Source organism: Hakea prostrata, chromosome 1 (assembly GCF_041222555.1).
Source record: "Hakea prostrata isolate BN-2017 chromosome 1, UWA_Hpros_2, whole genome shotgun sequence".
NCBI classification, from domain to species: Eukaryota; Viridiplantae; Streptophyta; class Magnoliopsida; order Proteales; family Proteaceae; genus Hakea; species Hakea prostrata.
In genome coordinates this window covers 19,909,034-19,981,122 of record NC_142600.1, presented here as the reverse complement: position 1 = coordinate 19,981,122, position 72,089 = coordinate 19,909,034, and the positions used below count along the sequence as shown (strand labels likewise).

At 37.2% G+C, this 72,089-nt stretch overlaps 6 protein-coding genes across 6 annotated transcripts in view; all 6 read left to right on the top strand.

Moving 5' to 3' along the window:
* The window catches only part of LOC149028145 (uncharacterized), an 11,752-nt gene extending 5,270 nt beyond the window's left edge, over nt 1-6,482 (top strand). Inside the window, exon 2 of the mRNA XM_089168816.1 lies at nt 3,944-6,482. Coding sequence (XP_089024942.1) covers nt 3,944-4,675 — 732 coding nt within the window. The 3' untranslated portion in view covers nt 4,676-6,482. The remainder of the gene's footprint in view (nt 1-3,943) is intronic.
* A 14,735-nt stretch (nt 6,483-21,217) lies between these two features.
* On the top strand, nt 21,218-28,367 carry KT1 (potassium transporter 1). Its single transcript, XM_089147753.1, has 9 exons — nt 21,218-21,352; nt 21,969-22,212; nt 22,844-23,086; nt 25,641-25,691; nt 25,783-26,043; nt 26,175-26,227; nt 26,334-26,448; nt 26,534-26,788; nt 26,927-28,367. The coding sequence occupies exons 1-9, from the start codon at nt 21,296-21,298 to the stop codon at nt 27,934-27,936; spliced, it is 2,289 nt and encodes a 762-aa protein (XP_089003879.1). The 5' UTR covers nt 21,218-21,295; the 3' UTR covers nt 27,937-28,367.
* A 2,210-nt stretch (nt 28,368-30,577) lies between these two features.
* LOC149028143 (putative transcription factor bHLH107) lies at nt 30,578-31,910 on the top strand. The gene is made up of 2 exons (XM_089147818.1): nt 30,578-30,865; nt 31,380-31,910. Exons 1-2 carry the CDS (start codon nt 30,578-30,580, stop codon nt 31,908-31,910), a joined length of 819 nt encoding a protein of 272 aa, XP_089003944.1.
* A 12,286-nt stretch (nt 31,911-44,196) lies between these two features.
* Nucleotides 44,197-45,426, top strand: LOC149028142 (transcription factor AIG1-like). Its single transcript, XM_089147747.1, has 2 exons — nt 44,197-44,427; nt 44,896-45,426. Exons 1-2 carry the CDS (start codon nt 44,197-44,199, stop codon nt 45,424-45,426), a joined length of 762 nt encoding a protein of 253 aa, XP_089003873.1.
* A 15,286-nt stretch (nt 45,427-60,712) lies between these two features.
* LOC149028141 (uncharacterized) lies at nt 60,713-61,666 on the top strand. Its single transcript, XM_089147700.1, has one exon. It carries the CDS (start codon nt 60,839-60,841, stop codon nt 61,664-61,666), a length of 828 nt encoding a protein of 275 aa, XP_089003826.1. The 5' UTR covers nt 60,713-60,838.
* A 6,232-nt stretch (nt 61,667-67,898) lies between these two features.
* LOC149028140 (pyruvate decarboxylase 1-like) lies at nt 67,899-71,559 on the top strand. The gene is made up of 7 exons (XM_089168805.1): nt 67,899-68,744; nt 68,885-69,048; nt 69,135-69,785; nt 69,937-70,054; nt 70,144-70,332; nt 70,438-70,608; nt 70,988-71,559. The coding sequence occupies exons 1-6, from the start codon at nt 68,226-68,228 to the stop codon at nt 70,606-70,608; spliced, it is 1,812 nt and encodes a 603-aa protein (XP_089024931.1). The 5' UTR covers nt 67,899-68,225; the 3' UTR covers nt 70,988-71,559.
* Nucleotides 71,560-72,089: the final 530 nt, after the last annotated feature.

Sequence of the window (72,089 nt, the reverse complement as noted above, 5' to 3'; positions counted from 1 at the left end):
TAAAGATTTAACATTGCTACAAATCAAAAGTTTCACTTTGGATTTTCCCTCAGATTTGCGCAGAAATTTAGTCTTCTCAACATTTGAAGATTCTACATTTTTTCATGGGCGTTCTTCCTTGGAGACATAAAGTTGCAGTAAAGATGAGGACAAAACAAATGGAAGTCTATAAGGCAGAAGTAATCTATAAGTTTGAAGATCAAATTGCAGATGTTTACCTGGACAGATGTTTTATACTCTTTTTGGTCAAGTTGGGCATGTGTGATATCCATGCCTCAACTTGAGGGGGGAGTGTTGGAAGTATGATTAAGGTTTCCTAATTGGAGTAGACTCCTTTTTTAGTTATGCTTCTATTCTATTTGCTTTGTATTTCCTTATCCTACTCAGAGTAGGATTTACTCAGATTGTAACTATAAATACCCCATTGGGGCCTATGAATGAAAATAACCTTCTGAGCAATTATTCTTCAAATTCTAACAGGTTGGTTTCACTTACTCCCTGATTGAAAGCTTTGCAGAGGTTTATTCTATAATTTTCTCAAAGATATACAGCTTGTGTGCCTAGTCTCTCATTGAATGGTTAAGTGAAGATTGTAGGACTATTTGGAAAGCTCCCTGTGTTACTGGTTATTATAAAACAGTAAAATGTTCTAATCAGGGATGGAAATTTAATTTATATAAGAAATGAAAGACTCCTCATTCAAAATGTAGGAACGAGTTTGTTTTCTAGATGTTTTGCGCTCATAAAACATTTATATATGCTTCTAAATGCTGGCAAAGCTTCTAACTCCTTTTAGTGCCTAAGAGTGACTGTAGATGTACCAGCATGTAGATTGTTTTACATAAATGAACTACTTCTCACTATTTCTCTAGGCAAGAAGGCCCATAATCCAATGAAACTACTGCTTGTTCAGTATCTGGAAGGGGCAGATTGGATCAACCCTAAACTTTGGCAGTCTTGCGTAAGGTGTCTGCCTCCAGATTTGAGCCAATTTCTCCTCTCTCGGTGCCCAATCTTTTGACAATTTCACTGAGATAGCCCCTTCACTGCACCATCTATATAGGTTAGTGGGGAATTACAATATAGAGTGCTTCTATGGCTGCTTTGGAGCCCTTAGAGATGGGCTATGTTCTAAATGATACAGATATAAGTGCAATAGTTAAAAACTTGGTAGTGGTTGTCAGATTAGGCAAACCCAAAAATGGATTTGGGAACTCAGCACAGCAGTTAAGTTTAAGTATCATATCATCTAATTTTCAAAGATATGGAAGCAACTTTAATACTTTATCACATTATTTGCAGACTTTTGTTGAATCTATCTGCGTATTCTTATATTTTCTGCAACTTCATTTTGGATATATTTCTAAGTCCATGGAACTCCTAATTTTCTCTGATCTTTTGTATTTCTATAAAAAGAATTGTGGACTATTTTTTTGGGTGAACCAGAGTTGTTAACTTATATAGAGAGTAAAGGAGATTTTATAAAAGGGTAGAACAAGAGTATACAAATGAGGGATAGAAGCCTCCATTCCAGAACTGGATGACAAAATGGACAGGAAACAAGACTTAAAAATAAAAATAAAATCCAAGACCAAAGGATTTTTCATTTAAACTATAAGCAATTTTGTTGCAAATGAGAAACTGTTCTTTAACAAAAAAGAATACTTAGCATATGTTGATTTTTTCAAATTCTTTTTTTTGTTATATACTTAGTATAAACAAAAAATGTATCCTGCACTGGTTACCAATGGATTAGCTTCTCTTTGCACTGCATTTGTGAGGAATTTAGAAGGGTGATGGAAAACCAATTCTAGGGTGGTTTCCCTAAAAATAATGGTTTGCCCAAAATCTTTCGGTAAATAAATTAAAAATATTATTGGATGCATATGGGTATCTAAGAAAGTTGTTTTTTGTCCAAATCTAAGAAAGTTGTTGGAAACTCTTTAAGAGGGATATGTGTTGCTCTGAGATATATGGGCTTCGGAGGCAAAGACTAGGAAACAAATTGGAGATCCTATGGGATGATAGGGAAAAGTTAGCATTTTAACAAAATCCTAATGGGTGGAAACTTTGGGGGAAAACGGTTAAACTTGTGGGATGGGATGGGGTTGTGAACATCTTGGGCAATCTTTCTTTCTTTCTCCTTTTCTTTTCTTCTTTCTTCCTCTTCTTCTTCTTCTTCTTCTTCTTTCTTCTTCTCTTCTTCTTCTTCTTCTTCTTCTTTTTTCTTTTCTTTTATTTTTATTATTTTATTATTTTATTATTTTTTTGTCTTTTTCTTTGCTCTTTTTGTTTTTCTTGCCACAAGTCAGAAACAGGGGTGGGGTAGGATGTGATGAAGAAAAGAGAGGTGGGGGAAGGGCTGGGGGTATGGGAGGGGTATTAGGGGCTGTGGGGGTTGATGGAGGTGCTGCCATGGGTGCAACAGCAAAGGGGAAGGGGTTTAGGGTTTACCCAAGCAGGGGAAGGGGGCTGGGGTTGGTGTGATGGGATTAGGAGGGGGTGGGGTCTTCTGTATTTACTTGGAGGCTGCTGTAACGGCTGTGTATGCTGGAGACTAGAAGAGGAGGGCTAGATGCTTGAAGAAGGTGCTGATCTTGAAGAAGAACTCTCAATTTTTACTCAACTGTGGCCTTGTGAGAAGGCCACGATCCTAATCAATTCTTTTTCAAATAATCAAACTTGACATTACAAATAAAAAACTAGGCTATTTATAGCCAACACTAAAGACTCAGACCTAATTGGGAATCCTTAATAATTTAGGATCTCCCTTACAGTTAATCTCAGCCACAAATAAAAGACTTTAACTTAAACTCGACAACTAATGGAATCTTCTTGAAAATAGATTCCCTAAGACACTAGGACTCCAACATAAGGAAAGGAACTGTTCTTGTAATGGAAGACTTAAGAGTCCTTTAGGGAAAGACTCCTATGGACTCACGAACTCAACTTCTAAACTAAACTAGACTCTTGAAAAATACGAATTGAGATTCTGAAATTTAATTTCCAGCAGATATTTAGGGCTGGAATTGACCAAGATACCTCTCTTGAAGGGTTTGGCCAGCCTTAGGTGTGCCACTTTGGAGTGGCCTTGGGGCCCACTCCAGGTTTCGGCCTGAGGGTGAACCCTTGTTCACAACAAAGGGTTTAAATAGCGTGTTCTCAGGGTATGCAACTTTTACCCCTAAGAAGACATAGTTATTGTCAGGATACCATCTTGACAATCAGATTTGCCACTAATTTACATCATTTATTTACAAATAGAAGGCAAAAATATTTGTCAAGATGCCATTCATCCAAACAAAGGAAATTTTTTAAGATGCCTTTATGACAATCAGAAATCCTCTGCAGTTTTATCTCATACTGTATGATATATGACATCTCACATCATGCCAGCTTAATAAAGGGATAGTGTAAGTGAAACACCATAGTCCATGGATTTTTGTAATCTAATATGTCCTGGCATTTTTATTTCCTTAATCCAGAGTTTATAGCTTGGGGAAGAGAGTATTAGACACCATTTCCCATTTTTTGGAATGTGGAAAGAATTGATCCACAGAAGAACTAAGTTTTTATGAAATAACCAAGTAGAAAAAGGGACAGAAGTCTTAACGTATTAATTATTAAACCAATAATAAGCTGTAAATAACCCCTATAATTTTCAGTAAACATAAAATAGATGTTGCAATGATCTACAAGTTAGTTTCTTTTCCTTAATATAATGGTTCAGTTACTGGAAGCTGTGTGAAGTAATCTTTATGAGATTGAGCATGATTTGATGCCTTCTTATGCTAGTTATGTGGAGACTCAAATTTATCTTAATAATAATTGAACTAGCTGAAAAATTATATAACAATTGCTCCTTTTTACCCAGTTTTTACATGTGTTTTTTTCTTTTGTTTTCTTATTTCTTTCTTTCATTTTTTTTTGGCTCTGTGAACAGCTGCAAGCAAAATCTCACAATTCTTCGAGAACTTACTCAGGAGCTTCTGGGCTAAAGATTGATTTTCTTGCTACTTCCACTGGGAGAAGGTTTTGGTTACAGAGTAAAACAAAAAATAATAGAAGTTGCCTGGTTATATTGGCTACTGATGGCAACAAGGTTGTAACAGATTCAACCAATAAAGATTCCAGAAATTCGGAAAGAGCAGTGTCCCGCGACCAGTTGTCATCAGCAGAGCCTTCATCCTTGAACTCTTCACCTGTTACGACCCAGCCCAATGGTAGTGCTCAAGATGGACTTAGATTCCAAATGCCCAAGGATTCTAATGTGTTGCAGGTTCCTTCTGATGCGAAGCAGATTGAGTCAGCTGTTCCAAGTGTGCAAACTACAGTTAAGAGAGCATCTTTGACTGCAAGAGAGAAATTAAGGGCAGCCCGTGTTTTAAGCAAGTACACAGAACCAAAACCGTCAAAACCAGAGCTGGGAAGCAAGGTTTTGGATGCTATGAGAGAAGGTGACAGAGGGAAGAAAAGGCCTGGCCTCCCTGAAGCTCCAGAGAACATGTTTGATGACAGCAAGAGAGGATTACCAAAGTCCGGCCTGACTTTTGATTTACCAGGTGGTTCTGATCTTTTCCTTATTATTTTCTCAGCTGTCTTCATTGGCACAGTCATGTTTGCAACAGCTTTTATTGTCTGGAAAGTTGGTGCTATCCATTTTAACGAGTACTGAGGTACTTTATTTGCCATTCTGCTGGGCATCTTTTTGAAGCATGCTGAAATTGTTGGATGTGAAGTATATGCACTTCAATGTACAGAAGTAGTAGGTCTGCAGGGTTACTAGTTCTATTATTGGCATTATACTGCAGGTGGAGGTGGTAATTAGCTCCCGTTCCAGAATGATAGAATAAGCTAAGGCTTTCTGGTAAATCTCTTCTCCCCTACTCCCTACTATCACTGAATTGGGGATTCTTACTGTTGGACACTCAATATTACCTCTATTACATTATCTGGTTGTGGTTTTTCTTGCCATCTATTTTTGAGTGCTACAAATGAGTAATGAATATTTTTTACTTGATCAGGAGGTTATGTTATCCTAACATAAAAAGGTTGGGGGTCTCATTGTATGGATTATGTTTTCAAGAGCTACTTAAAAATGAAATTTGAGAACCATTGACAGGGGTTGTAGGAGAACAATATTGATAATGAAAAGAATTTGGCCAATGTGGGAACACCTTTTAACCTATTTCATACTCTCCTCGTCAACCCAATCTGACAAACCTTCTTGTGCCCCCAAATTGGTTGTGGGTGTTAGATTTCCACATGGTAATCCTGTGACTTTAAGAAATACTTTCAGATCTGCCTGCTGAAACCAAATTATTATGTACATTACCCAGAAAAAGACCCCTGAAACACAGCATTGCAAATTCTAATCACACAAGACTTTTTCCTCAATTAACAATGTGGGAGCTTCTCTTTTACTGTCAAAAATTGCAATCCGCTTGTATGGGTTTAAGGACTGGAAGTCAGTTCTACCATGGAGACTTCTTCCTCACCTCCATTGGCAACCTAGTTTCAAGTGTAAGAATTAACCTATGTTTATGGTGGGTTAATGGTAATCCTAAATTAGACCTTTTGGCCGATGAAACCAAATAAACTGGTTATTTGTGATCTGACTCATATTATACATTTTTGCAACAAGGAATTGCTACTATTATACTAGATTGCATCTTCTCATGGAATATATGGCAGCTCAAAGAAGCCCTAGAAATGTGTTAAAAAGTTGTTTTGCTTGTAGCTGTTGGCCAACTTAACCTAGTTTAAGCTTGAGGGTATCTTGAAGATGTTATTTCTTTTTTCTTTTTCACGAATTATTACTATAAATTTATAAGTGTGCAGGTCTTCTAAGGTTTTAACATATTCTGAATTTTCTCCTGGATAACTCTTCAAGGGCAAGTCCCCATGTTTTGGAATTTGGTTGGTCCCATCAGTTAATGAATAATGTCAAGAAAAAACAAGGTTTGAAAGATATAATTGTCTGACAAATGGCAACACTCTCGTCCCATGATTGATAGTCTCTTAATTTGTAATATCATTTCATACCTTTCAAACTCTGCCCATCAATTCAATGAATTAGGTACCATCTCTTAGCTATTTCTGGAAATCTCATTTACTTTTATTGTTTTTGGTTTGAATTTTCATACTGATTGAGAAAAATATCACTGAATTTTTTTATCATTAATTTTAATTTGTATAATGGGAATCTCTCCATACACGTCTAGAGATGAGTGATCATCTTATCTTCATTAAAGATGAAAATCTTGTCTTTATAATGTTAATGCGTGTGGTTTTATATTCACGAAACCATCCTCCATTCTCCTCTGGTTTTGTTTCTTGTTGTTTTACTTTTAGTTCTAGGGAATGTAACTTCATAGCTCATTCCTTAGCCAGGAGGGCAGTCACCTCAGCAGGGAGGGTTGACTGGCCACATTCCACTTCTTGGTTCTCAGATATGTATAATTTTGAGGCCTTGTATTGTTGTTTCTGCTCAGTTTCTGAATGAAGTTTGGATTACCAAAAGGAAAAAAAAAAAACCATCCTTCATTAAAAATTGTGCAGACCCTATACATTTAAAAATATCTTTTTCGTATAGAGCATTTTCTCCAGAAACTCATTAAAACAGCTAATGAACAACCTAGCATGAACTGTTGACTATTTAGTCTTTTGATTAAGGTACTTTTTGCCTCAAAAGTAATGCTTTAGAACTCCAAAAAAGCCCTTTTAGCCATTGACATTCTGACTTGAGTTTTTTTCGTTTTGCCTATATAAGTTAGGTTTAAAATTTTTGTTGTCCAATGTGGTGAACTTGAAATATTAAAATAAATCTAACGTTAACTTTTATGTTAACTTTGATTTTGAAATTACTATTTTGCCCATGTAGTGAAGGAAAATATAACTTTTTTTTTTTTTACAAAACTTTTAAGTAATTTTTTCAAATTTACAAAAAAGCTCATTGTAGAATCTGATTTGAGTTATTATCTTCCTTCTTTCTTTTCAAGTTGATGCTATATTCGACTTCTTCAAAACAGTCTGCAAGGTGAAGCCTGCTCTTATGAAGGAAGGGCTTGTAGTATTTGCTAGTATTTTGGTGTCTCTCCTGACTTCCTGAGTTATTTTTCATTTTTCAACAAGGTTTCTTCATCTCTTTGTTTACCAATTTCTGATGTGGGTTTCAGAAAATTCCCAGTGAAGATAGGAGGAGAACCCCTCTCTTTTTCCTGACGACAGAGGCCTACTTAACAAACACTATTCACATTCATTTCTAAGTCAAACTTTTTAGAAACCAAGGAGAAACAGAATCATGCTTATGCTCTTTTGGTTGAACAGGAAATTAGTTGTTTTCCTTTTTCGTCCAATTCAGATAAATCATGCCCTTCATAGATGTTAACAAATATCAAGTACCGGGAGGAGGAAGTCATGAAATTAAGAATTTTGATAGAAACTATGGTAATTGTGAAATAACTCCGAGACGTGGTCTTACCATTTTTCTTATCATTTGTTTTGTATCTCTAATGAAATGCATTTCAATTTTTTTGGTCATTGACGCTTATGTTATAATTGAAATTAGGTTTGGTTGGAACTCATGGGTCCAGGGATCCTTAAATTAAGACCTCGTCGGTGTTGACATGCCTAATAATGTTGAGTCGAGTTGCCATTCGTTAAACAGGGAGTTTGCTTTGTAAATTTAAAAAAATTAAATGAAATTTGACAAAATAGTTAAGGGCATTTAGGTCATATAATACATTTCAAAATTTGAAAACTTAATTGTCAAGATTAAAAAAACTAACATTGAATTTTTTGTAATATTTCAAATTTACTAGATTAGGCAAACTGAAATATTGACCATCTAACTGAACAAACGAGAATTTAGGAGCAAATGAAAAAAAATTTCTAAGAAATTTTAAGCAAAAACCCACCAATGATAAAGGCTTTCCTTTCAAGTCACCATGTACGGATCCCAATGATGATGAGAAAGAGGGAGAAAGAGAGGGATGGGTTGACCCCTCACACCAATTTTTAAGGCCAAAACCCAAAGTCATCTGCTAGCAATGAAATACTGATGTAGAAAGGATACCCCTAACCACCAGATCATATCAATCTCTATTGTCTATCATCTTCTCCTTCGGTTGCTGTCTCAGTCCATTCATTCATGCAATTCAATGAACCATCATATATAATTGTACGTTTTGAAAACCAATGATTCACATTGAAATAGACAAGACAAGCAATCAAACAAATATGTGAGACTTTATGCTTCATTTCTTTTTATTTATAACTATAGGAAATATGTGAAATTCTGACTTGAATAAGAAATTGAGTTTTTTTCCATTTTGCCTACTTAATTTGGGCCTGAATTTTTGTTTGTCTACTTAAATGGTCAATATTTTAGTTTGTCCAATGTGGCGAACTTGGAATATTACAGAAAACTCAACATTTGCTTTCTTTTAACTTTGTGATTCTCAGATTACCATTTTGCCCATGGGATGAAAGAAAATATAATTTTTTTTTGGTTTTACAATACTTTAAGTAATTTTTTTAGATTTACAAAAAAACTCCTTGTAAAATCCGATTTGGGTTATCATCTTCCTTCTTTCTTTCAAATTGATGCTATCTTCGTCTTCTTCGTTGTGGCTTGCAAGGATGAAGCTTGCTCTTATGAAGGAAGGGCTTGTAGTATTTATTGGTATTTTGATGTCTCTCTTGACTTCCTATGTTATTTTTCATTTTTCAACAAGGTTTCTTCATCTCTTTGTTCGCCAATTTCTGATGTGGGTTTCAGAAAATTCCTAGTGAAGATAGGAGAAGAACCCCTCTCTTTTTCCCAACGATAGAGGCACACCTAACAAACACATATCACATTCCTTTCTAAATCAAACTTTTTGGAAACCAAGCAGAAACAGAGTCATGCTTCTCTCCTCTTTTGGCTGAACAGGAAATTAGTTGTTTTTTTTCTTCTTTTTTTTCTTTCTTTTTTTCTTCTTCTTTCTGTCTGATTCATATAAACCATTGCCCTTCTGTGATGTCAACAAATATCAAGAAGCTGGAGGAGGAAGTCGTGGAATCAAGATTTTCGATAGAAACTATGGTCATTGTAAAATAACTCTAAGATGTGGTCTTATCATTTGTTCTGTATCTCTAATGAAATGCATTCTAATTTTCTGGTCATTGACACTTATGTAATAACTGAAATTAGGTTTGGTTGGAACTCATGATTCCAGGAGTCTTAAATAAGGGCCTCACTGGTGTTGACACGCCCAATAATGCTGAGTCGAGTTGCCATTCGTTCAACAGAGAGTTTGCTTTGTAAATTTGAAAAAATTAAATGAAGTTTGACAAAATAGGGAAGGGCATTTAGGTCATAACACATTTCAAATTTCGAAAACTTAACTATTAGGATTAAGAAAACTAATGTTGGATTTTTTGTAATATTTCAAATTCACTAGATTGGACAACTGAAATATTGGACATTTAAGCGAACAAACAAGAATTTGGGGCAAATGAAAAAAAAAATTCTAAGAAATTTTAAGCAAAAACCCCCCATTATAAAGGCTTTCCTTTCAAGTCACCATCTATGATGGATAGTCACAGATTCCAAGGATTGATGAGAAAGAGGGAGAAAGAGAGGGTAGGTTGACCCACCACCCCTATTTTTAAGGCCAAAGGCCAAGGAAAAAGCTTGAGTCATGCGCATTAACGTCAAACCGAGATTTCGGCTGTTAGATCCGAATTTCGGTCGAGATCAAAATCTCGACCATTGAATTTCGGCAGTTGAGATCGAAATTTCGACCCGACCGCCTGAAATGTTTGACTTGATGACCCTGCGCATTTAATGCTCAGGACCCAAGCAAGACCCAAAGCCCAAACGCATCTGCTAATAGTGAAATACTAATGTAGAAAGATACCCCTAACCACCGAATCATATCAATCTCTATTCTCTATCATCTTCTCCTCGGCTGCTGTCTCAATCCATTCATGCAATGCAATGTACCATCATATATAATTGTACGTTTTGAAAAAAACTAATGATTCACATGGAAACAGACAAAGACAAGCAATCAAAGAAATATGTGAGACTTTATGCTTTATTTCTTTTTATTTATAACTATACGAAATGGTATAGAATCTCTCTTCTCTCTTTTTTTTTTTTTTGGTAGAAGTAAACTTTATTATGAAAAAAACCCACAAGTACAATTGATAGACAATACATCAAAAAACAAAAGCCAATGTAAATGAGGGGGAGGGATCTGGGTATAAAGAAAGGCTTCTTGAGTGGTAGCACCCTCCTTAGCCAGAGCATCAACTACCATATTGGCTTCGCAAGAGACATAAGAAAATGAAACAAACTGGAATTCCTGTGACATTCCTTGAATATCAGAGATGATAGGAAAGATTTTTCATGGCACCTCCGTGAGATGTTTCTTTAGAATAGCAATTAGGGCAAAATTCTCTCTCTCTACTCTCTCATTCTCATTTTTCTTGGATGAAAAAGAAACTCTTCAACTTTTAACAACTTCTAAACGAGATGAAGACAGTTTCAAGACAGTTTCAACCATCCAAAATACAAAGACATTAGCATTATATGAGTGGAAAGATTCTTGAAAAACAAAATGGTGTTATTGTCACAATTAGAATTTCAAAAGATAATTTTCTTATGAATCGTACTTTAGTAGTTTTTACTAAAAGACTATTTTGATGTCTTGGCCGCACGTTACAATTATAATTTACCGACTATTACACCAAATCTATACATATACACTAAGAATTTTGTGAAAAAGAATATACTAAGAATATCAAACCATATTTGCAAGATTTTAAGGATTACAAAGATAAAAAAGAAGAAGAAGAAAAAATTATTGAGACTCTAAATCAATCTCATGGAATACTAATGAGAAAAAGTTCGGTCCTTTCATAGAAGTTGCTGTCAATGCTTTTCTAATTCATATATCATTTGATCTTGATATGATGGAGTTGAGGTTGGGCACTCTAGTATCTCAAGCTGGGTGCGACGTTTCAAAGAAATTTTTTTTTGGTACTTGAGGTTTATCCGGGCCAGCTTTTTGCACACCTCGATTACATCCTCAGAGGGTGCTTTGTCATCCGCAAGGATCAAATCCATGACCTCTCCACTGAGGAGTATGGGTCTTACCATTCTACCAACCCTGCATTGACTTTTGAAAGAAATTTAGGGTTCGTTGGTAGGCGAACCCCCAGAATCCAGTGAAACTTTACCGACCATTTGTAGGGTTTTCGGTCATATTTTGCTAGAAAACTCCAAGCCTCAGGCGATGAAGTTGAAGATTGTTTGGAGTTCTCCGCTTGACTTCTTTTGATGGGTTTAGAAAGTGCAATAGTAAACTTCAGGTTGAGAATCTTGAGATTAGTGCAATAGCAAATTTCAAGTTCCTTTTGCATTCAAGAAAAATAAATAAAAATAAATGAATAAAAGAAAAAAGAGATGTTATGTCATTTCCTATTTGTTATTTACAAATAAAAGAAAGAAAGCATAAGTCCATACGTTTCTTTGATTGTTTGTTTTGTCTGTTTCAGTGTGAATCACATTATATAAGAATGGTACATTGCATCGCATGAATGGATGGAGTCAGGAACTGATGATCAGGAGAAGAAGAAGAAGATGATAGACCTTGAAATGATGGGGGGTGGTTAGGTATCCTTTCTCTATCAGAATTTCATTGCCAGCAGCCCTCAATTAAATGACCTAGGCCATAAAAATAGGTGTGGTTTTGCCCCTTTTCTCTCTCAGTGTGACCATCCATCCATATCCATAGATGTTAAGGTGAGCCAGTTTCGCTTAAAATATCTTATTGAAGATAGAATGTCATGACTAAAGGCTTTAGAGCCCTAAATTAAGCATCACTTTTGAGGTTAAAAAACTTCTTAATCAAAAGACTAAATAGTCAATAATCATTCATTCATGCTTACCTGTTTTAATGAGCTTCTGTTGTTGTTCTACGCAATAAAAATTTCTTTAAACATATGGGATCGGCAAAATCTGTAATGGAAAATGGTTTCGTGAATATGAAAGATCAACAAAACACAATTACACAACACTTCATGCATCGATATTAGAATCATGAAAAAACAAACTAGATTTTCATCTTTCATGAAGACAAGTTTATCATTCATCTCTAGACGTGCACGTAGACAACTTTTTCCATGATGCATATGAGAATTAATGCGTAATGGTTAACAATTTCTGGGTCGCTTTGGATTTTATGATCTTTGCACTCTTCGAACCTGGATAATATATTGGGGCAGTCATGGATTTTAAGGATTTGTGAACAATGGGTTTGTTTTGTTATGTATACCTTTATATATTATCCCACTTTATTGGCTTCTTGACATTATCAATTCCAAAACATCTTATCTTTATTCGAATTGATAGTTTTATATTAAGGGTTAGAGACTATTATATATATACTATAGAGAGCGTCTAACTCGTAACCTCTTCACTGCTAAGAGGTGCTAGCTAGTCATTCCCAAAATATGTTATTACCCAACACATTCATTCTACTAATATTCATGTGGTGTTCCCCTTACAATTCTTTTCAATCTGTATTAGCTTCTTGACATTATGGGACCAACCAAGTTCATTAATTTGCTTGGGTCATTTTTGGTTGAATATTGTACTTGATATGGTCCAAGTTTTTTTCATGGGTACTCAGGTTTTACCATCGGCCAAACCTTTTCCATGCATTAAATGACCCATGTAACAATATCCATCTATACCATTACTAACAAATATCACATCACTACATGTTTCTTACTTAAATTGCTGCCCTATATCATTCAATTGGGACCATTGTTTCAAGTATCATTACTACTCAATCGAATAACATCTGCATCAACTGAGGCTGATATTGATATTTAGTTGATCCTATGGTGTTGTAAGGTTTGTGATTATGTTTTCTGTCAAGAAAAAAAATAAGGTAAGGTATGGATGGATATGAATTCCCATATTGATATCAATTGAGAGCGATATTTCATGTGGAGAAGACAAAGATCACACCATCCCAGTTTAACTCTCTCTTAATTGATGTGTTTTTTTGAGTTCCTCAAAATGGTTAGTGGGATGAAAGTCAATTAAATCATGTGGCAGCTCATGCACTTGTGACTCCCATAATATATGGGTCCTTCTCTTCTTTTACTCTTTTTAAGTTTTGAGTTTGGAAAACTTCATTATCATGTGAAAATAGTTGAATTAAGGATTCAGAAATAGTTGAAAACATTAATTTTATGACCACATATATATTACAAGTCCATAAAAGATTTATATAATTCAGATGATATATCAATGTTTGCCTTCAACCATTAAGGATTTGATGACCAGACACTTTTAGCACCTAAGCCTATTCAGTGCAATATCCAAGAAATTAAAGCCATTTGGGAATATCTTACCTCCACCTGTTATGTCTTTTTTTCTTCTATCCCCACCCTAATTTGTTGTTGCCATATGGGTCAACTTTGTGTTAGGGTTTTAACTTTTGAGATGACCCAAAGAAAGAGACTCTTCATTCTGCCTTCTCTCTTCTTTTTATAGCCAAATGTATAGAGCATGTCTAAGATATTAGAGAAAGAAAAAAAGAAAAAATCAAAATAACATAGAGATTTAACATAGTTCACATATCAACATAATGTACTACATTCACTGACGAAAAAGTTAGAAGAACTTTACTATGTTGAAAAAGATTACAATGAAAATCTCCCACTAATCATCAAAGTGACTTATGAAATTCTCACCTATCAAAATATATATATGTGCGATTAATCTTCAAGTCAAGTACAAGAATTTGGTTCACACATAACAATATTAATATAAGGAAAAAAGAGAGAAAATTATAAAATAAGTTTACGTGTAAACTTAGATGGATGGAAGGAGACTACATTAAAAATACAAAATTTCAAATCCATGCTACATAATTCAATATCTCACCACAAAGGTCTTTTTAGGTCACCGAAATAAGAAGAAAGATATCATTCTCAATTCTATGTTAAGCTTGTTTAAGATGAAACACCCCCAGCTATAACAATTAAGGAAACTGTCCCATGATGGGTTTAAAGATAAGTCTAATCTTGTGGTTACTGGGAACTGAAAGAGAAACAATTCAAAAGATAGAATGTTGAAGCTGCATACTTTTTGGAATTGCAGGATTCATTTATATAATAAAATATTTAAGAGATACAATTTTGAACAAATAAGAAACTTATATTAAATTCTCTAGACTAATGCTAGGGGAAAGGAGGTTTTCATTTACAAAATAAGACGGGGACTGCCACCAGACATGATTAAGCTGAAATTTCTTAGAACCACGAGCTAAGAAATCAACAAGGGAGTTACAAGACCTATGAACAAAGTGAAAAGCTACATAAAGTAAACTAGAAGAGAGTCTCAGAATTTCTTGGACTAAGCCATGACTTGGTCAGTCTAGAGATTGGACCTGCCCATTTAAAGCCTTTATGGCTATAAGGCAATCTGAGAAGATCACAACCTGGGTAACACGTAGATTACAAATAACTAATATAGCTTCTCGAATTGCTTCTAATTTTGCTGTCAGTGCTGAAAAACAAAACCCACATGTAGCCTTTGCAACAACAAAATGTCCTGCAGGACTCCAAACAATGTTGCTCCTCCCTGAATGCCTTGAAGACTTGTCCCACGAAGCATCTGAGAAAACCTTGAAACAAGTCTGAGGTGGTGAAAATTTTGCATCCAATGCACTAAAGTTGCTTGCTGAGACATCCACGCTATCAATTGAACCCCGTGTAGATATATTTTCTTGCACCCACTGAACTTTGTTGAATAACCTATTCATCCAAGTTATAGTATTAGAAAGTGAAGCACTTTTACCATTAAAGAGAAATTCATTTCTTGCATACCAACTAACCCAACAAAGTATACTACTGATCGTATGCACATGTTCATAGTGACCAGAATCTCCAAATTTTGCATCCAAAAAATTCATCCAATCATGAATAGAGCTACCTACAAATTCATCGGTGTCAATTCTAAGGGGCGAAGCCCTCCATCAAGCTTTTGCAAACTCACAATGAAAGAATGCATGAATAATAGTTTCCACATGTGAAGCACATATAAGACATAGAGGCGAAGGACTACTATTCCAAGTAAAAAGGGCTTGTTGAGTTGCAATAGCATCGTGAGCTACCTTCCATAAAAAGGTTTTGATTTTTGGCAAGGTTTTAATTTTCCAAATTCTAATCCCTCGGTAGGTTTTAATACCTTTCTCGGCCTTTTGGCTAAGATCAAATGTAGAGATACAATTTGAATATAAGAAAGATTCCACATTTAAATTCTAACAGTTAAAAAAGATTTCCAAAATATGATTTCAAAAAATAAGGCTAGCAGCTCTTTGATGGCTCTTTAGCGGCTATCTTATTCTATCATCTCCCCTCAAACTGATGGGTGACAGCTGCAGCAATTTGGATTGATGCTCTTGAAAAACTAGAGATGGTAATCCCTTCGTAAAGACATCAACAATTTGACTTGTGGATTGTAGATAATGAACCTTAAGAGTCTTGTTGAGGACAAGATCATGTACAAAGTGATGATCAACCTCCACATGCTTCTTTCGTGCATGAAGAATTGGATTGGCAACCATTTGAGGAGCATATTGGTTGTCACAATATACCATTAATGGTTTGGAATATGTAATTTGTAAGTCTCTCAAGAGGTAGGTGAGCCACAATAGTTTTGAAATGGTTACTACCAACGCCTTACATTTTGCCTCCGTGCTTGATCGAGAAATAGTTGATTGCTTTTAAGAGGACCATGAGATCAAGTTGAAGCCTAGAAATGTAAATAACCCTAATGTCTATCTACATGTATCAAGATTACCCAACCCAATCTGCATTTGTATAAGTATTTACTGAGTGATACCGGTGGGTTTTAGGTGAACACCAACACCCAATGTGTGCTTCACATATCATAATATGGGTTTTTCTACCTACAAATGTGCATCAGTGGGACTTTGCATAAACTGACAAACATGATTAATTGCAAATGATATGTTTGGCTGATTATTAATGAGATATTGTAGGGCACTCACAAGTTGTTTGTACTCTATGGGATTCACCAAAGGGGTACCTTCTCTAGTGGACAACCGAGTTCCAGAAGCTAAGGGTGTGGTGTAAGGCTTGGATCCATCCATACCAGTTGAGGACACAAGATCCAATGCATATTTGTTTTGTGTGAGGACAATGACACTAAAGTCACGTTTTGCTTCAATCCTTAAAAAGTAATGTAAGTTCCCAAGATAGGTCATTGCAAACTCCATATTTAGCTTATTGATTACCATTTGAATTTGGGCTTCGTTAGAACTTGTCAATATGATGTCATCCACATATTATAATAAAACAATCATATTAGTATTGCTATTGTAGATAAACTTAGATGGACCTACAATACTTTGATTAAATTGTTGCTAAAGAAGAAAGTTAGAAAGTCTTAAAACGTTGAAACCATGCTCTTAGAGCTTGTTTCAAATCATACAGTACCCTTTGTAGATGACAAATATAGGTGAGTTTGGTTGACGAAACAAAACCTTAAGGTTGTTCCATGTACATCTTCAATTAGTGACCCATTCAAAAAGGCATTCTTAACATCTAGTTGATGAATTGGCCATAATTTGGATATTGAAATAGAAAGGACAGTTCTAATAGTGGCGGATTTCACAACTGGATTGAAAGTTTCATGAAAATCGATCCATGGTTGTTGATTGAAGTCATTGGCAACTAATTTTGCCTTATATCACTCAATCAACCCATCAATTTTTGTTTTGATTATATAGATCCATCGACAACTTACAACATTCATGCCTGGAGTGTAAGGAACTAACTTCCATGTTTGGTTTTTCATTAGTGCTTAATACTCCTCCTCCATTGCCGCTATCCATTTAGGATATTTTGTGGTGGTTTTGTAGGTTTTAGGTTCGGTTGGGATGGTACTGGTTGATGCCATAAAGGTTGCAGGAATAGGGTGTTTGGTGGTAAGAAGGGAGATAGGGACCTTGGGTTTAAAGGAACCGGTTTGGCTTCATCTCACCATGGGATGAGTAAGAGCAATTGGTGGTGGTGGGGGTGGAATTGGTGGAGAGGATGTAGGGGGTGATGAGGGTTGGAGGTTAGGTAATAAGGTAGGGGATGAGAGGTTTAAGGTGTGGGACGATTAGATGGTAGACTTGAAGAAGGTGAGGAAGATGGAGTGATAATGTATGAAGTTGCAAAGGGGGAGGTGGAATAGTTATTTTAGGTTGTGATTGATAGGTTAAGGTTGGTTTGAGGGAAACATGTTGAAAATGAAAAATATTCTCATCAAAAGTAACATGGCGGAAAGAAAAACTCTACCAGTTTCTTTGTCTAAGCACCGATACCCTTTGTAATTTTGACCATTAATTACCGAAAAACACACAAGGTTTGGATTTCGGGTTCAATTTATCTTCTCGACACAATTTTCAATTGGGAAAACATAGTGAACCAAAAACTCTCAAGATAGAATAATCTAGTGCCTTATCATATAGCATCTCGTATGGTGACTTACCATGTAAGACCGGTGTTGGCATCTAATTTATTAAAAATACAGCAGTCATGAATGCCTCAATCCAGTATTCTTTTAACATGTACGCTTGAAACATAAAAGATAAACATGTTTCTATAATGTGATGATGTTTTCTTTTAGTAACACCATTCTATTAAGGGGTGTGTTGGCATGAGATGCGAGAAACAATGCCACAATCATCTAAGTATTTTTTTTAAAGCTCCCTTTGTTAATTCAAAGGCACCATCACTTTGGGAAAAAAAAATTATAAAAGAAAATAGATTTTCAACTATAGTCTTAAAACGTTTGAAATAATAATCACATCAGATTTATTGAATAAAGGATAAAGCCATGTAAAACGAGTAAAATCATCTGCAAAAATAATATAGGAATGAGACCCACTAACAGGCAAAATTCGTGTTGGTCCCCATAGATCATAATGAATAAACTCTAAAGGATGAGCAGTAATATTCATAGAAGAAGAAAATGGTAATTTATGATATTTTCCAAGCTGTTAGGCCTAACAGAGGCAATTCATTTTAGAAAATGAATTAATTAAAATACTATTACATAATTTATTTAAAATTGATGGAGATGGGTGACCAAGCAGCCAATGCTATGTTTCAAAAGATGCTTTAGAACTGTAAAGAACCAAGGGAGGCACAACATTGCCTGAAAGTGAGTAAAGCTTATATTTGACCCCTTCAATAGAATTGTGCCTGACTTCAAATCCTTTATGCACCCAGGAGAAAAATTCAATAGAGTAATTATTATCAGTAGTAAGTTGAGAAATTGAAAGTAAATTTTTAAAAATTTGTGAAACAACAAGAATATCACATAAATGCAAAGATGTTGATGAAGTATTCAAAAGTGATGATGCAGTTTGAGTTATAGGGAGTTTTCATACCGTTACCAACTTAAACATGTTCATCTTCATCGTAAGTAGTTGATTGTTATAGAGTAGCAAGATCAAATGTCATATGATGGGTAGCACCACTGCCACTTAGTATGATTTGTTGAGATTGTGTTGGTGTGCAAGCCTGCATATGGTGTAGAAAGGGGTAACAAAACACTATTTCAATCTTGTGAATATCGAAAATAGCACTTGCTAGCTGGATGGCCAATTTTAGCACATAATTGACATTTGAGGGGTTGAACATAATAATTGGGAGATCCATGAGATGGTGAGTAGTGTTTTGGAGGGACGTTAATTAGAGGATCCATAGTTATTTGGTCTTGGGTTGGTGGTGGGAATCAATTTGGGTTATAATAAAGTTGGGGTCAATTGTGAGGTTGCTTATTTGAATTGGTGCCAAGGAGAGCTATGGGGGAAGTGGGATCTGGTAGAATGGAATTTGTATTACTATATCCATGACGAAGTCGTTGTTCATGTGGTTAATAATTTAGCTTGAAGGTCTAGAAATAAAACAGGTGGGATAATATTCTCAACAGTAATTATAAAGGTGGTGTAATCCGGACATAAGTCATTCAAAGTATATGCTACTAAATCGAAATCTTGTACCTTGTCATTAATTGCAGTTAGAAAATCTACAATGGATTTGATCCATTGAAGGTATTCAGAGATTGTGGAGGATCCTTTATTGATAGTTTGCAACTTACTTTGAAGATAAGTTCTTCTGACAGTAGATTGCTGTTGAAATACTTTGGCTAGGGCATCCCAAATGTTCTTGGAAGTGGGAAGGCCAAGAATGTGAAATGAAAGGGATTTTTTCAATTGCATTAATACAAGCACAAACAAAATGATCTATCTTCCTCCAGGTTTTGTATTCTGGATTGGGGTTGCAATATTATTAGTGGTAATCATTTTTAGAGGCTGTGTGATGGTGCTGTTGACGTATCCACGAGATCGTAACTAATGAAAATGGATTCCAATTGCTCCTTTAATAGTAGTAAATAATTTGATCTATCTAATTTTACAGAAACTAGATTGGAGAGATTAATAATTAAGAAAAGAAAATTTGCAGTTGCCATTGGGAAGGGGGGGTTAAATTTAGGGGTGTAAATGGATAACCGAAATCCACTTCCGAATTCGCATCCGCAACCGTTTAGGGGTATCCGAATCCGTCCGATTATTTATAGGATGCGGATATGGTATACCCCTTTCTTACCGATTATTATCCGTCCGATAAAATTATCCGATTAAGTTACTTATTTAAATTTATTATTCTTATTTTTATAATTTTTACCTATAATATGTGACTAGTTTTCTAGATTTTCTACTAAAATAGCTACCAAAGTTGTTAAATTCTTAAATGTCAAACCTAGCCCTCACAAATAAAAAGGTAAAGATATAAACGGGTAGTCGAAAACTTGTATTCAATCTATATTCATGTCTGTTTAGAAGAATCTACTTAAGAAAATAACTATCCGATTATCATCCGAATCCGATAGAATCCGTCCAAAACCGATAGGATATTATCCGAATCCGTCCGAATATAATAGGATGCGGATATGGATATACCACTATCCGATCCGAATCCGATCCGTTTACACCCCTATTTAAATTGTCTAAAAATGAAAGAAAAAAGAGAGGCTGAGATACCATGAAAGAGAAAAGATAGAACGATGAACCTGCATACCTTTTGATATTGCATAATTCATTTATATAATAAAATATTTAACAAATATAATTTTAAATACAGAAAAGATCTATATTTAAATTCTAATGATTAAAAAAACTTTTCAACATTTGATTTCCAAAAATAAGGCTAACGGCTCTTTAACGAGTATTTTGTCTATGAAGAACTAAATAGTGGACAACTCATTCATAATGAATGATAAAGCAAAAATAAGTTCACTTCCAGTGATCTCTCTAGTGCATCCATCCCTTTCGTGTTTTGAGTTTCCTAGATTAGAAACTTCCTAATTGAGATGGGCTGGACCCACTTTGCTTTTGACTTTTAGTCTTACAAAGAAAGCTTAGAAAAATATTAACACCCTTAAAATATCAAATAATTTATGAAATTTCTTTTTTCTTTTAGCTTTTTAATTAACATGCTTTTTCCTTTATCATGTCATTATGGTCTTTATCTTTACACTAAAATATGATCAGGAAAAAGAATAACTTTTTATCAATGATTTGAGAATCCTCTGGTTAACCCATTGATTGAGAAAGAAGACAAGTAATCAAAAGAATGGTTTTGATAGATTGGTAAACCACTTCTATGGGCAATTCTAAATCTGATAGAGATGGAGTTTGGAGATCAAACTAAGTGATGGGAAGTTATGCCGTATAGATCAGATCCTGACGTTTGATACCTGCTCCACGGCAACAACCATAGGATGTGCTTCTTGAATGCAGTAGCTTGAAGACCAACTAAATCCAGTGCTTTGAGAGATGAATTCATGGAAGATGTCTAATATATGCTCCAGCATATCATAATCTATGTATCTCGTTATTCAATTTATGAGATTAATGGTTTAATAAACAGTTAAGAATTTTCGGTACTTGTTTGACTTGCCAGTTGCTTCCAAGAACGTTTGTATGAGAGAGAGAGAGAGAGAGAGAGAGAGAGAGAGAAAGGGGAACATTGGAGGCATTTCACAACCTCCTTGAGCACACTTTACCTGCTCTCTACTTGCTTAACTAGCCGCATCCTGCGTCTTCTGCTTTAAATGAACCATTACTGCAATTATTTCCTAACGCTTCTCTGCTTCTTATAACCTCTCTGTCTTTCTTTCTCTCAAAACCCTCTTTCAGTTATGAATCCCACACCACTGGAAAGAGCTTTCGACCAAGGGTCCTTGTCCTCTCAACAGGTAATTTTCATTGCCTTTTGATCTCTGGATTTTTCTTTTCCTCCTAACTTTCTTCTAGTTTCTGCTAATGGGTATTTTGGAGGCTTTGGAATGGTCTTTCTCTCCCTCTGTTTCCTTACCCTTCTTGTTTAATCTTTAGATCGCTGGGTATGGGTGTTGGGTTTGCCATTTGGGGTTCTATTATAGATATGTGGAAGTAATGTGCTTTCTGAGCTATATGCAAGAAGAATAAGGAGACCAAAGGTGGAATTTTCATATTTTATTCTTCAGAATTTTAAACATAACTAGTGTTTCTTTGTCAGTGTAAGTGAAATGCTTACTTAATAAATAATGTAGAACGAAGTAATCTCTCTTTCTTTCTTCTCCTCATTTCAATTGACTGCATATGGTTCCAGCATTTCTTTGTTTTATCTGACTGATATTCGTGATTAAAATAAACGAATTTGGACCCATTCTTCTATCTGGTAAAATGGATGTCTGGTGAAAATCTGCATTGAAGCAGCAGCATTATTTGAATGAATTTCTGTTTATTCTCTAGGCACTTGTATAGTTGTACTTTTCCTCCTCGTCTTTTTGTTTTTTATTAAAGAACTTGGTGTCCTGACTCCTGAACCAGAATATGAAGAGGGTTTCCTGCAAGAACATGCTCATGCTGGCTTACCAGAGCCTTGGAGTGGTTTATGGTGATCTCAGCACCTCCCCTCTCTATGTTTACAAGACCACTTTCTCTGGGAAATTAAGTCTTCACGAGAACGATGAGGAGATTTATGGGGTTCTTTCTTTTATCTTCTGGACCTTCACTCTCATCCCTCTCTTCAAATACATTTTCATTGTGATGTCTGCCGAGGACAATGGTGAAGGTATGACTTTGTATTTGTGACCTTGCAAGTCATAATAGCTGCAACATGGAAAAAGGAAGTGCATACATTTGTATAGAGACTGGTATTCTCTTACCAATCAATAATACAACCAGTTACGCATGGAGTTGGGTGTAGGAATTGGAAGGCAACATGTTTTGGGGAGTTATACCTAGTGGTTGTGGTTTTGAGTTGGGAAACAGCCTCTTCCCAAAGTTCATTGCAGGGACAATGCTGCTTACATTATGACCCATCTCCAGATCCTAGAAAGGAGGGAGCCTTGTATACTGGGTTTTACCCTTTTATTGATATTGGGATGTCTTGTGATTTATATCACTTGCATACCTAAAGAAAGATCGAGTAACATAGTTGTATTCCCACCTTGGAATTTTCCGTAGGAAAAAAATTTGAATTCAGGGTATACATTTCTGTTGAAGAAACAAGGACAAAACTACAAGTTTTGATCAAGAATCTCTGAAAATAGTGAAATCAAAAAAGAATTTTCTGCGACTGCCTAAACCTGTTTCCTGACTACCACGATGATTTACTATTGAATATCCTCTTATATTCTTGGGAATTCTCTTCCTTTTTTAGTTGGGAATCCATTCTCATCAGTTATTCTTCTATGGTGCAGGTGGCACCTTTGCATTGTACTCGCTGTTGTGCAGGCATGCAAGGCTTTCTGTTCTACCTAATCAACAAGCAGCAGATGAGAGGTTGTCTGAATATGGTACTGAAGGATCAGACGCACAACAAAGTTCCATGCTGAACTCGTTCTTTGAGAAGAACCCAAAATTCCGTAATGGCCTACTGATTTTCGTTCTACTAGGTACTTGTATGGCAATTGGTGATGGGATACTTACCCCGGCAATCTCAGGTGACTGGATTGAGTTTATGTTCTCCCAAATTATTCTACTCTCTAGCATAAGTTGTTAAAGATATAGAATAAAGAAAAAGGAACTGATTAAAATGATCTCAACCAACATAAAATTAAAAAGTCAAAGCAAAAAACAGATGAGTTAAAATTTGTTTGTTTAACGATTGTGCTCATCGTAGTATTAGTTATGTGGCTTGGATGATGAAATGAGGCATTACTGATATGTAAAAGTGATCTTAGCGGGATTTATGAGTTTAGGTTATACTCATTCTGTCTTTGGTTGCTTTCCTAGAAAGACTAATAGAAATCCTGAAAATGAAGGAGAAGAGAAGGAGACAATAGAAAGAGAATGATAGAGCAGATCGAGAGAAACTTAGTAGATTCTATTGCTGGGATTTAAATATTTATTTGTACTATGCAATCAATAAGAATCAAAGTTATGGTCAACAAGGAAGCATAAACTAATTAGGAAACTACCTAAGACTCAAATGTAAACCTAACAAAACTACCACCAACACACCCATATCCCATCACAAATTAACATTTCCCCTCAAGCTGGATCATATATAACTCCAATACCCAGCTTGGAACAGCACATCTGGATGGGGGGGGGGGGGGGGGTGCAAAAAGAGACCTTCTGAACTGATCAGCCACCTGGTCAGCAGATGAAACAGAGTAATAATCATATTCTTCATAACATCATCCCTCACAAAGTGAGTCAACTTCAGTATGTATGGTCCTTCCATGAAACATGGGATTGCTTGCAATAGGAGGCAGCTTGGTTATCTCAAAACATCTTTGTAGGCTGGGTTATTGGAGTGCCCAACTTTGAAGACGAGATTTCAGCCACATTTGCTGAGCTGCAGTATTGGCGAGAGCCTACATATTGGATCTAGCCACATTTTGTTGTTTTTTCATATTGCCATGATACAAGATTGCCACTAACAAACATCCAGTAACTTCTGGTAGATCTCCAATCACCATATACTGTGGCCCAATCGGTATTGGAAAACTCTACTAGATCAATATGTTAATGTGGACAACAAATGAGTGCCTTTTGCAGAGCCCCTTTAGGCACCTTAGGGATGAGACAGGCTATCTCCCAGTGAACTTTCTTCAGTGACTGCATAAAATGGCTGATGGCACCCACAATGGAGAGATCTTAGATCTAGTAACGGTTAGATAAATAATTTTTTGTACTGGAGAGTATCAGTAAAGACTTAACCAGTATTGCCAAATCGAAAATCCGTGCTGAATCTATTCTATAGAATTAGCAACACAAAAGGTTTTAATTGAAACATTACTTCGGGTCTTTATTCCATCATTATAATCTTTCAGAAGATAAAATTTTGAACGTAATTTCAGTAAACACACCCATATTTAGAATTGAATATTGCAGAAAATCCTTCACAAATAGGTCGGGGTTGAGATTTCTCAGAACATAAAAAGGCCAGATTGGTACCAACACCTAAATTGTGCTTGCCTGGGAACTTGATGAGACATGTCTTAAAACTTGATAGAAACCTGTTGTCTTGAAGTAAAGTGCATGAGAATAAAAACTGGGATCTTTATTTGCAGACTTTTGTCACTGGTTAGCAGCAGGAATGGTCTTAATATAACCGTAAATTGACAGATCTAGTTGTTCACAATGCATAAACTACACCTTCATCTAAATTATTGCAGTACAATTGCCAGTGCTCCCAAGGGAGATCCACGGTAGACTCTCAAACAAAGGGGAAAAGAAGGCAATTAGTTATCTTGCTCTGACAGCAAGTAACGGATAACCTTAATAGAAAAATTGAAGAAGATGAAGAAGGGAAGGATACAAGAGAGAATACTGTCAGGGAAACACATTCCTCCGAGAGAGAGAGAATGCTGTCAGGGAAACACATTCCTCAGAGAGAGAGAGAGGGAGAATGCTGTCAGGGAAACACATTCCTCTCTTTTTCTTGTCTATGAAAGTGCAGTAAAACAACACATGGAAGGGAACTGCTTCCCTAATTTTTCCCTTCTTAATATTTCCGTTTGCACAATGTCACTGAGAAAAACCAAAAACAGCATCAGTCAACCATATTAATGGCAACTGGTGGTAGTAAAATAGTAGGGAAGAGTAGAGATGCAGAATATCAGTATTAAACTATACAACTGAGTCACTAGATTTTTATTTTATTTATTATTATTGTTTTGGGTATTTAAATCACTTTGCTCTTTTGTGTGATCAATTCCTTCGAATCTGGCAAGTCCTTGGTGAAACTATGAATTGAACCTAACCTTATGTTACATAGTTCTCTAAGTAGGACTGGTGATTTCTATGTCTAGTTGGTGTTCAAATTTAACTACTGTACAATACATCTAAGAACCATATGCATAGTTAAATTCAAATTTCATGGGTCCTTCTGCCCTCAATTTTGTCTCTCTAAAATGTGAAGGAATTTATTCAATGTCTCACTATACTTGGTTTTCCATTTTTCACTCTTTGCTCCAAATTAATTTCACAGTGATTTTTCTTTTAAGTTCATTCCCTAAAGCAGATTTCTGTGGCCTCTTTTGTCAGTTCTTTCAGCAGTTTCTGGTGTCAAAGTTAAGATCACAGAACTTCATGAGAGTGAGTACAGCTGCATCAATTCCTACTCTTCTGAATGTCTTCAAAATGTGATTTTTCTTGAAAAACTCCGCTGAAATGAAGTCTTTCCCAGATTATGTTGTGATGATATCATGCGTCATTTTAGTGGGGCTATTTTATCTTCAGCATCATGGGACACAAAGAGTTGCTTTCATGTTTGCACCAATTGTCACAGCTTGGCTTCTCTGTATCAGCAGTATTGGTATTTATAACATATTCCGGTGGAACCCAAAAATATTTCATGCACTCTCTCCAGTATACATGTTTAAGTTCCTTAAAAGCAATGGCATTGAAGGATGGGTCTCATTAGGGGGAGTTGTTCTTACCATAACTGGTAGCTTTTTCAAACTCCTCACCTGGTCTTTGTTTCATGATGCTAGCTTAAAAGGGAAAAAAAATGTATAAATCTTAGTAACAGAAATACTGAGTCTGAATTAGTTATTTCCATTGGAACACTTTGCTTAGGTGCAGAGACGATGTTTGCTAATTTGGGACATTTCTCTGCATTATCAATCAAGGTAAATAAATCCTCACTAGATACCCAACGCTAATACTAAAATGAAAAGAAGAGTACATATTCTCATTTATTTTCCGGTCAGACTGACTCATATCTACTAACTCCAGGTTGCTTTCACATTTCTTGTATATCCCTGTTTAATTCTTGCTTACATGGGTGAAGCTGCATTTCTCTCCAGACACCATGAAGATATTCAGAGAAGCTTTTATAAAGCTATACCAGGCAAGTGTTTATATCATTACCTAGAAATTTTTGATTGTTTGATTGTTTCATCTTTTTGAGTCTCTGTTTTCATCTCTTCATGTAGAAGCTGTATTCTGGCCTATCTTCATAGTGGCTACATTTGCAGCTATTGTGGGGAGTCAAGCTGTAATATCAGCTACTTTTTCTATGATAAGCCAATGCTGCTCCTTGAATTGCTTCCCCCGAGTGAAGATTGTTCATACATCAAGCACAGTATATGGGCAGATATACATTCCAGAGGTCAACTGGATTCTGATGTGCCTATGTTTGGCTGTCACTGTTGGATTAAAAGACACAAGCATGATTGGTCATGCATATGGTATACATCTATACTCTTTAGTTTAATGAGTTAGTGCATGTCGTATGGGTGTGTGCATGTGACTTTGTGTATTTGTAATTGTGCTTCTTGGTCATGACATGACATGAACTGAGACTGATTTTGTTTCTTGCTCAACAGGACTTGCAGTTATCACTGTTATGTTTGTGACAACTTGCTTGATGTCTATGGTGATGACAATTGTGTGGAAGAAAAGGATAGCTATCACTGTTGGATTCCTGCTGTTTTTCGGATCAATTGAGCTACTCTACCTTTCAGCATCTTTCATCAAAGTCCCAGAAGGTGGGTGGATTCCACTTGTTCTGTCTCTTATCTTCATGGGCATCATGTATTCATGGAACTATGGCACGTTGCAGAAACACAAATTTGACGTAGAGAGTAAAGTATCCTTGGATAGGATAATAGCCTTAGGGCCTAGCCTTGGCATGGTCAGAGTCCCAGGAATTGGGCTAGTTTACACCAATTTGGTGACAGGGGTACCAGCAGTTTTTGGACACTTCGTGACAAACTTGCCTGCTTTCCATGACGTGTTAGTTTTCGTGTGTATAAAATTTGTTCAGGTTCCCCATGTTAGCGAAGGGGAACGTTTTCTCATTGGCAGGGTTGGCCCAAAAGAGTTTAGCATGTTCAGGTGTATTGTGAGGTATGGTTACAAGGATCTACACCAAGAAAATTATGATTTTGAGAATAAATTGGTATCTGGGATAATACAATTCATAGAAATGGAAGGAGAAGATTGCTTGTTGACCATGACAACCAAATCACATTGGGAGTTTGGCATCTCAGATGTTGAAGCCCCCGATGTTCCAGGTCCCATTTTCACCTATCCAAGACGTGAAGAACATACAGTGTGGTCACTATCTGATGTCCAAATGGTGAAACCTGAGGCTGGACTACTGGAGAGTTCTCTCAAATCTGAGTCCCAGCAGATCATTAAAGCTAGAGAATCTGGAGTGGTTTATATTCTTGGTCACTCTTATGCAAAGGCCAAACAATCATCCTCCCTTCTAAAGAAATTCACCATCAATGTCATTTTTGCTTTTCTAAGCAAGAACTGCAGAGGATCTGATGCTTTTTTGAATGTGCCTCATACTTGCCTGCTGGAAGTTGGCATGATTTACCATGTCTAGCACTATGGAAATAACCTTGCTGCTTCATGAGGTTCCCGGCCTCCACCCGAGGCAAGAAGGCACAGATGGTTTGAAAACACAGCCACTCAGAACAACAGTGCTGAAGATAATAACCTTGTGAAGTCTTAACTTTGATTTAGTTCATGATCCAGAAGGAGAAGAATCATTGTTTAAGTTCCTTAGTATCCACAAAAGGCCTTGAGGAAATATCAGCGTACGCTGTTTATAGCATCTTGGATTTACACTCTCATCTGAATTGAAGTGCCAGGATGCCAGGTTTTTTTTTCTTCTTTCTTTTCAGAACTACATTCCATACAGATGTATAAAGCCAAGAGCCTCACCCTGTATATATGGGTTGTGGCATAATTGAATATCATACATAAATTTAAACCCTCTGAATATGTACTAATGTATAAAAATACCTGTATGCTATCTGCTAACTGATGCTTTGTACTTTCTAGCTTTAGAATCTTTCCAGACCTAGAATCTCTATTAAGAAAGACCTGTTCAATAACCAAGAACACCATCCTTAGCAGTCTCCAAACTCCTCAGAAGTCTTTGTTCCATTTGTATACATAACCATTTTCTGGGCTCTGTCTGAGCCCATGGTTATCCAAGGAACTGAAGCAGAACTTCTGGTCTTGTACCCATCGGTTAGATCCAAATGAAGTGGCATGTATTATTACTTGGGAACCTTTGAATCCAAGCCCAAGCTCAGCTCGTTCGAGTGTTCAGTTTATAGTTCGTAATCAAACCCCAGAAGCTGATCATCCTTGCCTGCCCCGGCAAAAACTGCTGGCGATTCAAGACCCCACAAACTCAGTCCAACAAATATGTTATGTAAAAATGACAGAAAACTCAATCCAAACCAGAAACTGATAATTCACCACCATCTGATCTTTATCTTCTTTTTTCTTCAAAGCTATCTTCCACTGCTTTGATGATAGAGACATGGGCGTGAAACTATAATTATATCCAAGCACGCAGTTCTTCAATATGGTTGTCCTTTCACCAATCCAATCCAATCCAATCCAAGATCAGTAAAAGTTAAAAACTTGAAACGGTTAGGAAAGAAAATGAGAAGATGAGGAAAGTACAAGGAAGGAAGAAGGTAGAATTAAGTGGTTGATAAAATGTCGCATCAAATAGTTAAAAGTCAAGTTTGAGGGTGAGTCATCAATTTTACCATGAAAAAGACGGTCACTGAAAGTAACAGTAAAAGAGTCCTCCTGCCATGAATGAACAGAGCAACACAGTTGAGAGAGAGAGAGAGAGAGAGAGAGAGAGAGAGAGAGAGAGAGAGTGAAGATTCTGATTACACAAATCAATCAAGCAGTCGGTGGTGGAGTTTTATGATGTCGTTGAAGTTTTCTAGTGGCTTCCATGGACAAGGACAAGCTATGCCAAAAAAAAAAAAGGAAAAAGAAAAGAAATTTGCAATGCTCAGTACAATAAGGGAAGAAAGAGAAGAAAGGTAGGGTGGAGAATTAGTCTCTAGTTGCCAATTCATTACAAAAGAAAATACCCAAAAGAAGAGGTTATCAAACAAGTCCTCAATGACAATCAATGGCATGGGAAGCATGGATTCCAAATCCTCTCCACAGTACCATTGGCACGCCTATGTCCGCCCAACTGTGACTCTGTGAGGGTGTAAGAATTGAGTGAGACTTGAATGCTAAATGCGCAACAGCTACTGTCAACGGTTGAGATCAAAATCTTGATCATCCGTCTCGCAGGTTGAAAACGAGACAGACGGTTGAGAGTTCGATCTCAACCGTTGGCAGCACTTAATGCATAACACTGAAATAATCGAAAAGAATGAGAAGATGACATCCCCAAATGGAGAGGATCTGAATTTGAAAAGCATCACATTCTTTCAGCATAGGTTTTAGTTTTGGATGTATTTGATACTCTCTTTTGTAATACATTCTATTACAATATTTTTAATTCAGACAAGCTAAGAACTTGTCATATATTATCTCTTATACAGTTATCTTAACAAGGCAGTGTCATTATGGTCACATCCGTCTCTTATTCAGACTTTAAAACTTTGTAACTAAAAAAATGTGATCACATATCAAAATTTACGAGTCATGCGAACAATAATGAATAAAGACTCCATAAATCCCACATCGTTCAACCATCCATCACAACCCAAAAGTGCACGTGATCATAATCATTCAATTTTGTGTCATGCGTACTCTGACAAGATATGAAGATTCTACATTAGGTAATAAAACTTTGGTTGCAACTTGCCATATAAAGCGTCCAAAATTTCGAAGTACGTTTTTATTATTGTTTGTGTTTTATTTTTGTTAAATAATCTAACTGATGTTTTTATATTAATAAGGCGAACCACTCCACACGGGAAGATCTAACCCAAATATGATTGTCCTTGTCCGGTTGTCCCATCACTATCAATAAATGAAAATTTTTGGGTAGAGTCAATAAATGAAAATTTACTCAGCAACACACAAAATCTTCTTCTTCCTTCTTTTACTAGTTGTCTTTCTCTAAAGCTACTATAAATCTGAGCAGAAGTCATATCCATTCTTGTTCATTGTTGCTGCTGCTGCTATTCATGTGGTTCTAAATTATAATAGCTTGTGTTGTTTCTTAGTCGGTCGTAGTTAGCTTGTACATGGATAAATACTTGTTCCCTGCCTGGCATGGAGAGTCTCGCTACCACATTAATCCACATAATAGGGCATCCTTTGCCGGTGGCCTTGCATGGCCATCACCACCACCACTTCCTTACGCTTCCACTTCTCATCATGGTGTTCCTTTTTCTTCAATATCCACTGGACCTACTACAGAAGATAGAGCTGCTGCAGCTTCCAAGAGCCACAGCCAAGCTGAGAAGCGCCGTAGAGAGAGGATCAATGCTCACCTCGCCGCTCTCAGGAAACTCATTCCTCGATCAGATAAGGTACGTGTAATTAACTTTGAAATAATTAAACGATACAGTAAATCAATTATGTGTGTGTAAGAGAGAGAGAGAGAGAGAGAGAGAGAGAGAGAGAGAGATTCCATGTATGTATCAACTAGATCTAGATAGGCTGAGTTGAAAAGAGTTCTAGGGTTGTGGTAGAGTAGTACAAGAGTCGTGCTGTTAGATAAAGTGGTGAAGGACATGGTACTATACCTAGATGACGAGAGTCTAGTAGCCAATGCATTCTATGGACTCTCTAATCACTTGGAGTACCGCCCCAATAAGTCTCACCTGCCATTAGGCCTACTTTGATTTTCTTTGAGTAGTAACCTAATGATGTTGGTAAACCCTAAAAACATCTTACCCCAAAAAATAAAAATCCTAAGAACATATAGTTAAGGAAAACCCTAAATAAGTAGCAAATGACCTTTCAGATATCAGGATAAAGCATGCAGAAATGAGCTTAATAAGTTTTTTTTTTTTTTTTCGTTTTCCTCTGTGTGTGTTGCAGATGGATAAGGCCACCTTGTTAGGCAGCGTAATTGAACATGCCAAGGATTTGAAGACGAGAACAGCTGAGATTAGTAAAACCATACTAATCCCCACTGAAGTGGATGAAGTCACCATTGATTGCGAACAAGAAACTACAGAGCCCACCAGCGGTGACAACAGCGAAGGAAACATTTTCATCAAGGTGTCTGTCTGTTCTGAAGATCGACCAGAACTTTTCACAGATATAATGGAAGCCATCAAAAGCTTGAAGCTAACTATAGTCAAGGTAGATATGGCCACTGTAGGTGGTAGGGTAATAAACGTCATGATCCTCAATGCCAAGAATCATGACAAGGGTACTTCCTTGAACTCCCTCAAACAAAATCTCACTAAGGTTCTAAATCGAGTTGCTTCATCTCCAACAACACTGATGAATGCTCGTGCAAGCAAGAGGCAGAAGATCATGTTACCATCCTATTACTCCGATTCTCAGGTTGATCCTTTCTCATATGTTACTTCTCGTTCGATTTCTCACTCTCAGACCTTTTAAGTTAACCTTTAAACCACTAGCTTCTCCTTAATTTGATTTCGATTCATTCCTAGTTTGGGTTGTTTCATGAGATCAAGGATATTTTCTGTTACTCTTCAGCGAGCTTGTGATTGTCGTTGTTGTTGTCTTGGATGAATAAAGGCACATAAAGAGTTTGTCGAGAATACTATTGGAAGGCTGTGCCCAGATACAAATGATCAAACAAGAAAAACAAACAATGGGGTTTCACCCCAACCAGAAAAGAAAGAGAAAATACAAATTTATATCCCGTAAGAATTGAAGGGTACCAACGTGAACAGATCTACATTTTGTTGCTGCAATTAATTTCATACCAATTCGTTTCTCTTTCCCAAAAAAGGGTCATAGCATGAGGTAGGTTATAATCCTTGATGACACAATAACGGAGTAGGTGCAAGAGCTTGAAATTGTGAACTGAAGAAGATACATGTAAATATGTAATGTTCACTCACTCCCATGAAATATACATACAGCCGCAATGAACTATAAAAGGCTTGGATTTACTGCGGAGAATCTATTGAAGAATTTTGACTTTTACAGTAGCAATCATCATTAGATAGAACCCTTTCACCTCGAAGTCATGTGTGTGTGTGATTCTCAAATCCTTAATTTAATGGCAATAGAAAAGGAGAATTCATAGCATGCGTGACAATGATGATAAGAAAAAGGCCCATCAAATTCATGAATATTAATTAATTATGTTAATTCATGACCACAGATCCACAACGATAAAACTGACCCAAAAGAAAAAAGGGTAATTTTCATCCGGACCCCCTAAGGTTTGGTCCAGGTCACTTTTAGTCCAAAAAAAATCTTCCTTTGCATATGGTTCCCCTGGGATTTCTAAAAATGATTAATTAAGGACAAATCATAATTTGATGACCAAAATACCCTTATAGTGCAATGGTCAAGATTACATCATATATGCCCTTTCGATCTAACGGTTTATATTAAAAAGAAAATTTTTAATTACAATTTTAATCTTTTTATTTTATTTTCAAGGATCTTAAGAATTCAAATTTATAAACTTACACCCTTGATTGAAAATCAATAAAATCTCATTCCCATTACAGAAAGCATGAGAGGGACAATTAGGGTTTTGGATCTGCTCCTTCTCCTGGAAACCAGAAATAGATGTTTAACAAGGGTATCGCTTAGGCATGTACTCAGCAACAAGTAACCTCTCATCGCCATCACAGCAATAACCGATCAAATTCGCGAGGCAACTTCCTGACGCCCCAAGCTTTCTCCTAAAACCCACCGGGAAGGAAGAGAAAAATGATTAGAATCAAGTAAAAGAGGGGAGGAAAAACACCCAAAACCTAAGGCGTAATGAAGAAACGGGATTGAGAGAAGAGAATTAGAAAACCCAAATGACAAATGAGAGAGGGATGCAATACAGCAAACTGCTTGGGATCTGGCCAGGCAAATTTGGTGAATTTCTTGATAGCGATCCATTGGCGATTCTGAAGACGACTCTTGTAGACTAGATTGGGGGCTTTCTCCCCACTCTTGGAAATGATAAACTCCAAGCTAAGGTTGTTGGTGGCGGCTTTAAGATCGGAAAGTGAAAACTTGGAGAAAAAACTCCAACAGCAACAACATTAGGGTTCGAATCACCAGCTTGAGGTGGGTGCTTCAACGGTGGAATTTGGCTGTGACGTTGTTGTACGTTGTTGTACCTTGTCTTTATCTGTTCGAGCCTTCCTTTTTAAGAGCGATAAGAGCGATGATTCACAGCAACCCATTTTAAGAGCGATAAGGCTGTGATGATTCGCTCAACTCACTTGTCAGTTTGATTGAGAAAGCTCTGGAATCATTAAGAAGAAGAAGAACAAACAGAAGAAAAGAAATCTAATCTGGTTCATTGCAGATCAAAACCCTAATTGTCCCTCTCATGCTTTCTGTAATGGGAATGAGATTTTATTGATTTTCAATCAAGGGTATAAGTTTTTGTAAATTTGAATTCTTAAGATCCTTGAAAATAAAATATAAAGATTAAAATTGTAATTAAAATTTTCTTTTTAATATAAACCGTTAGATCAAAATGGCATATATGATACAATCTTGACCAAATTATGATTTGTTCTTAATTAGTCATTTTTAGAAACCTCAGGGGAGCCATATGCAAAAAAAGACTTTTTTTGGACTAAAAGTGACATGGACCAAACCTTAGGGGGTCCAGATGAAAATTACCCAAGAAAAAATGACTGATAGTAATAATGATAAGAATGAAGGCTGGAAGACCACGAGAAATTAGAGCTAGCTGCAGTGGACTTCGGAGGGAGGATGAAGATCTCTAACAATGGCACCCATAAGCGATGAATTTATCATGAAACTGGTTTGTTTTCTTCTATTGGGTATCAACTGTTGTACAGTTCAAGTGCTTCTGTATCTGTACTCTGTGCATCTATGTAAATCAAATTTTATGAGTCTGTGGTGAGCTATCAACCAAAGGGCAATGCCTATAAATAGACTGGGCAGGACCCACTCTTGCAATTTTCTTTATTTTATTTTATTTTGGGTTGGGGGAGGCGGGGGCCTAAAAATTGTTGTAATTGTGAACTTATATGTTGTATTTATCTTATTTAATAAATTATACTTCCCTCGAAGATGGGATTACTTGCTAGTACAAAATGGTGGTCTCCAGAGGTGGCGCAAATTATCATTAACATTTCACTTCCTTACCAGCCTACTGAATATCAAATAATTTGAAAATTAACTGCTTTAGGAGCATTTACAGTCAAACTTACATAAGAGCTACAAAAGTCCATGCAAAGAACAAATAGTGAACATGCTATCAATCTGCATTGGAAAATGCTGTGGAGAATACCTTTACAACCACGAGTATTACATTTTGCATGGATAACATTGCTTCAAAAGCTACCAATTGCCGATCTTCTTATAGTAGAGGTTGCATTCTATCCATTTTGTGCTTGTTTTGTGGTCAACAGGAAGCTTCTATAGAACATATTTTTTTGTTGTGTCAATTCACTTCTAAAGTGCAGAGTGAGTTACTCTCCCACCCAAGAACCAAACATTTAGTCTCCAAACTCATTTATGGACAATTCTACATCAGTACACTTATTAAAACATTAACAAGGAATTAAGTAAGAGAATTCTCATCACCTTCTAGCAACTGTGGCAATTCTGCACTTCTCTAATTGATAATTCAGCACTCCCCATGCCAAAACAAGCAGCAATAACTACCACAATTAGATCCTGAAGATTGCTAATCAACTATAGCGTTCAGCTTAAAACACAGAGGCAAGTGATAGTTTAGCAGATATTACTAGCAAAGCCTCTTTTTATAAAGGTGAATGTTGATGGATCATCCTTTGTAGAGAAACATCTCTCAGGTTTTGGAGAAGGTCCTTTCCTATTCGCATTCGGAGAAGGTTGCGGTTATTAGGACTCTATAGTAGCCAAAACTCTAGCCATCAAAAAAGCTCTACATGGGTGTTCTAATCTAGCCTTTTCACATGTGCATATTGAGAGTGATAATCAAGCCTTAATTGATATGCTCACAAAGCCCACAGAAAAACCCTAGAAGGTGTTTCATGTACTAAATGATGCCTGAGACAAGATGGCCACTTTCACTGGTATCTGCTTGTCCCATGTTCATCGGGAAACAAATTGTCAAGGGACCCTATCATTAAGAAGGCAGCGTTAACACAGGAATAGAATGTTGTCTTTCCTTCTCAGCCTCGTCTTGTTCAGCTCGGCCTCTTCTTTTAGATACATTAGTTTGTACTAGGGATTTTTCCCTTCTCTAATAAAATAATCAAATATACTTTACAACCAAAAAAATAAAATAAAAAATCATACTTCTGATTTCTTGGTGTCTGGTTTTGTGAGATTCCTTAGCTTCACATCAGAAAAAAAGGAAGAGCTAAAAGTATTGCTTATTTATAGACAATGCAATATTTGTTTACTTTTATTAGGTTTAAGTATTGTATTTATGCAATGTGAACAAGATATTTTGGATCAACTAAGAAGGTGCCTCCAAATAGGTAGTTTGGATCTTGAGTCCAAATCACCTCCCCGTTAGGGAATAACAAAGTGCTCCCTTGACGGTTTTTTATCACATAAATAGGGGTGGGATCCTTTGGATTCCCATGTTTCGTTAATTTTTTATATTTATACGGTAGGCGTCAGGGTAGCACATTGTTCTCCTAGATAGGGAGGTGATCCGGACTCTTTTTCCTCTCCTTAGAGAAGCTCTCCTTTTATACTCTACTTATGGACTTAATAGAGATTTTGTCTTCCTCCTCTCTGGTTTGCTCATTTGTCTTCCATTTTTAGTAGTGAACATTCTTGAGACAACCATAGTAATTACTATGGTGGGTGGAGGGGGTGGGGGGTGCACCATAGTGGTTTGGGGTTATTTGGTCTTGGAGCTTATGATGCATTACACCTAATAGCACATAGCCAAGCGTCTCAGTACCTTAAAGATAGTATCATCAACACGTCTCAATTTCAATTTGTTTGTGGCTGTAGTCTTATAAAGTAGAGCTGCAACAGTGACAAGTTGGGTTGGGTTTTTCAAAACTCCATTCCGGCCGTTAATGTTCTTAGCTAAGTTCATTCTTGCCTTAACCTTGACATAGAACCCTAACAGGTCAAGCCAAGCCCTATCCCATCCTTTCCTGATGGTTCATAATTGGACCAAGTTAAGATGAGTTGGCCATGCCGCTATCCTGTCCTTGATTGACCTTATTCTCGACCTTGGCCCAAGTCCTAGTAAATTTGATATAAAATTTTTAACCTAAAAAAAAAATACAAATTTAAATAACATTAACCCTAAAAGAAAGTTAAATTCTAGCAATGATTGCTTTCTCAATTGATTTTGAGTTTGTTTGAGATCAAGGAAAAATTTAGGGTAAAAAAATTAAGATGGTCAAGAAGGGCGGGGTTTAATAAACAGTAATTCCAAGCTTGCCCTAAGGTCAAAATATTGAGCCCATGCCCCACTCAGGTTCAGCGTGGGTTGGAGCCAAAAAATAAATAAAAAATTAACAATCAAAATACATGAAACAACTCTTCCAACATCTTAACCTACTCTATGGATATCTATTCTACCCCAAATCTGCTTGTGCTTGAAGTCTTATCAAATGCTTGTGGAACAACTACTCTTCTAACGTCCACACTCTTCTATTCATACTAATTCTACTGCAAAAGGTCCCCCACCTATCCAGAATATTGTATTGGTATTGGTATTGGTATTAATATCCTTTATTCTCATATTATTAGTGAGCTAGCCAATATAAATGCAGAAATGTTGTTCCCTCACAGTATTATTGAAATAAAATGAGAAACGAAATTGTTCTGAGCATTTATAATTCTTGCCTTTGCTGAGCTCAGGCTAATAAATCTTGTTACCCTGGCACGATCTAGGATATATATGGAAGCTGCTAGAATAGCAGCTGGGGCAGCGCCTCTTCCCTGCTCATTTATTTTGAAAGAGAAACACTTGTATCAAAATTTGAAATAATGAATGCATGGCAGAAATCGCATTCTTTTCAGAAATGGTATTCTTATCATACTGGGAATATTAAATTCACGGGAGACATGGGGTGGTGCACCGTGCTTCTTGTGTGGTGATCACTTATCAGAAAGAACACAGTTTAATTACTGAAAGAATCGAATGAAGAAGATTTCTTCCGTAAGATTTCCTATCCTAAATCCCAAAACCCAGAGGTGATCGGGTTTGACTCTTAAATCGACAGATTAGATGTCCAACATATTGGCGCTGGAGTGAATGCAAGAAACAAAGTAGAATGGTAGAACCTAAAGCATCGTAGAGTGACAGCTCGAGTAGATAAAACCCCAAAAGTTTCAAGATTTTAGATAATAATAATGGTTTTGAAAGACCATAACGGATCTGTTATGGTTTGAATTTGATTTTTGAATTCAAGTTTTTTAATTCAATTTTTTAATTTAAATTTGAATATTGTAAACGAATCTTGTACAACAGCCATGTTTATTTATAAATACATAAGACTTACCTATCAAGGTAAGCAACCTAGTTATCAAAATTAGAGTTTTTTCTTTACATTCTTTCATGGTATTAGAGCTAAGGTTTTGATAGGTTTGTATTGGCTGAATGGCAAAAGAAGAAAAAAAAAACACTCGGAGAAAGATGATACTCCCCGCACAGCATTGATGGTCTCACGCTCCCAGCTCCTCATCCATCGTACGTAGGTTGTAGGGGCACCAAGATGTCATTTTTCCTTTTTTTGGTACCAACTACCAAATTGCTTCAGTCCTATGCATGTCCAGCCTACGGTGGAAATTGAAATCTGGTCAAAATTAGGATCTCGACCGGTCGTTGCTTTAAATAGGAATAAGTGCAACGAGTGATCGAGATGAAAATGTCGACTAGGTTTTGATCTCAACTGTTGCTAGACAATAAAGGCGTAGGAATGATGCAAGGTCTTTTTTGGTAGCAAGGGCACCAAGATGTCGTACCCCCCTATGGCCCTAGTAAACGTATAAGAAGCATCAAGTCCAGATCCTTTCCACAGTACCACAGGCAGGCCTATGTCAGCCCAACTGTGATTGTGTGAGGCTAAAAGAATGGAGTGAGACTTGAATGATACGCATTAAATGCGTAGCACATACTGCTAACGGTCGAGATCGAAATCTCAGGAAATATTGACTGAGATTTCGATCTTGACTTTCGGTCTCACTTTTAATCACCTACGAGACGGACGGTCGAGATTTCAATGTCGACCATTGGCAACACTTAATGCGCAATACTGAAATTGAACAAAAAAGAATGAGGGAATAGCATCCCCAAATCGAGAGGATTTGAATTTGGAAAGCATCACATTCCTTCAACATAGGTTTTAGTTTTGGACATATTGGACACTCTCATTTGTAGTGTAATACATTCTATGCCAATATTTTTAATTCAGACAAGCTAGGGACTTGTCATATATGATCTTTTATGGTGTTATCTTAACAAAGCAATGTCATTATGGTGACATCGGTCTCTCATTCAGACTTTAAATCTTTTTAACTATAAAAATGTGGGATTTTTTTTGCTTTAGTTAATGTGCAAGACCATTCAGTCAGCCATTGGATGAACTTCCAGCAAATCATGGCCGTTTGTAGATTTTGGAGCGGTTAAATGAGGTTTTGTCAGTAAACTGCTCGATTTACTCCAACAAACCGTTTGACCGTTTTACGAACCAATTTATACACTTTCAAATGCGGGGGGAAAACACAACCAAAGCGCTCTTGCGAGTTTTGTCATTTATCCTAATTTCAGAAGACGCTCTGATCGAAGCTTGAAGAAGAAGACGAAATCGTGTTGCAGTTGAATGATTCTCCCCCACGAGTCGAAACCCTTGTTGCGTTTTGTAAGCTCCAATCCTGTGTTTTTCGGTTTGTTTCCCCCCCCCCTTCCTTTTAGGAGTAGTTGCGGTTGTGAAAACGAATTTCTTTGAATCAATTCTTGCGTAACAATCCCCTCAATCTCTGTTTTCTCTCACACATTTCTGTGGTTAGCATTATCAGTTGTGACTTTTCATTCATATAACAGTTCTATAATTTGAACTAGGCTACAAGGACCCCTTGTTACCAGAAATGGGTCTTGTCTGTTATTTGTTGAGCATTGTTTTGCTTATAATGTTGTTTGAATGGTTGCTAATAAAGTGATTTGTAATATGGTTATTTTTTTCTTAATGATCTAACATGTTTGATTTTTTAGGTGAATCCTTAACTCAATTGGAAGAGTACCTAGATATTATCTGGGGATGATGGTTATATCCCATGCATCAGGGTTCTTCTTCCATATCTAGAATGCTTGTATTTAATGTGTTCAAACAAGTCTAAATTCATTCAACTATCATTTTAATTCTCCTCTTTTCCCTGCTGCTAATCCTTGGAAACAGAGATAACATCAAGATTTGTTACTTTGACTAGGTTGGATAACTATTGGATTTTAGGCTGTTATAATGCTATTGTAAACCAAGCGAATTTTGTACTTGTATTTGTATCTGATGGTTGTATAAGTTCATTGTGCATCTTCATGTTGCTGCAGGTTTGTAATTGATCTAATTATTTTAATATGTGTAAGCAAGCATCATCATCATCCTGTGGGAAGAGTTGACAGCCAAGACCATGGATATCAAAAGTTCCTAGTGTCAAATAAATATGAAGAAAGCACTCCAAGTAACAAGTTTTCTCCTTTTCGTCAGATTGAAGTTTCTTAGAGTTTGCTGCAAAAAAGTGATAAATCTACAGAATATTTTCTTAACTGACTAAGCATAAGGCTACTAATCCATTGGAAGAGAGTGAGTGATAGTGTACTTGGTATATAATGCACAGAAGTAGATGGATGTCTTAGGCAATGGAGTGTTGTCTATCTCTGTTTGGTTTGGTCCAACCTTTGGAATCGATAGACTTAAAGGGATGAACCCATCCAAGCTTTCTTGATATTGAGTCGATAAATGACCTTCAAGGCAATGGTTGTTTTATCAGAAGATGGAATGACCATCAGTTGATTGTTTGTGGCTGCTTTCTCAACTTCTTTTAGTCGCACTTGCATCCTCACCAACTCAGTTTTCAGGTCCCTATTCTCTCGCCTTAAGCTTGAGGGTTTGTCGGGTGCTGGCTGGTAATTTGTGGGATACAAATTTAATTTTTGGATACGGGCAGGAGATTCTCTAACCAAACCACTGCCATTCATGACATCTTAATGGTTGGAAGGAACCATGACATAACAACTATTGTTTTGAGGTTCATGGATGGAAATGTTAAATTTCATTATGTTTACTGTTTAGTAGGGGTTTTCTATTGTGGTCTTATGTGAATATTGGGACTCAAGATGTGGATCATAGTATGTGATCTTCAGTAAATAGGATTTGAATGTGCATCTATTTTAAATCCAACACTTTGTAATTGAAGAGAAAATTCTGAAACTTGGGTTAATTTGTGCTGAAGTCTAAAATCTTATTCTGGTATGGGAATGAGGGACTTTGTGGATTTATTTATTCTACACCAAATCCTCAGACACATGCTTGAATATGGAGCTATATGTTGTACCTGAGAGCGATAAAAACTTTTATTTTTTCCTCTACTATATGCGGTGCTTGAGAGCAATAATAGATTTTCTTTTTTATTTGGGTAAAGAGAGCTAGAACAACAGACACCACACCCTTATGTGATAGGCTGCAGCCTCATTCTCCCGAGTACAGTTTTGGTTTGAAAGCAAGGTACGAAACTGATGGATTCCTATACCTAACATTCTTGTGGCCCTGTGAGACTTGAATCGGGATCATCTCCCCGTCGGGGGTGCTCCCTCATAGCTTTGCAACCACAAAAACACTGTGGGGCCCACAGGTGAAAATATGAGTTTTTCTTTTCTTTTCAAAATGTGTTTTTCACTCGTGGGTCTCACTGTTCTTGTGGTTGGAAAGCCTTCGGGGAGCTGATCCCGACTCCTGTGAGTTACAGCCGGGGAACCCATTTGCCCCATTTTCATGCGCTCACACAGTGCATCAGTATAAAAGTGGGCAACTCCAAAACTTCAACTTTGAAAAATACTACATTTACCGGAAGAAAAAAACAAAAAAACAGACAAATAGTATTAGGTGACCGAGAACTCTACAATTTTCCCCTAATCACGAGTAGAATTCCATAAGATTTCCCAGGCCCTCCATAGCCCTCTTGACGTTACATAAATAATCATTAACTAATTGATTAAAGCCCGGGGGTTTCAGAATTGGGATCACCCCCCACCCCACCCACCCAAAAAAAAGGAAGCTTGTATTGCCTTTCAATGTGTTGAACCACGGCCCTCCACCAACTTCCAGTGCTGCCATATCACTTGTAACATCCAGGACAATCTGCAAGTTAAACATGATAAACAAACCCACATATGAAAACCATTAAAGAAGAGAAAAACATCTGAAGCAGAATGTTATGAGAAGAAAAATAGAAGTCATATGAAACCATCAAAGAAGAGAATAACATCTGAAGCAACATGTCTAGAAATATACCAGTTGACAATACAACTGAACTCTCAGGCAAAGTCAATCATTACTGAAGCTATAGATGAAGGAATTGATGATAGGACTAAACGAGAATCAGCCCTAAATTCACATAGAGAAACCTAAGAAATAATAAACTTTTTAATTCATCATGCTCCTATATATGTTCCCTGGTGTATTTGCCACTATGATGGCAACAACTATTTACCACAAGACTTGAGCTTTAATTAGAAAATCAAATCCACTGTAGTTCTGAATAAGAAAGCAGCCCATATGGAGCACAAGGCAGAGGACATGCGACTCAGTCTCCTACACAAATGGGGTTAAGGACAGATGATGCACATTAAAATCTGGAAGACCTATGTCTCACACACAAATTGTGTCAGGGACAGGAACAGGAGACACAGGCAAAGTGACTTAAGGTCATGGAGACCACATGCATTTGCAAACAAAAGACAGTTATCCACCTTGGGTGGATTCATACGTTTACACAATGAGGAACTCCTTGGGTTGTCATCTAAGGCTATAGGGCCATGCTCATGGGGATGTCTATCACTAAACCTCCTCTGTCAGAAAAAGGGAGAGAAACGGGACTCCTGAAGACTTCATTTAACATTTGAGATGGAAGCTCAAGCAAGGGACAGAGTTCTCTGGAGAAAAGAAGTTGACATATCTTGGACATTCAACTAAGGACGCCATTCTAATATATAAGTTAAAAGGAAATCAGCAAACCTTTCCTTTGCTTCCATCACTTTTTTTTCCCCACAACTATAGCCTCAGTTCACCATAACAGGTATCTTTACAATATGGAGTGATGAGCCCAACTTCCTTTAACTGAGCCTTAATGTGGTACCAGGATCTTTTGTGGTTGCCTCTAACTCCACCAGCCCACAAAGATCAAGAATCCAGGATCAGCGACCAAGTCGGGAGTGCTTTCCGACGGCTTACCACCACAAAATACAGGGGGGCCTAGGGGTGGTGTTGGGAGTGTTTTTTTTTTTTTTTTTTTTTTAATATTTTTCAGATGTGAGGCACACCATTTTTGTGGTGGAAAAACTGTCGGGGAACACAGAGTCGGGGTGATGATCCGGATTCAAAGATCATATTCCCTTTTGAAAGAGACAATCCCTGATAAAATACAGAATAAAATGGAAGAGTGTCTTCTAAAATTAGAGTTAAATGTCAAAACTTGCAAGAGTGTTTTGGTTTTGTGTTTTCCTCCAATTTTGAAAATCTATAAATCGGTTCATAAAACGGTTGAACAGTTCGTTGGAGTAAACTAAGCGGTTTACTAACAAACCCTCACTTAATTGTTCCAAAATCTATCAACGGCCACAATGCGCTGAATGTTCATCCAACGACTGGCTGAATCGTCCTGCGCATTTACTGAAGCAAAATCTAAAAATGTGATCACGTATCATAATTTACTATTTTTTGTTTTTTTTTGATAAATTATAGAATCATAATTTACTTAGTCACGAGATCAAGAATTCAACAAGAAATAAAGACTCCATAAATCTCACATCGCTCAACCGTCCATAAGACCATCACAACCCAAAACCAAAAGTGCACGTGACCATAAACATTCAATGTTGTGTCATGCGTACTCTGACATGATATAAAGATGCTTCATTAGGTGACAAAACCTTTGGTGGCCATTTAAGGCATTAGCATTCAACGTTTTCATTTTTCTTTTCTGATGACTTTCCTTTAGTTAATGTACAAAACGGTTAAGGAAACAGTTTCCCAAAACAATTTCAGTCGTTAGATCAAAATCTAAGTTGAGATTTTAATTTCCTCGAGATTGAAATCTGATTGAGAGTTCTGATCTGACGGACTGAAATCTCATTTGATGACATACGCATGATTAAAGCATTTCGCTCTTCTAAATGATGTTTTTTCTTTTCTGGTAAAGATTCTAAATGACTTTTTATATTAATTTACTGTAATAAAGCGAATCACACGGGAAGTAGTAACCCAAATATGAATTGTCCTTGTCCCATCACTATCAATAAATGAAAATTTTTGGTAGAATCAATAAATGAAAATTTAAAACCATAAATTTGCCGCTTCTAATATTTATCCCACTTGATCTGACTCTGTAGACGGGGAGAGGATCTCAGCAACACACAAAATCTTCTACTATTCCTCTGGGATCTAAATTATAATAGCTTCTTCTGTTTCTTACCTGCTCGTAGCTAGCTTGTACATGAATAAATATTTGTTTCCTGGCTGGCCTGGAGAGTCTCACTCCCATATTAATCCACATGATAGGGCATCCTTTTGCCGGCGGCTTTGCATGGCCACCACCACGACCACTTCTTTACGCTCCCACTTCTCATCATGGTGTTCCTTTTTCATCTATATCCATTGGAGCTACTATAGAATATAGAGCCACTGCAGCTTCCAAGAGCCACAGTCAAGCTAAGAAGCGCCGTAGAGAGAGGATCAATGCTCACCTTGCCACTCTCAGGAAACTCATTCCTCGATCAGATAAGGTACATGTAATTAACTTGGAAATAATAAAAAGAAACAGTAAATCAATTCCCTCTGTGTCTGCGTGAGAGAGAGAGGAAGAGATTTCATGTACATATCAACTAGAGATAGGCTGAGTAGGGTTGTGGGAGAGTAGTACAAAAGTCGTGCTGTTAGATGAAGTGGTGAAGTATAGAGTATTGCACCTTAGATGGCAAGAGTTTAGTAGCCTATGGCCTTTCCCTAGACTCTCTAATCACTAGGTGTACCGCCCCCACATAAGTCTCACCTTCCATTAGGCCTACCTTGATTTTCTTTATAGTAATCCTAATGATGTTGGTAATATACCCTAAAAATATCTTACCCCCAAAAAATTAAAACCCTAAGAACATATAGGTAAGGAAAACCCTAAATATACAGCAAATGACCTTTTAGTTCGCAAGATAAAACATGCAAAAATGAGCTTAATAAGTTTTTTGTGTGTGTTGCAGATGGATAAGGCCACCTTGTTAGGCAGCATAATTGAACATGCCAAGGATTTGAAGACGAGAACAGCTGAGATTAGTAAAACCATACTAATCCCCACTGAAGTGGATGAAGTCACCATTGACTGCGAACAAGAAACTACAGAGCCCACCAGCGGTGACAACAGCGAAGGAAACATTTTCATCAAGGTCTCTGTCTGTTCTGAAGATCGACCAGAACTTTTCACAGATATAATGGAAGCCATCAAAAGCTTGAAGCTAACTATAGTCAAGGTAGATATGGCCACTGTAGGTGGTAGGGTAATAAACGTCATGATCCTCAATGCCAAGAATCATGACAAGGGTATTTCCTTGAACTCCCTCAAACAAAATCTCACTAAGGTTCTAAATCGAGTTGCTTCATCTCCAACAACACTGATGAATGCTCGTGCAAGCAAGAGGCAGAAGATCATGTTACCATCCTATTACTCCGATTCTCAGGTTGATCCTTTATCATATGTTACTTCTCGTTCGATTTCTCACTCTCAGACCTTTTAAGTTAACCTTTAAACCACTAGCTTCTCCTTAATTTGATTTCGATTCATTCCTAGTTTGGGTTGTTTCATGAGATCAAGGATATTTTCTGTTACTCTTCAGCTAGCTTGTGATTGTCGTTGTTGTTGTCTTGGATGAATAAAGGCACATAAAGAAAGAGTTTGTCGAGAATACTATTGGAAGGCTGTGCCCAGATACAAATGATCAAACAAGAAAAACAAACAATGGGGTTTCACCCCAACCAGAAAAGAAAGAGAAAATACAAATTTATATCCCGTAAGAATTGAAGGGTACCAACGTGAACAGATCTACATTTTGTTGCTGCAATTAATTTCATACCAATTCGTTTCTCTTTCCCAAAAAAGGGTCATAGCATGAGGTAGGTTATAATCCTTCATGACACAATAACGGAGTAGGTGCAAGAGCTTGAAATTGTGAACTGAAGAAGATACATGTAAATATGTAATGTTCACTCACTCCCATGAAATATACATACAGCCGCAATGAACTATAAAAGGCTTGGATTTACTGCGGAGAATCTATTGAAGAATTTTGACTTTTACAGTAGCAATCATCATTAGATAGAACCCTTTCACCTCGAAGTCATGTGTGTGTGTGATTCTCAAATCCTTAATTTAATGGCAATAGAAAAGGAGAATTCATAGCATGCGTGACAATGATGATAAGAAAAAGGCCCATCAAATTCATGAATATTAATTAATTAATGTTAATTCATGACCACAGTTCCACAACGATAAAACTGACCCAAAAGAAAAAATGACTGACAGTAATAATGATAAGAATGAAGGCTGGAAGACCAAGAGAAATTAGAGCTAGCCGCAGTGGACTTCGGAGGGAGGATGCAGATCTCTAACAATGGCACTGATAAGCGATGAATTTATCATGAAACTGGGTTTGTTTTCTTCTATTGGGTATAAACTGTTGTACAGTTAAAAGTGCTTCTGTATCTGTACTCTGTGCATCTATGTAAATCAAATTTTATGAGTCTCTGGTGAGCTATCAACCAAAGGGCAATGCCTATAAATAGACTGGGCAGGACCCACTCTTGCAATTTTCTTTATTTTATTTTATTTTGGGTTGGGGGAGGCGGGGGCCTAAAAATTGTTGTAATTGTGAACTTATATGTTGTATTTATCTTATTTAATAAATTATACTTCCCTCGAAGATGGGATCACTTGCTAGTACAAAATGGTGGTCTCCAGAGGTGGCGCAAATTATCATTAACATTTTACTTCCTTACCAGCCTACTGAATATCGAATAATTTGGAAATTAATTGCTTTAGGAGCATTTACAGTCAAACATACATAAGAGCTACAAGTCTCCATGAAAAGAACAAATAGTGAACATGCTATCAATTTGCATTGGAAAATGCTGTGGAGAATACCTTTACAACCACGAGTATTACATTTTGCATGGATAACATTGCTTCAAAAGCTACCAATTGCCAATCTTCTTATAGTAGAGGTTGCATTCTATCCACTTTGTGCTTGTTTTGTGGTCTAACAAGAAGCTTCTATAGAACATATTTTTCTGCTGTGTCAATTCACTTCCAAAGTGCAGAGTGAGTCAGCTCTAGCTCCAACCCATGAACCAAACATTTAGTCTCCAAACTCATTTATGGACAATTCTACAAGAGTACACTTATTCAGACATTAACAAGGAATTAAGTCAGAGAATTCTCATCACCTTCTAACAACTGTGGCAATTCTGCACTTCTCTAATTGATAATTCAACACTCCCCATGCCAAAACAAGCAGCAATAACTACCACAATTAGATCCTGGAGATTGCTAATCAACAACAATGTTCAGCTTAAAACACAAAGGCAAGTGATAGTTTAGCAGATATTACTAGCAAAGCCTCCTTTTATAAAGGTGAATGTTGATGGATCATCCTTTGTAGAGAAACATCTCTCAGGTTTTGGAGAAGGTCATTTCCTATTCACATTCGGAGAAGGCTGCGGTTATTAGGACTATATAGTAGCCAAAACTCTAGCCATTAGAAAAATTCTACATGGGTGTTCTAATCTAGCCTTTTCACATGTGCATATTGAGAGTGATAATCAAGCCTTAATTGATATGCTCACAAAGCCCACAGAAAAACACTAGAAGGTGTTTCATGTACTAAATGATGTCTGAGACAAGATGGCCACTTTTACTGGTATCTGCTTGTCCCATGTTCATCAAGAAACAAATTGTCAAGGGACCCTATCGTTAATAAGGCAGCGTTAACACAGGAATAGAATGTTGTCTTTCCTTCTCAGCCTCGTCTTGCTCAGCTCGGCCTCTTCTTTTAGATACATTAGTTTGTACTAGGGATTTTTCCCTTCTGTAATAAAATAATCAAATATACTTTACAACCAGGAAAAAAAAAAAATCATAATTCTGATTTCTTGGTGTCTAATTTTGTGAAATTCCTTAGCTTCACATCAGAAAAAAGGAAGAGCTAAAAGTATTGCTTATTTACAGACAATGCAATATTTGTTTACTTTTATTAGGTTTAAGTATTGTATTTATGCAATGTGAACAAGATATTATGGATTAAATAAGAAGGTGCCTCCAAATAGGTAGTTTGGATCTTGAGTCCGAATCACCTCTCCGTTAGGGAATAACAAAGTGCTCCCCTGACAGTTTTTTTATCACATAAATAGGGGTGGGATCCTCTGGATTCCCATGTTTCATTAATTTTTTATATTTATACAATAACCCCCACCTCTATTTGTGTGGTAAAAAACCGTCAAGATAGCACATTGTTCTCCTAGATAGGGAGGTGATCCGGACTCTTTTTCCTCTCCTTGGAGAAGCTCTCCTAATGAGTACTCTTGGATTAAAACATTACACGTGGTTAAATCCTATAACTCATTGGACACTGATTGGGATATTTCCTTTAAAGAGAAGCCAAATACCTAGATAGGTATCTGATTCACATAGGGAGTTGACCCTTACCATAGCATCTACAACCCTTGGGATTCCTTTTAAACTCTACTTATGGGACTTAATAGAGATTTTGTCTTCCTTCCTCCTCTCTGCTTTGCTCATTTGTCTTCCATTTTTAGCAGTGAACATGCTTGAGACAACCATAGTAATTAATTACTATGCCGGGTGGAGGGGGGGGTGCACCATAGTGGTTTGGGGTTATTTGGTCTTGGAGCTTATGATGCATTACACCTAATTGCACATAGCCAAGCGTCTCAATACCTTAAAGATAGTATCATCTACATGTCTCAATTTCAATTTGTTTGTGGTTGTAGTCTTATAAAGTAGGGCTGCAACAGTGACAAGTTGGGTTGGGTTTTTCAAAACTCCATCCCGGCCATTAATGTTCTTAGCTAAGTTTATTCTTGCCTTAACCTTGACATAGAACCCTAACAGGTCAAGCCAAGCCCTATCCCATCCTAATAGTTCATGAATGGACCAAGTTAAGATGAGTTGGCCATGCCACTATCCTTGTCCTTGATTAGCCTTATTCTTGACCTTGGCTGAAGTCCTAGTAAATTTGATATAAAATTTTTTACCTAGAAAAAAAATATACAAATTTAAATAACATTAACCCTAAAAGAAAGTTAAATTCTAGCAATGATTGCTTTCTCAATTGATTTTGTGTTCGTTTGAGATCAAGGACAAATTTAGGGCAAAAAAATTATGATGGTCAAGAAGGGCCGGGTGTAATAAACACTAATTCCAAGCTTGCCCTAAGGTCAAAATATTGAGCCCAAGCCCCACTTAAGTTCAGCGTGGGTTGGAGCAAAAAAATAAAAAATTAACAATCAAAATACATGAAACAACTCTTCCAACATCCAACCTACTCTATGGATATCTATTCTACCCCAAATCTGCTTGTGGTTGAAGTCTTATCAAATGCTTGTGGAACAACTACTCTTCTAACGTCCACACTCTTCTATTCATACTAATTCTACTGCAAAAGGGCCCCCACCTATCCAGAGTATTGTATTGGTATTGGTATTAATATCCTTTATTCTCATATTATTAGTGAGCTAGCCTGTGGAGGAGCTCCTGCGAGTGCATGGAATGCTCTTATAGCACCCATTGATGGCCGGAGGAGACAGGTTGTCACGACCCCAGTTTTCACAGGCTTGGTGGGGCCCACATCATGTACATTCCACTAGGGCACGTGACAGCTCCTCTTCATTAACACCTCTTTATAATCAATAAAAATAAAATGCTAGACAAAACATTTTTCCCGGCAAAAGAATATATATTTGCACAGTCCAGTTATACAAACATCAAACGTGACGAAAGGAACATGAGATTACATCTTCAACTTTAAAGGCATTGACAGGTGGCAACATCTTGCCTTTATCATGAATCTGAGTACCTGTCAACATTTTCAATAATGAGCTTTGCGGCCCAGTAAGCAATAAAGACAACCATGTAAGTAAGTCAAGCAATTCATTATGCATCAATTATCACATCAAAATCATATAACATCACACATTCCAAACTTTCCTTTCATTTTCCTTTTCCTTTATCCTTTTCCTGTTCCTTTTTCCTTTTCTTTTCCTTTTCCCTTTTTCCTTTATATGCATTTGCTCACCGTATGGAGGAGAATTGAAAAACCCCTCATCTTGATAAACTTGAGTCTAAGTTTTTAGCTTTAGAAAAAGAAACCAGAAAGAAACTTATTTAAACCTTTTGAATTGCTTCCGCTGAACTCATTAACATTTTGATTATTTATTCTTTCATTGATTATTTTATTGGAATATTTGGACTCCTGTAATTCTTTCATTTAATTATTGAACATTTCTTGCTCATAATTATCTTTACTTGCATTTATTATTACTGATTGACTAGAACCGTGGATCCCGTGACGGATCGCTCCCACGAGTTGTCGGACGGGTAACCGAAACCGGCGGGTGGGGTGTGACACCAGGCTAGCCCTTGGTCTTGAGCTACTCTCAAGGTCAAAATCTTGAGCCCACATGCCACTCAGGTTCAACGTGGGTTAGAGGCAAAAAAAAATTAAAAAAATTTAGCGATCAAAATAGATGAAACAGCTCTTCCAACATCCAGCCTCCTCCATGGATATCTATTCTACACCAAATCTACTTGTGGGTATAGTCTTATCAAATGCTTGTGGACAACTACTCTTCTAACATCCACCCTCTTCTATTCATATTAATTCTACTGCAAACGGTCCCCCACCTATCCAAAGTCTTGTATTGGTATTAATATCATTTTTCCTTATATTATTAGTAAGGGTGTCAATCATTTGGTATTAATATCCTTTTTCATTAAAAAAAAATGTGGGTCAAAGCTTCTCCCCTCACTTCTCTCTCACATCTTTTCTTCCTATTTATTCTCCTTCTATAAACGTGGGTTAAAGGAAAAAAAATTTTCAAAAATTTCATTAAATATTCAAAATTCCATTTCTAATGGAAACTAACTCCTCAATTCCAATTAATTCTCCTCTCTCTTCTCTCTCACATCTTTTCTTCCTATATATTCTCAAAGTTCGATATGTCGGTTAATGTCGCCGTGTCGGACTGTGGCGACACGACGAGTCGAGCGACATGTCGCTCGACATTTTGCAAACGTAAAAGTGTAAAACAAGGGAGAGAAGGAGACATCAGGTAATTAATGTTTGATTTGACAGGTATTTTAATGTATTTGACTTTTACCATTTTACTTTTATTTAATGCTATATAAAGACAAAAAAGGAAAGAAATGTGATTTTAAGTCTTTTAACTTTCACGGATTTCCAAAATATAACTTTTTATAAAACATTAAACATTTAAACATCCTGCTTCCTTTCTTCTCCTATGTTTTTCTTTTCTTGTTGAAAAAATTACCATTATTAATAATTTTCTATTTTTGTCAAATACATATGGGCCCCACCAAAAATCCCCCCCCCGAAAATTCAGTCACCCTGACCCGAAACCCGCCCCCCGCGGCACCACAAAGACGCCCCACTATTGAATCCTGGTTCCCGCCCCCCACCCCCACTATTGAATCCTGGTTCCGCCCCTTTGTACCACGGGAAAAAATCCTCTGCTGTGCACATCTCTCTCTGCTGTGCACAGCAAAGCGGCACCACAAATTGACACGTTGAAGGTTCCTAATAAACGATTCAGATTAGAAATTCAGTTTTAAGTGAAATTGACCCACCTTGTGACCCATTTTAACAAAAAAATAACCCGACCCGGATGTTGCCCAAGATTGTCCCTTCGTTCCTGCGACTCCATCTTCTTCCCTTTGTTCTTCCATCTCTTCCAATGGTCGAAGATAGTGAATTCACCGCTAGAGATGGGTTTGGAATCGTCACGATGGGAACCGTGGAAGAAGCGGATGGTAGACAGAGTAGATTGATTCCACTATTAATTAGGGCTTCTGATCTCGATCAAATTCTGGACAATGTGTTAGAGCCTTCAACGTCGACCCTGTCCATCAGAAGAGCAGACGCTCAATGCTGGGTGGTTCATGTATGGAAATTGAGAGAAAGTGAGAAGAAATTGAAATTGAAAACAGAGGATCGAGACTCAATTTAATGTATGGAAAGCGTTCTCTGATTGCCACACTTGGATGCACTTGAATTTTCATGATATTCTGGAGAGGGATTTCCTTCGTTTCTTCCACCTGTGTGGTGTGTTATTGATTTTCCACCTTTGGTTGGTGTGAATTCATTTATCATATCTTCTTCCTAACTTTAAGATTTCTGGTTTCCTCTGCTATTTATTTCTTATCCTGCGGGATTTATTTATTTATTAATTTTTTTTACGTTTTTCCCTTTCAGTATGTCTCAAATAGTAGGAAGCCAACAAGAAGAATGAAGAACATCGGAAGTAGCAGAGATTTATTTAACAACAAGGATTTATTTGATCTCATCGTTGTTTGAATTTGATCGAGATGAAGCCCTAATTAATAGTGGAATCAATCTACTCTCCGCTTCTTCCACGGTTCCCATCATGACGATTCCAAACCCATCTCCAGCGGTGACTTCACCATCTTCGACCTTTGGAAGAGATGGAGTAGTGCGAAGAAGATGGAGTCGCAGGAACGATGGGACAATCTTGGGCAACATCCGGTCGGGTTATTTTTTTGTTAAAACGGGTCACAAGGTGGGTTAATTTCACTTAAAACTGAATTTCTAATCTGAACCATTTATTAAGAATCTTCCACTTCCACGTAGAGATGTGCACAGCAGAGGATTTTTTTCTCCCTGTACCTCACCCTTAATTATTAGTGAGCAAGCCAATATCAAACGCAGAAATGTTGTTCCCTCACATTATTATTGAAATCAATGAGAAACGAAATTATTCTGGGCATTTATAATTCTTGCCTTTCCCCAGAGCTCAGGCTAATAAATCTTGTTACCCTGGCACGATCTAGGGTATATATATGGAAGCTGTCAAAATTTGAAATAATGAATGCATGGCAGAAATCGTATTCTGTTTAGAAATGGTACTCTTATCATTACTGGGGATATTAAATTCACGGGAGATTCGACATGGGGTGGTGCATCTTGTGTGGTGATCACTCATCAGAAAGAACACCGTTTACTGAAAGAATCGAATGAAGATTTCTTCCGTACGATTTCGTATCCTAAATAGTAATACCAAAACCCAGAGGTGATCGGATTTGACTCTTTAATCGACAGATTAGATGTCCAACGTATTGGCGCTGGAGTGAACGCAAGAAAGAAAGTTGAATGGTAGAACCTAAAGCATCGTGAAGTGAGAGCTCGAGTAGATAAAATCATAAAACCCTAAAAGTTTCAACATTTTAGATAATAATAATGGTTTGCATTGGCTGAATGGGAAAAGAAGGAGAATCAAAAGGGTTTTCTGCAGGTAGGAAATCGACATTTTTTTGACTATCCACAGGTTGTAGGTTGTTCCTAATCTCCGGATCCCTCAAGACAGTTTTCCATGAAGTTGTAAACAAAATGGAAGTTTTGATCAGATAAGATAGAAACCAATTCGTATTACGGATATAATTGATTCGATACGATACGGATTCCAACTTCCAACTTCCAACTTCCAAGACCCTCTCCGTCAGTAAACCCTAGTGGAGTCCGGATCATCTCCCCAACGGCTTTACAACCACATATTGCAATGGGGTTCACAGGTGAAAAATAATAAAACATTTTGAAAAAAAAAATCATGAATTTCACCTGTGGGCTCCACTGCAATATGGTGGAGCAATCTGTGCTCGCCCAACGGGGAGATGATCCTGACTCAGTTTTTGGTAGCATTGATTGGAAATCGCATCTTAGGAAACCCTAGTATGGGCTTGGTGTATTTCAACGCAGCTTTTTTAACCATCACAGAAAAAGATGATACTCCCGCATAGCAATGATGCTCCCATGCCCCTCATCCATCGTATGTAGGTCGTAGGGGCACCAAGATGTCATTTTGCCTTTTTTTGGTACCAAATTGCTTCAATCCTATGCATGTTCAGCCAATGGTCGAAATTTAAACTTGATTGAGATTTGGATCTCGACTGCTCGTTGTTTTAAACCACATAAGTGCAATGAGAGGTCAAGATCTAAATTTCGACTAGGTTTCGATCTCAACCGCGGCTAGACGATTAAGGCATTGGAATGACGCAAGGTCTTTTTTGGTAGCAAGGGCACCAAGATGTCGTACCCCCCTATGGCCCTAGTAAATGTACATTTGCTTTGAGTTCGGATCAACTCCCCATCGGGGGAGAAAAATGTATTTCCCTGATGCTTTTTTTTTTTTTTTTGGTTGCCAACCCTGGTTTCCAAGCTTTGCCCTGACTAATCCGGTGTTCGACCCGGGTCGCACACCTGGCTGTGGTAGGTGAGTCTCCCAACAGGAATTTTTTGCATCCACAAGATTTCCCTGATGCTTTTGAATCACATAGTAGTAGACCTATAAATGGAAAATCAAAATTCACATCAAATTTATTTAAGGTGTTCGAATCCATAATTTTTCTTACCAAAAAAATCCCTATATGTCCGATTAACAACCGGATTCGGATTCGGATTCGAATAATTACTTATCAGATTGGATAATATTTGGTTAAAAAGTAATCCAATTAGAGTAAAGTTTTTCATCTAAAAAGGGTTGATAATCAAATTCGGAAACTAGCAATTGCTAACCAGAAAACCAGGAATCAGAAAGCCGAAATCCAAAAGAAAAAAAAAAAAAAGGTCAACAATAAGAAATCAATAGTTTATCGAATTGGATAATTATTGGACATCCGATAAAGTTCCGGATTCGAATTTGTATACATTCTATAAATTTCTACTAGGAATCAGATTGAATTTGGATAGCGGTTTTGCTTTTCGGATTTGGATTTGGATAGTGGTGTATCAAAGGCAAATCCGATCCCTTTACAGGTCTACACAATTGTGGGTGGGGCCGACATGGGACCTGAAGATTTTTTTTCCTCTGATATTTCCCCAATATTTACAAGTGAACCACACCACTATTGTGGGATGGGAAAGTGTCATTGTAGCACACTATTCTCCCTTTGACGGTGAGGTGATCTAGCCCCCTTTGCTTTCTTGGCTTTACGCTTCTAACTTAGGACCGAAGAACTTGAATGTGTGAGCTTTGAAGTGTGAACAAACACTAGACGACCAGTCTACCACATCATCTTGGCTTAGTCTCTATGTGTTCATCACCTTCCTACTTGACTCCATTGTGTGATTTTAAAGGGGAACATATATTGACCGTTCAGAGCAACATTCTGTTTGCGGAAAACATCCAAGCTTCCGAGGGCTTCTAGAGGCGTTACCAAACACCTTTGGATAAAGTTATTAAATATATGAGTTTTTCTTCCATAAAAGAAAATGCCAACATACTTTCTACCTACTGTTGGGTTCACCTTTATCTTTTGGGTTCTAATTTGAACTTGGTGGGTCCCACTTAATGTCAAACATGGATTAATGTTTGGTATCATTAAGAGGGCCTTGGGAGATGTAAATGGGGTGAGAAAAAGAGAATTTCTAGTGAGTTCCAAGAGGGGTTTTGACCAAAAATGGAATTGAGTTTTTGGGTCTTCTTGTTCTTGTGTTTTTGCAATAAAATAGTTTTCTCTCTTTTTTAGATCTTCGCACATCTTTGACGACAATCCACCGAACTTGCTCTAATACCATGTTAAATTTAAGATAAACATTCACATACAAGAACCCAAAAATTAATGTGGTTCGACATTCATTATGAAGCCTACATCCATGACAAGAAAACCCCAATCGACTTACTTCTGGGGTGAGGTTTCATTATCTTTAAATAGAAAAGAGTAAAAGTTATATAAGAAGTTAAATTCTAATATGACTCCCCCACTCTGCTAGTCTCCTTATAGAGTTGAGAGACTAACAAATTACATTCATAACACACATGGACTTCATACTTGAAACAGCCATGTATTTCAATTTGTTTCGCAGCATAAATGTAGACATATTGGGATTCATACCTGAAGCACCGGTCTATTCCAATCAATTCTTACAAATACAGAACCAAATCAACATAAGAGCTTGATTGGTTTTCTTTTTAGCTTACCCGCAACCTCTTGAACCAACCAGGTTTCCAAGTCATAAAAATACTAGTCTCTTTTGGTAGGAAGTAGGTGTAGAAGCCAAGGACCAATCCAAGGATTCGGGTTATTTAACAAATCACCCAAATAAAAAAGAAATCCAGGGATCATGTGCAAATAAATTGATGAAGTACAATCACAAAACAAATAACAACAAACCAAAACCCGAAATGTTTGAAATTAGCTACATCCATGGGGGTGGGAATCTACTATTTTAATATTTAAAATCGTACAAGAATTGAGAATAATACAATGTCATACCTCAACCGGTCACACCAACTCTCAAACCTCCTTGAAAACACCCTCCCACCTTCAAGCTCTTGAAGAAAACTCTTAATCCAAGCTTAAGTTTCAATGGAGCAAAAATAGAGAAGAAATTGACATCTTTACAAAGCACCTTTGGTTGGATGGAATCTACTCTTCTCCTTGGTTTCTCCTTGGTTTCTCCTTTTACCCAGCCCCACTTTAGCATTAGAAAATGCATTTAGAGGTGAGTTAAAACATAAAAAAGGGTTTTAAAACCTGAAATTCTGATTCTGTCCCGTAACTGGAAAAGGGGTGGGGGATGGGGCGATCGACCGGTCCAATCAACCGGTCCATGACTGGACCCCATCCAATGTTCGATTTCGGTGATTTTTTGCAACACTGATGAATGCTCGTGCAAACAAGAGCAGAAGATGATGTTAATTACCATCCTATTACTCCGGTCCTCAGGTTGATCTTTTTTCATATGTTACTTCTGGTTTGATTTCTCACTCTCAGACGCGCTAAGTTAAAACCTTTAAACCACTAGCTTCTCCTTTGATTTCGATCGATTCCTAGTTTGGGTTGTTTCATGAGATCAAGGTTATCTGCTGTTACTGCTCCAGCTTATGATTGTTGTTGTTATCTTGATGATTGAAGACACATAAAGAGTTTGTCGAGAATACTATTACTGGCAAGGCTCTGACCAGACACAAATGATCAAACAAATTAAATAAACAAACAATAGGGTTTCGCCCCAACCAGGAAGGATCATATAGCAGGTAGATTATAATTTTTCATTCATTGCACAACAAGTAGGTGCAAGAAGCTCAGATTTGTGAATTGAAGAGGGCCCAAGTAATGTTCACTCACTGCCATGGAATATAAGGCCTTAATGTACTATAAAAGGCTTGGATTTACAGTGGAGAATCTATGGAAGAATTTGACTTTTAAGGTAGCAATCATCTATCAGATAGAAATCTTTCACCTCAACGTCGTGTGACTGTGTGAGCGTGACTGTCAAACAGTTCGATGGACTAATTAATACAGGGAATATCATAATTCATAGCATGCGTGACAATGATGAATCGATGATAACGAAGGCCTACCAAATTCATGAATACTAATTAATTCATGAACACAATAATAATGATAAGAACGAAGGCTGGAAGAGTGAAGCCCATGAGAAATTAGCTAGACCTAGCCGCAGTGGATTTCTAAGGATGCTGAACTCTGGAATATCTTCTTTCCGCCATGGCTGCTTTATCTAGAAGATCTCACGTACAGAAGGGTAGCTAGGCCTCTTATAATGGTGTCGGTGAATTTTTCATGAAACTTGCAGCTGAATAATTGTGACTGTTGTATAATTCAATTGGGCGCATCTCTATCTTTAGGTCTCCATAAATCAAATTCCATGAGTCTATGGCCAACTATCAATTTCAGGGCAATGGATAAAGACTGGGCTTGATTTATTGTTTTTGGTTTGTGAAAAGCTTTAATTAGCTTCACATCAGAAAAATGAACTTGAAGTGTTCTTTATTTATAGAAAGTGCAACATGGTGTTTTTTTTTTTTTTTTTTTTTTTTTTTTTTTTCTTTTTGGATCTGAGGTTCATCTCGATTACATTTTCAATAGAGTTTTTATATTATTAATATAGGTGAAGCTTCGCCATTGGCCCAAGGGAATTTGAACTGAAAGTGCAACATTTGCTTACTTACTAGGGTTTAAGCATTGTTTTTATGCAACGCAAATCAAATCAAATCAAGCCAACTCAAGTGGGATATTCTGAGTTGAATGAAGAAGTGGCCACCAAATAGGTGATCTTGTTCTAATTTCAAAAGCCCTTGTGATTCCTTTAATACTCTAGTTTTGGACTCTTTAAAGATATCCTCTCTTTTTCACTCCTTTGTCTTTCCATTTTTATCAATTGACACACCCCGAGACATCTTTAATAATTGCTACTAGGGGTGCACCATAGTGGTTTGGGGTTATTTGATCTTGGAGCTTATGATGCATTATACCTAACACGTAGTAGGCATCTCAATACCTCAAAGAAAGTATTTTCCATGTCTCAATTTCAATTTGTTTGTAGTTATAGTCTTATTAAGTAGGGTTACAACAAGGACAAATTGGGCCAAGCTTTTCAGAACCCCATCTTAGCCTTGAATGTTCTTTGTTAAGCACATTCTAACCTTAAGCTTGACAAAAAACCCTACCGGGCCAAGCCAAGTCCTAATCCACGCTGATTGTTCCTAATTAGACCAAGCTAAGATGAGTTGGTCATGTTGTTGTCTTTGTCCCTGATTGGCTTGTTCTCGACCCTAGCCTTGGCCCTAGTAAATCAGCTATGAAAAATTAATTGTTCAAACCTAGAACGAGGTACAAGCTTAAATAGCATTAACCTTAAAACCAAGTAATATTCTAGCATTTACCCCCTCTTCCCCTCCCCCCACACCCCCAAAAAAAAAAGTAAATATTCCGTAATGATTCCTTTCTTAGTCTATTTGCATGTTCATATTCTTTTGAGATTGGGGCTAAAATTAGGGTTAAAAAAAATATGAATGGTCAAGAGAGATCTGGTGTAATAAACAATAATCCCAAACCTGCTCTAATCTGACACCTCAAAGCCAACTTAGGCCCCATTCTGGCTCACATAGATTGGGGCCAAAATTAGGGTTAAAAAAAATATATGAATGGTCAAGAGAGATCGGGTGTAATAAAGAACAATCCCAAACCTGCCCTTAATCCCCTACCTTTTGATGCTCCTAACCGAGTAGCTTCTTTCATAAACCATGAAACCTCATCATGGTTTGAAGACAAAGTTAACCACTGGTGGAGCCCTGATATGGCTCAAATTATTCTGAACATCCCTCTTCCTTCAACAAAGAAGAATGATAAGATCATATGGGACCAAACTACTTCAGGAGAATTCACTGTGGCCTCTACATACAGACTCTTTAGTAACAAAGCAAAGCAGGTGTGGAGTCAATTTAGAATCTGTTGGTGGAACCATTCTGCAGATATAGTTGAGCAAATATCCAAATGGATTGCATCAGCAAAAAATCACACGATTGAAGGTCAAACTCTGTCCCTTCACTTAATAATATTTGGAGTTTATGGTCTTCTTTCAATAATGCAGCAACCATACAAGAATCCAAAACAAGCTTGGTGGCTGGCTCTCTCATTGACTTTTGAATCACACCATTCATCTGCAACTGTGATTAGAGGAGAAGATTTGAGAAAAAAAACATTCACTGGATAAGCCCCTCCAAGAGACTTTATCAAATTCAACATGGATGGTTCATCAATGAAAAAAACGAACGGCAGTTATCAAGCAGGTATTGGAGGAGTTGCCCAAGATCATATTGGGAAATTCATTCTCTGTTTTGCTTCTCCAAGTGGGAACTTCAATGCTCTTCAAGCCAAGGCAGCTGCAATGAAAAAAAGCCTTACAAATAGCAATTTCCAGCAAATTTAGAAAGGTGATATTTGAAGGAGATAATGCAACAATCATTCACCTCATCAATCACAAAGAGAAAGCAGAGCCATGGAGAATCCTGCATATTATAGAAGACATTCATGTGATGAAGAAAGAATTTGATTACATTTTGTTGATTCACACTTTGAGAGAAGGAAACTGCGTAGCTGAGAGAAAGAATTAGTCTCAACCTACTTCCTGCCACACTAGCATTATGACATGGAAACCCGGTCGGTTGCGATGGTTAGTATTCATGGCCGGATCACCGGACCAATGCGAGATTAAACCGAACTATGATTTGTTCTCTCAAGGAATAGGTGAGCCTGGGCCCTGGCCCATACAAGAAGACGGTTTTTATTTTTTGATGAAACATTCTGCGTGAGCCCAAGATACCGGCCCATTTCTGCCATCGCAGTACCTGCCGCATCCCTAACGCCTACACGCCGTTACGATGACATTATTACTCCTTACCTAACCGACTCAACCGTCGTGGGCCTCGTTAGTTAGAAACTTGAGACTGGAAGCCTTCAATATCTCCCCCTTCTCTCTCACACTCTTTTATCGTTTCACAGCAGTTTTACACTTGACAACCGTTACAACCAACAATACAGTTTTTTGGTAGAAGTAGAACCATGCCAGTTAATGATGAAAATTATTTATGGCCGTCCGATGAATCTAATATTGTGGGACCATATAGTGTTGGAGAATATCGGAACTTTAGAGATAGAGATATAGATTGAAACGAAACTGCCATTATAAAATCAGTTATAAAATCAGTTACAGGTTACGACTGAAAAGGACTCTCATATCTCGCGCCTTCCACGTCTCGTGCATAGGTGGGCAACCAAAGTTAAGAGTTAGAAGTCAAAGCGGAGAGAGAGAGAAAAGAAGGAAAGGAAAGGAAAGAAAGATATATATGAACATAACAGTCAGAAGAGCACACGGTTTACAGGAGGAGTGGTTTTTCTGGTGAGCGGTTTACGGTTCACGCCAACTGCCCCCTCTCCCTGCAGCAAACGGTTGAGCTCCTCACGTATAAAATCATCTTTTGAACTTCTTCTTTTTTTGTATTCACAGATATTAGGCTCATAGATTTCTGTTCTTGAAGATTGAAGATATCCATCTTAATTGTGAAGATAAAAGAAAATCGATGGTAGTAGGTATCATGAGCGACGTCGGAATTCATCGGATCAAAGGGTCATGGAGTCCTGAAGAAGACGCGAAGCTAACGAAATTGGTGGAGCAACACGGACCGAGGAACTGGTCCCTGATAAGCTCAAGCATACCTGGAAGATCAGGGAAATCATGTAGATTAAGGTGGTGTAACCAGCTAAGTCCGTTGGTTCAACACCGTTCCTTCACACAGGCGGAGGACGCCATCATCCTTCAAGCCCACGCTACACATGGCAACAAATGGGCTACCATTTCTCGTCTTCTCCCCGGTCGTACTGATAATGCCATTAAAAACCATTGGAATTCCACCCTTCGCCGCCGGTTTGGCGCCGAAAATTCATCCACCTCGTCTGATCCTGAATCGGATTCTGATACTCCAAGGAAGCGCTTACGTCTTCAGCTCACGCCTGAGAACAATAATAATAATAATCATCATCATCATCGTCGCTATGATAACGGCAACATCAGCAATAGTGAAAGACCGAGGGAGCCAGAAACGTCGTTGACGTTGTCGCTGCCAGGAGAGACAGAGCGGCCTTCCTTGGCTACGCCGACGCTGCATGTAAAGGTGGCGGAGGCGGTTAGGGTGAAGGGTCTCCAACTTCAATATGGAGGAGAAGAGGAAGAAATAGAGAAGGAGAAGGAGAGATCGTGTTTGATGACACTCATGCGCCGTATGATTGCAGAAGAGGTTCGCAGTTACTTTGACAGATTAGGGAATGGTGGTAGTTTGTTGCTTGATAGTGAGATTGGACTCGGATCTGGACTTGGACCCGAACCGGAAACCGAATCAAAAATTTCTTAGAAGTTAAGGAATGAAGTTAAATTTAGCTTTGTAGATGTTTGACGGATCAATCTCTTCCACCCACTCCTGCCTTTTTTTAATTGCTTTACTGTTGGCTCCTCCATTTCTTTGACATTCTCTTTTAGAATATTTTTTGGTACTTTTGAGAAAGAAACAATACTCCCCTACACTACACTAGGTAGGTTCATGATAAACGTAAAGAGATGAACATGAAAACTGAAAAAGATTTCAGGGATATATCTTAGTTTGATGTATGAGAAAACTGTTAATGTCCTCTCTTTTTTCCACACGTAATCAATCGACAATGCACAGTAGCAAATAGAGTATCAATCACCTTTTAATTCAACATATCAATACAAATCACTTCTTGTATTAATAGAGTGATTTATTTTTTTTATTTTTTTAATAATTATGTTTTATTTTTATCTTTGATTATATTTTGCCTGTATCGAACCTTCATATAACTATATAATATCAATTGATCCGAGCTCTAGTTGATGAGCTTCTACCGTTGTTACAAATAATGTGTTTGCACTTTAAATTGTTGTTAGATACTAGCAGATTGAACATTTAAATTTGTGATTGTTTGGATGGAGTTATAATAATTAATTAACATAAAAATGATAAAATAGATTGCTTGGATGGAGTTATAATAATTAATTAACATAAAAATGATAAAATAGATTGCTGTGACACACCGAAGGTTAGGCCAGACAAATATTCTCAATATTGACAGTGAAGCTGGTGGTAGGGGTTTGCAGTAGTATTAGGGGTTTTATGACAATGATTCTGGCACACTAATACTGTGTCATTAGCTCAATTTGGTTTAGAAGTCGTCAAAATCATGTATGGTGAGCTAGTTTAAAAATATTATGATAGTTTAACAAAAAATGTGTTGAACCAGGTGTTTGGCATACAATTTTGTGTCAACAAGAAGCTTCAAATGGTTAGCGATGTAATTATACAATCCTAATTTCAAAAGCTACAAATCGTTTCTCTCAATTCTCTCGACTCTCTCTATTTCTCTCGTCTCTCTCAACTCTCACGACTCTCTCTCATCTCTCTAGTCTCTGTCGTCTTTGTCATGTCTCTCATCTGTCTGAAGCCCTAAGCAAGCATAAGAGGTCAAGGCAAGCTACTTAAATTGTTGTTAGATACTTGCAAATGGAACACTTAAATTTGTAATTGTTTTGATGGAGTTATAATAATTAATTAACATAAAAAATGATAAAAATAGATCACCATAACACAGAGAAGGTTAAGCCAACGCTAAGCCACCGCTAGTCCCAACAAATATTCTCAATGTTGGCAGTGAAGTTGGGGTAGGGGGGTGGAACCAAGATTCAATATTAAAGAATGGCTGAAGAATGGAAGTCCAAATTGGGGAAGCACCAATGTTTTTTCATCATACATATTATGTGGGCCCTTATAAGACCCATTGGGAGTCCTACTTATGAATTATTTTATTATATTAAGGAATAGACTCATATATATTTTGTGGGGCCCACACATATTTGACAAAAATAGATAAATTATTGATAATGATATTTTTTTTCAACAAGACATAGGTAAATTAAAGCATTAGTACAAAAATAATACACATGACTTCAACCCTAAAAAGTCCGATGCAAACCAATTTATTTTTTTTAGGTAAGAGAAGCAAACCAATGGTAGTTAGTTATCTTAATAACTATAGACATCTTATTTACAATATAAAATCAAATAACAAAACTTGTAGAAAAAATAAAGAAACAAAGAATATAAAATTAAATAAAGAATAACAAAAAATAATAAGAAGAACAACAACAACAAAGAAACGGAAGATAATAAATAAGAAAAAAGAGGAGAGATGAGAGAATAAATAAGAATTGATGAGTTAGTTTCCAATTAGAAATAACATTTTGAATATCTAATAAGATTTTTTTTCAAAAATTTCCTTTAACCCACGTTTAAAAGAAAATAAATAGGAAAAAAAGATGTGAGAGAGAAGAGAGGGGAGAATAAATAGGGATTGAGAGGTTAGTTTTTAACTAGGGATGACATTTATGCCCATTATTTTATCTTTAAAAATTGTTCTCAATATTGAGGGGACCAAAGAGTGATATTTCACATATGAAAAGAAAAAATATTGAGAAAATAAAGAAAAATAATATAAAAATTAAAAAATTAAAAGAATTATAAAAAATAAAATTAAAAATCCGGAGGAGGCCATGCCCCCCGGCCCCTTAGTGGGTCCGCCCATGGTAGGGGGTACGTTGTGGTAGTATTAAAGGCTCAAGTTCACAAATCTCATTTTCTAGGAGTGTTGATTGGCCATTTTGGCTTGATTTTGATTAGGTTAAATTGGTTTCGGTTTGGAACTAAGAGAGATTAAATTCAAAATATTAAGAAATCATAATTTTAGTTGGCTTCATGTTTTTTTCTCCTCAATAGAAAGTTATTGCGATGAGACTGTGTACGAGAACTGTTGCCAACCCCTTCCCCTTCTCAGTTTGGTTGAATGAAAACTATTGATACCAATCTGACCTCTTTGTTTTTAGATAATATGCTAAAATAATCTAAAATCTATAATCATAAGAAAAGGTTCAGAAGGAAGATTAATTCACTTTCTTTTAGCTAGCAGAGATAACCCTTGCTAAATCAGTTATTATAGCTATTTCAGTTTACTCTATATGCAGTCAGGACCCTTACCAAAAGGAATACTTCAAGATGTTGAAAAATCAGCTAGAGGCTTTTTATAGGGTGATACTCAAAACAAAAGGCGATCTCATCTCATTGGGTAGGACACTATCTGCAAACCAAAAGAGTTAGGTGGATTGGGCTTTAGAAATCTCGTTAAGGTGAATGAAACTTGCTTGGGGGTTCTTAAATTATAATACTATCTAAAAATCAGTTTTGCAGGCAAAATATGGAAGCAGCAGAAGAAAGAGAAATTCAAAGCTAGTCTGAGTGACTCTCCCATCTAGAAAGCAATTTGTACTGGAGCTCCCAAAGTGCTTAGCAACAACAAAAGTTGATGTTAGCAATGGAACTTCAGCTTTTTTCTGAGAAGATAATTGGCTGGAGGTGAGGCAGAACCTTAAGTCAAAAGCTATATATGATATACCCAATGGAATGATTAAGGAAAAACTATCATCATATGTAGATGAAAATGGAGGTTGGAGGAAGGAAAAATTCAAAAATATATTACGTTCTGATTGTTGCATTAAAATTGAAGCATGCCCACCATCAAGTACAGGTGGAAGAAATGATGTATGGCTATGGAATCCATCACAGAATGGATGTTTTACAATAAAATCTGCATATAATAGCAGGTATTGGGAGGCCATTTGGAAGTTAGAAGATTCCAATAGTCTTGGTGTGGACATTTCTTTTGATAGCAGGTATTGGGAGGCCATTTGGAAGTTAAAAGTGCCACAAAGAATCTCTTGTTTCATGTGGGTTCTAAGTTTGAACAGGCTGCTAACTAATAATAGGAAGTGGAAAATGGGACTCATGAACCACTTTTTCTGTAACTTCTGTCTTCATGAAGCCGAAACTAATCTACATGTATTTAGAGATTGCCAATATGTGAGTGGAGTATGGAAACAATTAATCCCAATGAATCAACAAGGATATTTCTTCAATTGTGATCGTCGTGATTGACTTTACCTAAACATATGTGGAAATCTATCACAACAATAGAAAAGATGGTCAACCAATTTCGTCATCACACTATATCTACTGTGGGGTTGGAGAAATCATGATAATTATGAAGAAGACTTCACTCAACCAGGGGAGGGGTGGAAATCATAAAAGAATACTATTCACATGTGGAGGTAGCTTGACCTAGCAAAATAATCCACAATCATTATCACGAAGTGTTAGAAGAAAGGCAAAGTGGAAAAGACCAACGGAAGGGTGGTTAAAATGCAATGTATATGCTGAATGCAAAGGGATTTCAATAAAATTTGAGGGGTCCCAGCAGCCGGGAGAACAAGGCAAGCGTCTCCCCCAAAGGGAAGATTTCAATAAAATTTGAGGGGTTTTCCGCAGCTTAGAAGGGGTCTTGGGAGGTTTTGTGCATAGAATCCCCAAGACAAGTGTTCTTGAAACTGAACTCCATGCTATTTGTGTAGGCATATGCTATACAGTAGAAAAAAATATGCTACTTGCTCACGTGAAGTTTGACTCTTCACAATCAATCGATTGTTTAAAACCGAGTGCTCAAAATCAAGGAAGGATGACAAGGATTATTGTGGCAATTTGAGAGTTGGTTGATTTGCATGGAAATATTATCATTGCTCATACTAATAGAGAAGCAAATATGGTTGCCGATTGGATGGCGAAGAAAACAACAACATTGGAGTCTCCTTCGCATTTTTTTTAAAGAACCCCCTCGGGTATAGAGGAGTTCCTTCAGGTGGATCGTTTGACCAGCTCTTATTAAATTGATTTGGGTTTTTTAATCCCGTTTATGTATAAAAAGAAATATAAATAAATAAATAAATAACACTTTGAGTCCCTAATTTTTCCCAACTCAAAAAGCAAACAACCAAAGGATTGAAACTGAAAAATGAATGGATAAATTTAATTACTAATATTGAAACCAATGGATAGTCAGTTCACCTATTTGTAAACTTATACTCAATGTGGATGTTATTTTTTTGAATTTAATTTATTCAATTTGGTGTTCTATTTCTATACTAGTCAGTTTATTATGGACATTTAGGGTTTAATTTTTTGGATCTGAGGTTCATCCATGCTAGATTTCATGTACCTCGACTACATCTTTAGGATAGTTTTTATATAATTAATATAAGGCAAGACTTCGCCCCTGTTTCTAAGGGGATTCGGACGTCAAACCTTAGTCCAATTTGACCAGGATTAGGATTTCTTCAAATGGTGAAAAACTACCGCCTTATAAATAAGAAATCAAAAATTAAAATTTGTTATAGTTAGTAATGCGTCTGTAAATTGTCCAACCATCAAATCCTACTAAACAAGGGTCAAATGCAGGCCGACTCATAGGTCGGGAATCCGTCTCCAATGGCTAAATCAATAAGAGCACCATTGTAGAGCTCTAACTAGTTACAAAACTTAATTGAAAGATAGAGGGAAATGACTCAATTTTTTACCCTTTGTATTGATCATTAGTTTGTATAGGGTTTACCTTTAATCACCGATCGTTGGGTTAATCGATAAGTCCTATTTAAGACTGTTCGATCATAAGGTTTGATTTCCCAAATTTTGAGGTATTGCACGTTCCTTTCTAGGCACGATTGCCTATCCCGAACTAATCAGGATCTGAATTTTTACGATAATTGTTAGGTTCCTTCGCGCTCAAGAAATGTTTGGGTTTAGTTCTTGCTTTGGTCTTGATCGATCGAAGCTAGTTGACCATGGTTCAACCCGGTCGACTTGTCAATATTATTTTTACTTATCAATTAGAAACTTGGATCATGTACTTTTCACTCTTCTACGGAATTTCCATAGGAATAGGATCTCCCTATTGTAAACTCAATGTCAATGTTGATCCGTACAAAAATTTGAACTTTTAGTCTTCCACTTGTATCATGAGGTGTTAGGCTTCATTAATTTTTAATCAAAAATATTTAGTACAGAGAAAAACACCAATTAATCAAGGGTTTACATCTCTCTGCGATTCCCACCTTCTACAATTTCCTGTAATTTTTATCGAATATTGCAACATATAGAAATAAAACCCAATTAAGAACTAGATCTAATACATTTCTGAATTTGAGTTACTTGAGTTTAGAGATTTCAAAAATCTAGAGATTTCAAATCTATAAATTTCAAATTTATGAAGTCATGGTTCATAAAATTAACTATTTGGTTAGCTTGAATCTTTTGAATGAAATCTATAGATTCATCTGAAAAAATATTTATGGAATCATGAATTAAATGTTTAGTGCTTTTATAGTGGGGGTGACCTCATATCCATAAATTTACATATTTATTTTTTTAGTGTAAAAAGATGAATCCATAGATTTCATGAATTCAAGAATTCACACAACCAAAGGAATATAAAATTCAAAAATTTATTAGAGTCACCTATTAATTAAATTCTAATTCTAAACCTTCAATAATTACGGGTAACAATTGTGAACCCATTAATCAAACCTGTTACGGTGTTACCTTCCATAGACAATATACTTTTAAACGTTACATTGCTTTCACCAATAAAGAATAGTACTGATCCACAATTGCAATTGACCAGTGTTCAATAGTCAGTATTAATCAAAGACTGCAGTGTTACGTGTCAATCGCTCAAGCGACGGCGATGGAGAAATCCAGAGGCGAGTTTAGGATAGGATCCACTCCTCTTTCCTGTATCTGGACACTGTTTCAACATTCCCATTTTTCCAGAAACCATTTTCAACAAAAAGCCACCCTCGGGTTTCTCAATTCCTTGTTTTAATTCTCTGAACCATAAAACCACCTATATATATAACTACCCAGAAGTTAGAAGTTAGAAGAACATCATTCTCAACTGTTGTAAAACCCCTCTCTTCTTCTGATCCTCAATCGTGATTTTGGTGTTGATTGATCACCATCGATGGAAACCATGGTTGGTACTATCGATTCATACAAACCTACCAGCCAGTGCGTGGGCAGCATCCCATCCAGCGCCGTGTCTGCCGTCCAAAACTCGGTCATTCCGATTCACTCCACGGAGGCTACTTTGGGTCGCCACCTCGCTCGTCGACTCGTCCAGATTGGTGTCACCGACGTCTTCTCTGTCCCCGGCGACTTCAACCTTACCCTGCTTGATCACCTTATAGCAGAGCCAGGGCTCAACCTTGTTGGCACCTGTAACGAGCTCAACGCTGGATACGCAGCCGATGGCTTTGCTCGCCGCCGTGGTGTTGGTGCGTGTGTCGTCACTTTCACGGTCGGTGGGCTCAGTGTTATCAACGCCATCGCCGGTGCTTACAGTGAGAATCTCCCCGTCATTTGCATCGTCGGTGGACCTAATTCAAATGATTATGGAACCAATAGAATCCTTCACCACACCATCGGATTGCCCGATTTCACCCAAGAGCTTCGCTGCTTCCAGACTGTTACCTGCTTTCAGGTATCCCTCGTTCGATGTTATCCTTGGTTCTTTGTTTCGATTCTTCATCTGGGTTCTCTTTCTGTTTGATCAAATTGAAAAGGGAAAAAAAAATTTAATCTTGGGTTAGTTGCTTCAATTCTGTGATGATATGATCTTAGGCGGTGGTGAATAACCTAGAAGACGCACACGAATTGATCGATACAGCCATCTCGACGGCTTTGAAAGAAAGCAAACCTGTTTATATCAGCATCAGCTGTAATTTGCCGGCGATTCCTCATCCTACCTTCACTCGGGAACCTGTCCCCTTCTCCCTGTCGCCCAAGTAATATCTTGATCTTTTTATTAGCGATCTTTAACTAATTAGTAATAGTTATCTTTTTTTGATTTTGATCGATTTGCTTTATTCAGATTGTCCAATCAGATGGGTCTTGAAGCAGCAGTGGAAGCTGCTGCAAATTTCTTGAACAAGGCCGTGAAGCCAGTCATGGTGGGTGGGCCGAAACTCCGTGTGGCAAAGGCCACTGAGGCATTTGTAGAGCTTGCAGATGCCTGCGGCTATGCCGTCGCAGTGATGCCATCAGCGAAAGGAATGGTGCCAGAGGACCACCCCAGGTTCATTGGCACATACTGGGGAGCTGTGAGCTCTCCTTTCTGTGCAGAGATAATTGAATCTGCTGATGCATACATCTTTGCCGGACCAATTTTTAACGATTACAGCTCAGTTGGCTATTCACTTTTACTGAAGAAGGAGAAGATGATTATGGTTCAGCCTGAACGAGTGGTGATCTGCAATGGACCTGCATTTGGGTGTGTTCTGATGAAGGACTTCTTGCGGGCCCTTGTGAAGAAGCTCAAATGCAATACCTCTGCCTACGAGAATTATAGCCGTATCTATGTCCCTGCAGGGCTTCCTCCCAAAGGTGAACCCCAGGAACCCCTGAGGGTTAATGTCCTGTTCAAGCATATACAAGAAATGCTGTCAGGTGACACTGCTGTGATTGCCGAGACTGGGGATTCTTGGTTCAACTGCCAGAAGCTAAAACTGCCAAGAGGTTGCGGGTAAGCAAGAAAGAAAACCAAGCTTTTATATTATTTGATATGGTTCTGTATCTCTAAGAATTGATTGAAATAGATTGGTGCTTCTGCTATGAATGCCAATATGCTCTGCATTTGTACCTGTGAAAAAGACTGAAATAAATGGCTGTTTCAGGTACGAATTCCAAATGCAGTATGGATCAATTGGATGGTCAGTTGGAGCAACACTAGGATATGCACAGGCTGCGAAGGATAAGCGAGTCATTGCATGCATTGGAGATGGAAGTTTCCAGGTGATTGATGTTTTTCTACTTCCTTCTCCCCCACTGTCTTTCCGATTTTCTTAGCAATGTAACTTCTTATTGCTGGTTTCTATATGCAGGTAACAGCGCAAGACATGTCAACGATGTTGCGTTGTGGGCAGAACAGCATCATCTTCCTTATTAATAATAGTGGTTACACTATAGAGGTTGAGATCCATGATGGACCATATAATGTGATAAAGAACTGGAACTATACTGCATTTGTGGATGCTATTGCCAACAGTGAAGGGAAATGCTGGACGACTAAGGTAGGTTTGAAAGCTCTTAGATTTTTTATTAGCTTGTTGATGTTGAAGGAAGAGATGAACAACTACCAAAACAAGACTTGATGAATTTTGTTGTTGCAAATGCAGGTTACATGTGAAGAGGAGCTTGTGGAAGCAATCAAAACAGCGATTGGGCTGAAAAAAGACTCATTGTGCTTCATAGAGGTTATAGTTCACAAGGATGATACAAGCAAAGAGCTGCTAGAATGGGGATCAAGGGTGGCTGCAGCAAATAGCCGGCCACCAAATCCTCAATAGGTTCAAGCCTGCAGCTCCTCATGGGTCCTCCTGGTTGCTATGAGTGTTAAAGCTCTCTTCTTTGATACCTTGAGAATAAGATTTAATTTCTCCCCATTCATCGATGTTCATCTTTTTAGCTGTAGGATAATAGCACCAAAATAAGTATATTTGTGAGCTCAGGATGTGACATTCTCCTTCTCCTTTAGAAAGAATTCCCTCCCCTTGCTGGGAGCAACTTGTGATTGGTATATACATTTGATAGCTTACCAGCATGTCCAACCCTTACCCATCTGCTTGTTTTGAATCCAAAGTTATGTTGCATTGTTGACCTAAAACTTGTACATTTGCACATTAAAAGGTAGGATTTAAACTTGAGGGTTATCTTCTTGTACCACAGATGCAGTGACTCCAAAGGAATATGACCCCTGAAGAGGAGCCTTTTACAAATTAGGGAATGCAGACCTTCAAAGAAAAACAGCAGAATTGAGGAGAGGAGGAGAGGGAACGCAGGATTTGGATACAGTAAACATATATAAATGCATAAAAGATGAGAGATGATGTTCTGTTACAATGGCTCGTTAAATGGTTTAATCACCCTTTACAAGCTTCTAGATTTCAGTGTTTGACAGGTAGTGGTAGTTGAAATTGTCATACTGTTAGCCTTGTGTAAGCTCACCTCTTGGCAAGAAAGCGTTTTTCACTTTATTAAGACCAAAAGGCAGCAAGTGACAACCTTTCCTAAGGCCACACTATTAGAGATGTTTTATGAAAATAGAAATGTTCAAGAGCTTCTGAGGATTACTTTTTAATGACTATATCAAAAGATTAACATTTCTTTTTCAGCAAAACAAGAAGATATCATATCTTTGAGCATAGGATTTTCAATGTTGTAATTTGTATGTCGGATCATCAAAAGCTTCTTAAGTATCATATGGATAGATTCCAATGACGTGTTTACACAAGTCAGATCTCCTGTATGTCCTTTTTTCCTCCTATTATTTTTGGGTAGAAAAGATATCTTGTGTATTTCTACATACTCTTTTGATGAAGTGCTGCCCTTGTATGGATTCCTTCATATCCTTCTCACTAAATAAACAGCAGGATCTGCATTGACATTCTCTTATATTGTGACTCTGCATTTGGTTTCATCTCTTCTATTTAAATAATATTTTTTTTTAATTTCTAGTTTTGCATTGTCCCTTTAACATAGTAGTGGTAAGACTAAGAGGTCTTAGATTCAAACCTTTAAACGTTTCCTACTATCTTTAAACGTCTGTACGGTCACTGGCCACTATTTTGTCACATTCAGACAATTACTAAATTCATAACTAGGGGTGTAAAATATAATCAAAATTCGATTTTAAATTTGCATCCGTATCCGTTTAACAGTAACCAAATCCGTCTTATTACTAATGGAATGCGAATATGATATAAGATGTCAAAAAGTTGTCAAAAACTTATATTAAATCTGTATTCATGCCCATTTAAAAGAATCTACT

Bases quoted from the DNA above. Each gene is read 5' to 3' on its own strand.
- KT1 (XM_089147753.1), top strand. From the start codon at position 21,296: ATGAATCCCACACCACTGGAAAGAGCTTTCGACCAAGGGTCCTTGTCC. The intron at 22,213-22,843 runs GTATGACTTTGT...TCTATGGTGCAG, and splicing joins TGCCGAGGACAATGGTGAAG to GTGGCACCTTTGCATTGTAC. The intron at 26,449-26,533 runs GCAAGTGTTTAT...CTCTTCATGTAG, and splicing joins CTTTTATAAAGCTATACCAG to AAGCTGTATTCTGGCCTATC.
- LOC149028143 (XM_089147818.1), top strand. From the start codon at position 30,578: ATGGATAAATACTTGTTCCCTGCCTGGCATGGAGAGTCTCGCTACCAC. The intron at 30,866-31,379 runs GTACGTGTAATT...TGTGTGTTGCAG, and splicing joins TCATTCCTCGATCAGATAAG to ATGGATAAGGCCACCTTGTT.
- LOC149028142 (XM_089147747.1), top strand. From the start codon at position 44,197: ATGATAGGGCATCCTTTTGCCGGCGGCTTTGCATGGCCACCACCACGA. The intron at 44,428-44,895 runs GTACATGTAATT...TGTGTGTTGCAG, and splicing joins TCATTCCTCGATCAGATAAG to ATGGATAAGGCCACCTTGTT.
- LOC149028141 (XM_089147700.1), top strand. From the start codon at position 60,839: ATGGTAGTAGGTATCATGAGCGACGTCGGAATTCATCGGATCAAAGGG.
- LOC149028140 (XM_089168805.1), top strand. From the start codon at position 68,226: ATGGAAACCATGGTTGGTACTATCGATTCATACAAACCTACCAGCCAG. The intron at 70,055-70,143 runs GTGATTGATGTT...TTCTATATGCAG, and splicing joins TTGGAGATGGAAGTTTCCAG to GTAACAGCGCAAGACATGTC. The intron at 70,333-70,437 runs GTAGGTTTGAAA...TTGCAAATGCAG, and splicing joins GGAAATGCTGGACGACTAAG to GTTACATGTGAAGAGGAGCT.